The sequence below is a fragment of the Carassius auratus genome, unplaced genomic scaffold (assembly GCF_003368295.1).
Source record: "Carassius auratus strain Wakin unplaced genomic scaffold, ASM336829v1 scaf_tig00214706, whole genome shotgun sequence".
NCBI classification, from domain to species: Eukaryota; Metazoa; Chordata; class Actinopteri; order Cypriniformes; family Cyprinidae; genus Carassius; species Carassius auratus.
Window position 1 is genome coordinate 5,965 of NW_020527773.1, and position 72,089 is coordinate 78,053.

The 72,089-nt window shown below is 37.4% G+C and overlaps 2 protein-coding genes across 2 annotated transcripts; one reads left to right on the forward strand and one right to left on the reverse strand.

Moving 5' to 3' along the window:
• The first annotated feature begins 20,014 nt into the window (after positions 1–20,014).
• LOC113092639 (multiple epidermal growth factor-like domains protein 6) lies at positions 20,015–47,892 on the forward strand. Its single transcript, XM_026258305.1, has 34 exons — positions 20,015–20,237; positions 23,498–23,620; positions 25,129–25,254; positions 26,215–26,337; positions 26,507–26,629; positions 27,086–27,223; positions 27,306–27,428; positions 27,508–27,630; positions 30,429–30,593; positions 32,786–32,917; positions 33,992–34,120; positions 34,212–34,340; positions 34,460–34,594; positions 35,344–35,478; positions 35,715–35,840; positions 36,366–36,497; positions 36,582–36,710; positions 36,827–36,958; positions 37,874–38,002; positions 38,080–38,208; positions 38,311–38,439; positions 38,552–38,680; positions 39,754–39,882; positions 40,156–40,284; positions 40,528–40,656; positions 40,735–40,866; positions 42,879–43,007; positions 43,109–43,210; positions 43,290–43,418; positions 44,487–44,615; positions 44,697–44,825; positions 46,142–46,270; positions 46,351–46,479; positions 46,708–47,892. The coding sequence occupies exons 1-34, from the start codon at positions 20,078–20,080 to the stop codon at positions 46,725–46,727; spliced, it is 4,314 nt and encodes a 1,437-aa protein (XP_026114090.1). The 5' UTR covers positions 20,015–20,077; the 3' UTR covers positions 46,728–47,892.
• A 4,011-nt stretch (positions 47,893–51,903) lies between these two features.
• LOC113092640 (voltage-gated potassium channel subunit beta-2-like) lies at positions 51,904–65,310 on the reverse strand (the record flags this gene model as incomplete). The annotated part of the gene is made up of 9 exons (XM_026258307.1): positions 51,904–52,423; positions 54,461–54,549; positions 58,102–58,222; positions 60,590–60,684; positions 60,766–60,886; positions 63,026–63,111; positions 63,827–63,913; positions 64,027–64,070; positions 65,266–65,310. Coding segments are annotated over 9 exons (778 nt in total), but the record flags the coding sequence as incomplete, so codon positions are not given.
• Between the last annotated feature and the right edge of the window lie 6,779 nt (positions 65,311–72,089).

A 72,089-nucleotide genomic window follows, 5' to 3' on the forward strand; every position in this document is an offset into this window, starting at 1 on the left:
GCCGTGCCTGGGCGACGAGAATGGGAACTGGGCTTCCGAAGATCCTGGCGAGTTCTCTGTAGTAGTCGCTTTGGTTTGGATCGCGTGCCATCAGTTCATCTAGCTCGGTGTCTAGTTGCTCTGGGTGCTGCAGGTTACTGGCATCCTTGGGCAGGAAGGGGGTCGTCACTGCTTTCAACCATGTCGAGAGGTGGCCCCCGTGGACTGCTGGACTGGATGCCTGGAACATCCTGATTCTCTGTCGGCGAGAGAAGCACAGCACACACACACAAAAAGACCAATGCAAGTTCGTTCTACATTTAACGAGCTATATTCATACGGGCTGTGCCGTTTATGAGAATTTTGGGGCTGACTGATGCAAACAGTCAGACAGTTAAGTAGCCAATTAACTTGGGTCAACGAAGGACCTGAAATGGAGATTTGACAGGCAGTAGCCTAGCGGGTCGTGTGATGACACCGGCTGCTGGTGGTCGCTCTACTATTTAACTTCGTTGGTGGCTCCCAGGTTACTGTCTCTATGTGAAATGAAAGAAACAAATCACAACAGAACAGGTGGTAGAAAAAGATCAAAGTGAAACACAACACTTGAAATGAGAAGAAACACAATGTGTTAGTGAGAATAAGGAGGCCTAAGCCTGCTGCTAGGTTTTAAGATAGGGCCAACAGGTGAGTGGGCTATCTGGGTAGGAAACCTAGAAATATGGTGTGGCTTAAAGAAGCAAAAGGGTTAAACACTTAAAATATATCCGGGGGAATATCTAATATTCTGTGGCTTATAATAAGTGGATGGGTTTTATCACATTGGGTTCACCTGGGTGAATTGAAGTCATTTAGGTGGGAACCAGTGGCTTGGTCAACCTCCCCGGTGCTCCCCAAACACTGAACCGCAGTGTCCCCGGTCCTCCGTTACTCTGGCGTGTCGCAGGACAGCCCGGCTTGTGACTTTTAGCACAACCTTTGGAGTGCCAAAATTGCTGATGTCTCTTGAGACAAGAGGGACCGAGTTTCACTCGCAGCCGGTATCGGTAACACCGGTCGGGCAGCCTTGCTCACTGGAAACCTGAGATGACTGTCCAATCACCGAGTGAGTTCTACAATCAAATACACAAAGGATGAACAAAGGAAACTTAAAGTTAATTAAGGTTTGGTTTGTTTAACATCAATTGAGTAACTATATATGTAGAGAGGAAAGGTAACAGCTTTACCTAATCATGATAAAACAAAACAAAGGAATTTATGATAATAATGGTAATTATCAAAATAACCTAAGTCAAAAGAGAGAAGCAAAATAATAAACATCAAATTAAAAGACAGTAATGAAACAAGGGAGAAGGAGTAGCTGGTTTTCACCACAAGGGGGGAAGTACTGCTTCTCTGTCTTTAACCTGCTGAGCAGAAAACTTAATTCAAATTAAAAATTCAAAACTGGTTTAAATCAAAATTTAAAATAAGCATGTAAGAATTAAAAGGAAAATCGGAATAATATCCTATAATAACCATTGATAGCTTGTAAGTTATCATTAATGATCATGAAATTAATCAAACAGGGTGAGATTAATCAAAGAGGGTAAAAGTGGACATGCAATTTCAAAACAGAATGGAAAAGACAGAGGTCTGTTAGTCGATTTAACAGGAGACTGCCACTAGATGGCTTACCTTCTAAGTGGGTCAATCAGTGGTTGACCTGACACATCTAGATTTCCACTATTAACAATTACATTTTAATTCAAATCATGTTTGAACTAAACTCAAAGTAAATGTAAACAGTCAAAGGCAGGGAACATTCTTTTGTTTCCCTGTAATAATATTCGCACGAGCAAAGCTGTAAATGCAAATAATTATCGAGAATTTAGACATCCAATTCAAATATACATCACAGGGGATTATAAATTAGCAATCAGAGCGCATTATCTGAAATGGCCACAGGATGGCAGCTTTGCACTCATGTAAGCTGGAATCAGAAAGCAGGGCGTACCCTGAAATTTCTAACCCACGCGTTCCTCCTGGTGTTTAGATAGAGGAACTACAATTTCAATATGACTTAGAAATTATCTGATCGTTTGTCAGGCTGATTTTCTGCATCAAAAATCACAAGTAACAAACCAAAGGTTTTAATCTCTGAGGTGCTATATTAACATAGGTTGAAGAAGGATCCGTTCACTTCCAAAACACAACTGTAATAAAAACAGGAATTTTCCAACTGTTGACTCCAATAAACATTTATCAAAATAGCACTTATGATTTAAATGTTTTAGGTTTAAAAATCGGGTAGCTAAGCCAATTTTAGACCAGGAGTTTTTATCGTTTTATTTTTGAATATTATTGTGGTTTACCACGAATTCAATAACAATATTTAATAACAAGGCCTTTTTACTGAATCAGAGGAACATCGCTCATGTTCAGATTTACATGTTGCAACTAATAAAAGATTTCTTCATCTTTTAATTATTCATATTAAAATGTTCTCACTGTAAAAAGATTTTGGTCTTTCTTAACAGGATACTTTTAACATTATACTGCAGTTTACTTTCATTAAAAATAACAGTGACTATACTGTTAAGTTTCTATGAATACCTAGGTGCTACTGACCAGCTTTTTGCCTCAGTCAGTTGAGTGAGTTCGCGTCTTGCGACTTATCTCACCAGTAACGTTACATAATTTCATAGTGCACGTGCAGAAATTATTAAAAACCATATACACAGATTGATTGCTCACAAAACGAAGTTTGAAATGCCCGCATTCTCCACCAAAATGTAACAACATTGAGTTTTACATAGTAATTAACTCAAATGATATATAGGGAATTTGAATAATTAATCAAGAATTTGATTAATATATATCTCAGATGACAGTTACATTTAATTTTATTGATTATGAAAAATAGCTCAATTGCCAATACCAATACTAATCACAGGGCACTGTAATTTACTCATTAATATGTCAATATTACATTCTTCATATCAATTATTGTGATATGACTTACTGTAAATTACTGCAGATCAAACCGTGGTATGTCCAGCACACCACTGTAGACCTATCAATTTTCAATAGAGATATCACTTTTTATAATTCAAGGAAAAGTATTCTCTGGCCATGAAAATATTATCCTATCCTTATGATAAATTTAGTTTCTAAATTTAGAGCTTGTAGCTAAAGATCAGAACATTTCAGTGACTCGTAATGTGAGTGGGGTGGAGTCCGAGCCAATCGTCAGTATATGGGTTTTTAATAATTAAACTAGTAATACATCAAACTACAAATCACACAGAGTAAATATGCGTACGAAAATACAGACAATAAACATTTACAAGACCTAACGGAATCCAAATAAAAGAGAGAGAGAGGGAGAGAGAGAGAGAGCGAGAGAGAGAGAGAGAGAAAGAAGTAGAATGGGATCACATAAGGAGCTCAGGTATGAAAATCATAGTCAGTAACTTTTGGGAAGCCAACAACAAATCAGATCATAACAACACTTTAAAGCAGCATTTAAATCTCCATAGAGAAAGTGATACTTGCAAAAGGTGTCCCATGTGAGTGGCGTGAGATCGGCGTCGAGCTTGTGAGCTTTACGCACTGTTCCCGTTGAAACAGCCATGTGCCATGAAACGGAGGCCATGTGACGCGCATGCACGCTGCGCTTGGCGTGAGCGTGGAGCACGTGGTCCTTTGTTCTGTCCTCGCGCGGTATTTGAAAGGTTCAACAAACATTGTTCCAGAATTCGTCTTCCTTGCGTGGAGAGGCGAATAGTTGAATAAACTTAGTAACGAAAAGAAAAGAACGAAACGAAAAGGAAAGTTTCCAAATGAGCCATGAAAATGGCTTTCCTCTCCTCAGTCCGTGTGCTGAGGGGGGAGGAGAACCAAGCGACGTGTCCGAGAACGGAGAACGGGAAGAAGAGCAAGAAGAGCGACGAAGAAGCCAAGAGAGAGGCGGACCTTGTTCGGTCGACTCTTATAGCTTGAGATGTTCACGCCTCTTTTCGCGTGAACCACCCAATGAACATCCGCGATCTGAAGCGGCGGGAAAGTTCCTTTGTCTCTGTTGAGACAACCCCCTGATGATTTAGGGCCTGTCCGATTTCATCAGGAATATTAAAGCAAGTTCATTATTCCAGATTAAATACATTTTTCATTACTTTGCTCTAGATAAATGGGTCTGTCAAAGCATGACGATTAGAACAAGACTAGACATAATATATATATGACCAAAGATCTAATTTTTAGATCGAATTACACATTTAAAGATTTGTTTAACACATGATAACACTGCAGATATTCCCAATTTATATGGGAAACCTCTAATGTACCGCAAAAACAATACTATACACATTAAGACTACATTTGAGTACATTCTATCATTCTTTTGTAAGGATTAGGTTTCCTGTCCTGTGGTCCTGTGAGCTCGTAAAATTTTACGAGCTACCAAGGAGTGTGGGGGTTGCAGAACATTTCTTTTTGAGAAAGTATAAGATTGAAATCAAGCATTTCCACTTATAAGTCAGCACTTTAACCATTTACCCAGGATTAACCATTTTATGCAATACACAAACATATAAAATACATATTTAATAAAGGACTTACAAAAGTAAGGAACAAAAAGAAAGGTTTCTTTTGTGTGTGTGTGTGTGTGTATGTTAAGGAATTTGGTTTCAGGTATCCTTTGAGGCTCGCATGGGTATCGTAAAGTAATTTAAGTCCAGCCAGGCTGGTATTTAGTACCAACAGTCTGAATTTACAAAACAGAATTTAACCCATGAATCGCTGACCTGCATATCTGTTACAAGTCCCTGGCAGGTTGATGATAAAAACCATAGTCCATAAGTCCAAAAAAAAAAAAAAAACATAAGAAAATAAACAAACAAACAAAAAACTTTACAGCAAACATAGTTACATAGACCCAAAAAAAGTCCCAAGTACTTTATAAGTAACTGTAATTAAATTACCTATAAATTAGCAGTAATCCCTTACTTTACTTTTTCAGTGGATAAGTAATTACAGTAATGCATTAATTAGTAATGAGTTACATCCGACACTGTATGTATGTATGTATGTATGTACATATTTATATATAAAATAAAAAAACAGGTCTCTTCTGCCCACCAAGACTGTATTTATTTGATCAAAATTACAGTAATATTGTGAAATATTATTTAAGTTTTCGGGGAAGAAATGTTTTCCATTTGAAACTGTTTTAAAATGTAGTTTATTCAAATATGTGTAATTTATAATATTCAGTGCGTATACTATTATGTATAATATGTTTACATTGTGGTATTCAGCAAAACTCGATGTCAACTCTCTGGAGTTACTCTTCTTGGGCGACCGTGCTGATTCTCTGTCTTGTCAACACACGCCTTGGGAAGAAGAACTGTGTAAAAACAAAACACAGCTGTTCTGAAAGACAGATATGTGAGGAATTTGAATGGTTTTTGTCTAGCTGAATTGCATTGTGAGAGATCTCCGGGAAGGTTTTTGATTTTGTTTTTGGAATAATGGCTCTGGGATGGTATTTGTATAATCTGTGGTTCTTTGTATGTACAGACATTGGAGATGCTCTGCCAAGTTTCTTTTGTCAAGAGTATGATGGTAAATATTTAATATTGGAATTAGATATTGTACTGGAAACTTTGTCTGAGATGTTTCTCTGAGAATTCCCTAGGAGAAAGACAAATAGACACAACTGAGATAATTGTTTACATACAGTAAGAGTTTAGAGCTGTAAAATCTATGTGGAGAGAAACTAAAATCATTCTGGAAGAATCTGATGAGAAATATTTGAGTTCTGTTTTCAGACTTTGTAAGGCAAATATGAGCACAGTTTGAGACTGTCAGCCTCTGTTTCAGTCTCTTCTGTTTTGTTCCCCACGTCTTCCATGTCCTGCTTTTCCCCTGTGTTCCTCCTATGCCCTTATTTGGTCCTTCCCATTCCTGTACTTTTTATTATTATTTGTTCCAGGTGTTCCCTGTTTAGTTCCAATGATCCCAGGTGTGTCCGATTAGTTTCCATATGTATTTAAGCCCTTTTTTCCTGAATCCTGACTGTGTTTATTCTGACTCCTTCATCTTCGTGCTCCTTCATTCCTCCACAGCAGCATAACCATTATAGAAGACATGGTCCCCGTTTTGTTTTCGTTTTGAAAAGTCTTTTTTGTTTTACTGGTTCTTTCTCCCCGCGGCCATGGAAATAGATATCATTTCATTATTCTATCCAGTAAGAATCTTCCCTTCGTCGAGTATGCCAGAGATTTCTGCAGGCTCATCACAGCGATGGCTTTAGATGACACCACCATCAGATATTTTTTTGGCAAGGGGCCAATTAATATTGCCCCATGGACCTCTCAGACACCTCGAGACTAAGCTGGAGGGAAGGGATCCTCTGATGTTTGGAGAGTGTCCGGCCCCGAGCCAGAATCAGCCTGCTGGCTGCTCCTCAGTCAAGCCCACCGGCTGTACCAATGTCCCTTAATCAAAGGAGGAGGATGAGGAGAAAAAGACTGTTCTCTTTCCTCATCTTAGCCCCAGATCTCTCTCCATTTTTGGCTCCAGCCCCAGAGGTCACTCCAGTATCAGCTCTATCCCCTGGCCAGAGTCGAGAGATGGCTCTAGCCCCAGACCAGCATCAAGATAGGTTTCCCACTTCCCACCCAGTGACTGCTGCTGTTCCTGAGTTTAGCCCATGGAGGGCTTCTGTTCCTGAATCCAGCCCAGAGAGGGCTACAGTCCCCAAGTTTAGCCCAGAGAGGGTTCCAGTCCCCTAGTTTATCCCAGCGAGGGCTTCAGTCCTAGAGTTTAGCCAAGAGAGGTCTCATATCCCTAAGTTTAGCCCAGAAAGGACTCAGGTCATTGAGTCTAGCACAGAAAGGGCTCTAGTCTCCAAGTCAATCCCAGGCAGGGCCACAGTTCCAGAGTTAGGCCTACGGAGTGCCTCTGAAACCGATATTCTCCCCAATTTTTTTTGGGGGGGTGGGGTGGTGGTTGGTAGATGTCCTTCCATGGAGGCCAGACTAAGTGCCAAGGCCTGGCCTCCCGAACTGTCTGCTCCGCCATGGCCCCCTGAGCCCCCTGAGCCCCCTGAGCCCCCTACTCCGCCATGTCCAGTGGAAGCTTATCCTGAGAGGCCTCCAGAGCACCCAACCCCTAACCTCGCCGTTGGTTGTTATGAGGCACATGGACGCATCTTCTAGGAGGGAGCAGTAATGTCAGACTCTGTTTCAGTCTCTTGTGTTTTGTTCCCCACGTGCTACATGTCCTGGTTTTCCCCTGTGTTCCTCATATGCCCTTATTTGTTCCATCCCGTTCCTTTTTGTTATCATTTGTTCCAGGTGTTCCCCACTTAGTTCAATTGATCCCAGGTGTGTCCGATTAGTTTCATGTATATTTAAGCCCTGTTTTTCCTGAGTCCTGCTTGCTGTCTTAGGTGGCTTTCACACTGACAGTTTAGTGCGGAACGGGGCACGGTTCGCATGGAAAATTGCTAATGTGAACGCTGTCATCGGACCCTTGTGCGCACTGGGGTACCGAACCCGAGACTACCTGGAGAAGGTGGTCTGAGTTCGGTTGCTCCCGAGCTGTGGCACGGTTCGCGTGAATGTGCAAGCAACACGGACTCGGATCGATATCATTGTTTCCTCAACACACGAGAGAGCCGAGGTTGATTCCACACAGTCAAAATTAAATTAATTAAAATTAAATAATTAAAATTAATTATTATTCTGTGCATAATAGCACTGTGGCGAGTGGGGCGGGGCCGAGAGGCGTGGGAACGAGGAGTGAGGCCAGGTGTAGTGATTGGAGATGAGCTACACCTGTGGTGCCGAAACCCGGGAGAAGGAGGGACGCGCTGCTGAAGATCCCTCGCCGCTGTGGTGAATCCGCGGTGCCCTCGAGCAGGCGAAGTATGTGCCGCCATGGACGCTCGAGGCGGTGGGCTGGAGCGAGTTGCCGGGGACGGGCGAGCTCGCTGCCGTCCGCCCACGATATATAGGGGCGGCTGCCGTCCGTGAGGGAGCGGAGGAGTCGGCGCCGTTCGCCAGGGGGCCGGAGCCTGCCGCCTCCGTGATGGAATCCGGAGGGGCAGGCAACGGGGGACTCCTGCCGCTGCCCAAAATCGGAAGAGCCGTCGCCGTCCACCGGGTGGCGGAGGAGTGTCGTGCCGTCCGCCGAGGGCCGTCCAGTGCCACCGCCAGGCACCGCGGAGGAGATCACCCAGCCGGTGGAGGGCCGAGCAGCAGTGCGTCTGGGAACCGGAATTTTTTTTTTCTCTCTCGTCCCCGTCGCTCCTCCTTCCATCTCCTTTTCTCTCGCCTCGTCTGTCCTACCCCCAGGTTCCCGCATGTCCCCGTGAGCGGTCCCCCCCGGAGGGAAGGGGGGGGGGAGTAGAGCGCAGTCTCGAGGGTAACCCCCGGCCTGCGAGGGGCGATGGGGGTATGTGGCGAGTGGGGCGGGGCCGAGAGGCGTGGGAACGAGGAGTGAGGCCAGGTGTAGTGATTGGAGATGAGCTGCACCTGCGCCCCACCGCCAGTATCGAGTCCCACGTAGGAGATGGAAGGATATAAAACTGGAGCGACTATAGTGAAGGACGAGAGAGGACCAGGCCTGGGACATTATTTTATGTTTGCTTTTTATTTTATGCGCACCAGTCGTCCGTGAGGAGCTGGTGCGCTGTTTTGTATTTACTTTTGAATATTAAAATGTTTTTGATTGTGCGTCGGTTCCCGCCTCCTTCTTCCCGATGAGTATGGAGATTTTATCGTTACAAGCACCAAAATAAAAAACAAAAAATTACAACTATGCTCAGTCGCGTTATGTTCTCCATGCATTTTTTGTATGCGTTTGCGATGACGTAAGGTGACTGCACCTGCACCTGGTTTCGATACAACTATTGAGTGTGAAAGCAGATCAATGTTACAGGCGGCGCAGAAGACAGAAGACTCATGACTTAAGTAATTAATTTCAGACAGGAACCACTTTGGCAAGTTTGCTTGAGTTTATTGAACACAATTTATCTTTGGCGGTATGGTTCCTTATGGAGGTTTCTTGCTCCCAGAATAATTGAATGTACAAGAGTTTTAACATTAACCCCCTGGAACCATGAATTAAGAAATACATTACAATTAAGACTTTTAATAATGTCTTTAAAGCAAACAGTGATAATCATGTAGATGTGGCAGTGGGACGTCTCTCCTGTAGCCTGGATATGAAGATGGGTGTCTCTCAGCAGTGAGGTCCATACCAGCTAAGATTTTGGAAACCTTAGTGATCTGAAACAAAGAAGACGACAGCCAGAAGGTGTACAGTAATGTGTTCATGCTTATAATGGGGAGAGAGGGAGGGTTGCGAGCCATTGAGCATACTTACCAAGCAGAAGTGTCACGTATAGGTCCCATGTCTAATAGGAGAGAGGTGGTGATTGGAGCGATTTGACAGCTGACCACATCAGCTGTTCACAGCCTTGCCTCCATGGCCTGACTGAACTAACGCTGCGCTCGATTAATCAATCAATCCATCCATCCATCCATCCATCCATCCATCCATCTTTCCTTCCATTCTTATTTTTCTTTATTTTCTTTATTTTTTCTATATACTTTTTATTTTATAATATTTATGTATTTATTTTATTATGTGTGTTTATTTTTCTTTATGTATTTATACTTTATTAACTTTTTATTGATTTATTTTTTTTATAACTTTTTATTTATGCATTCTTTTCATTAATTTGTTTTATCTATTCTTATTTTTTATTTTTGTTTTATTCATTTGTTTATTTTTTATATGTTATATATATATATATATATATATATATATATATATATATATATATATATATATATATATATATATATTTGTATTTGCTTTTTATTCACTTTTTTGTGTTCTTATTTTTTTTTTTTATGTCTCCTTACTTTGGTAACATTTAATTTAACCCAAGATCTGTTAAAAAAAAAAATAATAATAACCTTTTAATTAAAGCATCATGAAGTAGATGATTGTGGGTTTTACATACACGGCTGCCTATCTGATGCAGAGGTGTGTCTCTGTGTGTGGTAATGTGGTCACATTAAGAACAGAAATATATTTTATACAAGTTTGACTTTTTAAGTGTGCATCTGGCTGTACACACAGCCCATGTGGCCACGTCTGTGCAATTAAACTGAATGTTGCATTAGTCAGGAAGCTAGCCATAAAGCAAAAATACACAGTATGAATAATGTACAATTTGTACATTCACATTTACATACTTGTGTAGTGTTTGTTTCTGGCCTTGTGAGATCAGTCTGGGTGCATGTCTGGGTGCATCTGACACTATCAGATATCCATTTTCACACCCGCATGCATCGATGTAATAGTCTTGGCTAAGCAGCTGCAGATGTTTGAGCATAAACACAGATGATTAGCTGTAAAAGTCTGTGATATAGAATCACAGAAGGAGTTGGGTTTTACATGAGTTTATTTGCTCTCTTCTTTGAATTATCGCTGCAGTCGGTGCTTTAGGATCTGTTATTATTTTAGAATGAAAATTATGCTTTGATATTTGAATGTCATGTATATGTTTTGTTGTTGTTATCAGAAGAAACATAATCAAAAGCTATGCATGCAGAGGGAGCGTGCAACTGGTCATCTTTGGAGGAAGACCACAGCTGAATATCATCCCATAATACATTTGACAAAGTGTTAGACATTCTTTGTATGGTTTTAAATTGTGCTTTCAGACCAAACGGATCAGTTACATGCAGCGTTTATATAATTTTGAATTTCTTTGTTTAAAGCAATGCATCTTAAGATGAAGATTAGATCTTAGAAATGCATTGGTGAATATGAACAGATGGGGTTAGTTATGAAGTGGAGGTTGTTATGGATTATGTGTGGCTGCAGTTTTTTTTACACTGTGACCCTTTTGTCTTTAGGCGTCTTTTAAGTGCACTATGTAAGCAGCAGGGGGCAGTGTGTATCTCCAGTGCATGGTAGCCACAGCACAATATTCCGTCATAATTGTACAGTATTAATTATTATGGGTGAGGAACATTTTTGTCTTCTTAGCTTTTAGTTTGTTCATCAGTTTGTCAGTGTAAGAAATACATCAGGGTGGTAGAGCACTTTATTGCTGAATCAGGGAATGGTTATTGCACAGATACAGAACACTAGTCTCTATGAAGGCGAGTATCAGACTTGCTATTGCTAATTCTCAGGGTTAGTGATTTGTACAATCTCCTTACCCTAAGTATTGTATGTAAACTGATAATTTTTAGCACTATTTATGTTCCAGACACGAACAATTATTTATTTATTTACTCATTTTCTATTTGAAAATATGCTAAAATATCATTTGCTGATTTGATAAGTAATATTCTGATATGATGATCAAGGAACATTTCTGATTATCATCAGTCAGAATTAAACTGATGAATAGACAGCATTTATTTGAAATAGAAATTGTATGTTCTCATGAATAATTGTAACCACAGCCTCAGAACATTATAATACTCATCTAATTATTGTTACACCTTCAAGTATGATGCATTAAAACACATGACAAAAAAGCCTTTAACTGTGGTAACATTTACTGCATTACAACATACATTGTGAATGCCTTTATAATGCATTATATATATATATATATATATATATATATATATATATATATATATATATATATAGATAGGGAGAGAGAGAGAGGCTTTAAGTGTTATGTTCTTTTGTAACATAAATGTCATCATCTGTTTTTTTTGACCAATGTTTATGTATCCTTGCTGAATATAAGTTTTAATTTCTTAAATTAAATAGATAACTAAATGAAAAAAAGTGTACTATACCCGAGCATTTGAACAGTATGTGTGATAAAAAAAGGTTTTAAGTAATTGAAAAGTAAACTTAATAAATAAATAAATAAATAAAAACATTCAGAGTAATACAGAATGAAAATTAAATCCACAATGAAGAAATTTTCTTCAGATGTTTCTACAGTAAGAATAAAAAATAAATTCAGACTGAAAATTTTTGTTGCTGAATCATGGTTCAATTGTTTATAAAAACATCAAACAATGGAAAACTGTCCTGCTGATCCAGATAAGATGCATAATATCCTCTGATGAGTGTATTTATGTGCTGGGTGGCTGTTTCTCTGTGCTCTTAATGACCCTAGTGATGCTATCTGGATGGTTTTCTTTAGCTGTGTCTGACCCATATGATTCAACAGCTGTGCCAAGCTACGGTACGGACCCCCGTCTACACAGAAACCCTCTGATTTCATGAGAGGAAGTCACACAAGTCGACTCATGGCTGGAATGCAAACACACACAAATCTCTCAGAGTTGCACAGTTTGATACTTATGGGGCTGAATGATTGCTGGTGGACAAAAATACACGTGTTAGACTGTTTTTCCTGTTGCTATTCATTCTTCATAAATTCTTCAGTGTAAGTTTAATCATGTTTGAAAACATGGAAATAATGTTTTTGCATAGATGTGGTGGTTTTGACAGGTGGTTTTCGTAATGTGCTTTAGATTCACAGAGATCTGAACATATGGCAAAGGCACTGAGCAGAAGTTGAACAGGTTTTCTCAAGCAGTGGATGTTACGGGCTGTAAAACATATATCATGTTTATGTGTGTGTGTGTGTGTTTGTGTCCATATCTGCACATCTCTGTGTGTTTGAGGATAATAGATTTATAACTTACAGAACCAAGAACATTCCATTTGAATTATTTTCCTGCAGTGATTGCAAATGTTTAAAGAAATAGTTCATCCGAAACTGAAAACTCTCATTGCTTACCTGCTCTCATATTGTTTCAAATCGATGTGACTTTCTTCCTAACACCAAAAGGAGATGTTAGGAAGAAATCTGTTACAGGAATATAAAAATAAAGTTTACTCCGAAATGGATCCTCTGCAGTGAATGGGTGCCGTCAGAATGAGAGTCCAAACAGCTGATAAAAATATCACAATATTCCACATGTAATCCACACTTCAGTCCATCAATTAATGTCTTATGAAGTGAGAAGCTGCAAGTTTGTAAGAACTTTGCAGCTCTCGGCTTCACAAGATGTTAATTGATGAACTGGAGTGTTGAGGATTACTTGTGGATTATTGTGATGTTTTTATCAGCTGTTTGGACTCTCATTCTGACGGCACCCATTCACTGCAGAGGAACCACTGGTGAGCAACTGATGTAACGCTACATTTCTACAAATCTTTTCCCATGAAGAAACAAATTCATCTACATTTTGGATGGTCTGAAGGTACATTTTCAAAAAAAATTTCGGTGAACTACTCCTTTAAATTTCAGTTTGGCTTCAATCTATGCTGTTTTTTTATTTGGTTAGAAACACAATTCTCATCACTTCTAATTCACCTCTAGCTATTTAACACAAACAAGGATCACTGCTGTGTGTTTTTTCACATTAGTTTGGTGTGTTTTTGTGAGTTTGAATAGATGAAAATCAATTAAAAGATCGTCTGACTCTTTGTTTGTGGTTGTTCTGATTGTGATTTAAGAGCTTTATGATCTATTGTTCTTTTTGACAGAATGTCTCTGTTGGTGAAACAAGTCTTTTGAAACACAATGGAAACATGCCTGAACATCATCTAACTGACTACATCAAATTCCTGGCCAGTTTTCATAATCTCCAGACAACTTGCACTGTGCTAAACCAAAAAATGAATTTAAACATCACACTCTGTCAACACAAACTGTGTCTGAAAGTAACTGTCCAGAAGAGCAGAAGGATAAGATTTCATTTCAAAGTTAAACCTGTATCTCTCCCAATCTTAACAGAATGAGCATGTTAAATTGTACTTATTGTAGAATATATATGTGTGTGTTTGTGTGTGGGCATGTTTTTGTGACATATCAGGACACAACTCTGTATAATGACATGGGTATGACACAGGTATTACAAGGAGAGGGAGACTTATGAGGACATAACCCATGTCCCCATTTTTCAAAACGCTTATAAATCATACAGAATGAGTTTTTTTGAGAAAGTAAAAATTCACAAAGTTCCCTGTGAGGGTTAGGGGTAGGGTTGGTGAAGGGCGATTGAGTATATAGTTTCTACATTATAAAAACCATTACGCCTATGGGATGTCCCCACTTTTCACAAAAACAAACGTGTGTGTGTGTGTGTGCGTGTATATAAAACACTCAGGATTCCAGAGGTATAAGAAAAGCATTTGAATTGAACAATTAATTTAAAATAATTATTACTTAAAGAATGATGAAAATGAAGGGACTAATATAAAAAAAGATTCCCTCTCTCATTAGGGATGGGCGATACCACAATTTTGTTTTCGATATGATACCGATACGTTTAGTGGCCAGTATCATAGATATTCGAAGAGTGTATGATTTATATTAACAACACAGAATAGAACATGAGCAATATTTTGCTTTTAACATATCGAATTTAAATGAATGTATTGCACAAACTAGGGTACAATTTAAATTAGTTTTTTGTCTAATAACTCAAACATATATGTTTTTTCTGCATTGTTCTGGGCTGCTGTTTCCCAAAATCATCAACACTTTCTTATCATAGGCTACTTTTGGGAAACACAGCTCTAATTAAATTCAGAAGTGAGTTAGCGCTCTCTATAATCGATTGATTCTGCCTTGCAACATTTGCGTGTGTTCAGATAAGCAGGAAAATCCCTCGCACACAATTTTTAGGTAATACGTTATTTGTCCAATTTAATGTATATTGTATGCATTATTTTTATTTCGTTTTAATTAAACAAAATCAGTGGTAAATAAAAACAGCTTAAGCTGAGTTCAGACTGCACGATTTTAGCCCAGTTTTTGGCTCGCCGTCAGGTTTTGAGAAATCACCGACAAATGCCCGAAATCACAGGCAAATCTGTGCTTGTTCATGCGCGTGACAATCACGCAGTGTGAATGAGCAAAGCGATCTGAGAGAATCAGTGACGAGTCGCGATGCCTGTGAGATATTTGGCATGCTAAATACCTGGACCTGTCGACAATTCAAAATCATGCTGGTTGAAAAGTGTTCTGAGTGAAAACTATATCGGCGATGACCGACTGCCAATGAGAGAGCAACGGTGAGGAGTTATAAACCACAATATCAGCAAGCATGGCTTCATTTCAGAAAAATGATTCCTTCTCGGTCTGTTTGGACCCATGAAATGGAAGATTAATTAGTATAAATTTAGCAGGAGCACCCGTGTCTGTTTGAAGTTTCATCTGAGCGATCCCAGTCTCACGTGAAAACTCCGGTCTTGCATGTGTGATATCGCGTTGTTTCCTTGTCACATCTCGCAGGTGTTTGGTTGTGAAACGTAGTTTGCGTGCCAGACAGAGTAGTCGGCGATTCTTCTTATTGTAAAGTAATGCGGTGTGAAACCTTCTGTCGCCGATCCATTGTGCAGTGTGAACACAGCAGTGACTGAATGCTGGCTAAGATATTTTTTATTTGAGTATTGAAACTTTCTATACTTGCACCAGTATCAATATATCGATACTTCAGGACAGATTTGCCCAACTATTTCTCTCATCCTTTCAGTTAAGATCAGTTTTTGCTGCTTTATCTTCAATAAGTACATTATAGATCAAAGGTGTTCAATTTAAGGTGCTAAAGATCCAGTCTTTGACAAAGTCCTTGAAAGGGAAAATCGTTACAGATGTCCAATTGTTTATGAATGTAAAAAGGGAGGATCAGATGTTTTGACTGTATTAAAACATAAAAATGCCATAATATGTTTGCAGATATTAAGTTCACATACTTGTTTCTCTGAAAAACAACACTATTGTCAGTTATTCTACTTGGAAATGTTTGTTCTGTGCCGGAATGTCTGTTTTTGTTTTGGTCTTTGTGACTCTGCCCACTGCCCGTTTAGCCAATAGGATTTTGACACTTCTGGTTGCCAGTCTTTTGTGATTGGCTAATAATTTTGGATGTGGAATGAGTAGCAGTGTTTTTAACTATCAAGGTGTTGATACTCTATTAAAACACTGTCGTCAAATGATTATGAGGTGACGGTAGTGAGATGAAAACTGTCTTGGTTGCAAAATGAGCTGTTTTTGTACTAATTGTCTCTGTGGACTGGGAGAGGAACTTCTGAATGTAAATATTAACATTAGAAGAGTGAGAATAATTATTTTTTTCATCATATGTCCTTTAGTTTTTGCTGTTTTTTGGGGAGTTTGGGTTTGATTAGTTTGTTTTCAGTGTGTGTTACACTGAGTCTTCCTTATACGTGCCAGACTTGATGTGGTCATGACCCTTGACCTCAGTGACCCTGCACACTGCTGGTAACACCCTCCTCTGAAACCCATGTCTCCATCTCTGTGCAGGTGTGTGGCCTAAAGCAGGACCCCTGACGGAAGAAAATGCTGCTGTTCCCACAGGGTGTCTCTTTCGATCCATAACCAGCAGTTAGCCTTGGGTCATGAAAGGGGTCGTGACCTCTTAGTGAAGGAATGTGGTTCATCTCCATTTCCTTGTTGATGTTACAGTCTTGATATAGACGATTAGATGTGGAGGCTGGCGTTATGAATGACTGACCTGTCACTCATCTTATTCACATTGTGGTTAAATATAATAGAAGTGTTGGACATAGATTAGGTTTTAACATGTTAACAGTGTTGGTAAATGTGCAGGAGTGAAGGAAGCATCACTCTTTCTCAACAGAAATCACATTTCCAACATTTTATTGGAGAAACTAGATTCATATCATATTGTGTGTTGTCATCTTTCACCAAATGTCATTCTTCAGTACTTTAATCTATTTAGTAATGGTTAAACATTGGAAACAGTTTAAAGTAACATGGTTGCCAATAATAACACATGCATTAACTTTAGTTGTGAATTCTAAAGTAAAGCATTGTATTTCTACCCAGACTAGAACATATTGAGCAGATTTAGCTTGATGTGTCTTTCTTAAAGATTTATAAACTTTCAAAGTTGTCTAGTTTTTAAAATGACAGACACTAGACATAGAGTAAGACGTGTGTAATGGTGTGATCCCCTCCTGCAGCAGCTCCATTCGCTGGTTCATTATGTTTATTTCCTCCTCCATCACGCATCGCTCATCTCTTCACGGGCCAATTTGTTGTGGTGAGGACTTTATTGAAATAATGTTTTGGGAAACCGACAAACTGATTGTCCTTGTAAACGTCTCCATGTGTTTGAGTGTGCGAGCTGGATATCTGGGGTGTAATGGGGAGTTTTGCTAAATATTTGCATTGAAAGCTGAATGAATGGTGAAACCTCTCGCTGTGAGGCTGGTTGGCCTGTTGAAGGACACAATTTTCCAGCTATTTCGTTTTTCTGATTAACATAAAGTGGTTTGAGGCCAATCAAAAGCTGAAACACCCGTCTTCATCTCATTTACTGTAGATGTTTTTATTGTCCACTGGAAAAAAAGAAGTGGTTTTGTTTGACATGGGAAGAACACTTACTGCTGTTTTTTAGTTTTTGCTTGGTTTTTTAAGAGGGAGATTCTGGACTTCCTTGAAATTGTCTTAATAGTAACAGTTCATAAAAAAATATAATAATAAAGAAGAAGAACATTTGCTATTAATTTGCTTAGCCTCAGGCCACCCAAGATATATATAAGTTAGTTTTTTTTTTCTGTAGAAGAGTAAGCAAGATTTTTAACTGAAACCATGATCCTTGTTAATTCATAAAATGTAAGTAAGCAGCTGCCTGTTTTTTAGAATAAAAAACCATATCAAGGAACACAAAAGTAATACCCGTAGCTTCTAACGTTATATTGGGGTCTTATGAAGCGTAACGATTGGTCTGTACAAGAAACTGAACATTATTCATAGAGCCTCAGGCAAACTTTTTTTACATAAATAACAAGACATGATAAAAAACTTTTGGTTACACTTTATTTTAAGGTTTCCTTGTTACAGCACATTTAAGTACTGAGTAATACTAGTAAACTACATGTACTTACTATAAGGTTAGGAGAAGGGTTTTTAATAATTCATTATTTGTTATTAATTGTTATTATAATAGTAAGTACATGTAATGTGTAACAATGAATAATAATGTTCATTTTCTTGCACAGACCGATTGTTTCCCTTCATAAGACCTTAATATATTGTTAGGAGACACTGATGTTAATTTTATTTTATTCTCAAAAATAAGCAGCCACTGAATTGCATTTAATGAATCACCAAGGACCAAGGTTTCAGCTAAAAATCTTCTTTACTGTTCAACTCAACTCATCTTGGATGGCCTTTATTTTAAGGACCAATTCTCATTATTAGCTGCTTATTATTATCCATATTACTAGAATACAGTTGGGTTATTTGTACTTACAAAGCACATTTTAATGGTTTATTTTGCATGACCATATTTTAGATCCCTTAATTCTACCCTATACCGATACCTAATAAATATCCTGCCTTACTAATAAGTATTAATAAGCAGCAAATTAGGAGTCTGCTGGAGTAGGAGTTTTTTAAGTAAATGTGTTCCCTATTCTAATGTGTTACCATAATTGGAAAAGCAGACTGTTTTTACTATATCTGTAGGTTATATACACGTGTGTTTGTACTTTCTCATACCCAGAATGCACCAAACCCTTTAACATTATAAGCAACAACGTGTTTATACTGTAGGTTAAAAAGATATGGAAGCTGACAAAAACCCTATGTGAGGGCTTTCTGTTGAGCACTTTCCCATGAAAACAAAACTGCCGGTCCAGATTTCAGTAGCTTCAATAAAATAATCAAAAAAACATTATTGTCAAATCCTGTTACAGTGAAGAACAGCTAAACATGTCTTTCATTACACATATGATTTACTCATTGGCATCAGACTTTCATAGTCAAAATCACTTTTTATTTTGACTGTTAAGTTATTTTTAAGATGGAAAGATGGAAAAAGTAAATTATGTTTTATTATGGCAATGAATTTCCAGCTATAAGCACTTCTTGAGACCTCATTTGACCTATGCAACAAGCTTTTGAGTCTTGTTCCAGGCTGTTTCTACAAACAAAGTAGTAACAGACCTGTAATGTTATTTATTTATTTATTTTATAAAGTAACTTTTTATAGCAATAGTAATAGTGATGCTTAATTTAGCATTTATGCTCAATTGGTCATAATGCACCCTCATGCATATGGGAGAGGTTTAGTAATTGGTCTGTATGAATATGTTCATGTGTCTCCAAATTGTAAACATTTGGAAACAATTGTCCAAACTGCTGCAAATCTGTAAACGATCTGCATCTGTAGTTCAGACTGTAATGTGCTTGTTCTCTCACTGTCAGATGTGAACGAGTGTGAAGAGACCAATGGAGGTTGTGAAGCTCTTTGCTGTAACACCATCGGCAGTTTCTACTGCAAGTGTCCGGCAGGTCAAGAGCTCAAAGAGGATGGCAAGACCTGCCAGGGTGAGTCCCTTCCTCTTCCTCTCTCTCTGTTTCTCTTCAACTGATACTTTTCAGAAGACATCTACTGTCTGCAGAGATAGTGCTCCCACTACCATTTGCATTTATGTTTTATTTTCTGTTTGATCCATTCAAATAGATCTACTTTAGCACAATCAAATCTACTTCAGTCTATCTTTTAGTTTGGCCACTGGTTCTTCATATCCATCTGAAAAATGCCATTGCAAGATTTATTCATCTTTCTGATGTCTCAGATATTTGTATTCATCCTACACATGGTTTAGATCTCGTAACTCTTTCATTTTAAACCAAAATCCTTCTTCGCATATTTTATATGCATTTGAATGCCAGAATATAAAGGCTGGATCGGTTTGGTTGAAACTCTGCCGGCTTCTTGCGCAGGTATATAATGTACAGTATATATTATTTCTGTAAATAAAAATGATTATCAGAATGATATTGGACCACAGAATACCAGAAAAAAATGAGAACAGCAGATTTAATAGCACTCCAAATGATTAGATTTGTGCATAAGTATTGTGAAATACATGAGATGCAGACATGAAAGGAGGAGAGAGAGTGTCAGCTGAAGGGAGGGAATAAAACCTGCTGTTTCAGTCCGTCCCTCTCAGACTGCTTAAACCTTCGTGAGACATTTTCTGCTTTTTCAGTCATAGACACATAGTCAGGTATTTATGATTCAGTATCTGGTGAATCATGACAGGCTGGTTCATGCTGTGTCTCTTGTGTATGGGGCTTAATTATCATCCAGCTGATCTGGCCTATTATTCGGGCTATTGGAATAATTTGAGACACTGCCATAGGCCAAACTGTTTCCATGGATACAACCGATTCACTATGGGATACCAGAGACCAGGTGAGAACATTTATTGGTCCATTTGAACTGAGGACTTCCACCTGAGATGTTCTGCATTAGTGTCTAGTAGTAGTTTCTGTATTGTTAAGAAATATAACACAATATGTATTCATTTCTACATTTATTGTACATTATATTAGTTAACAAAAACAAAACTGATATACATATAATCATATAATGCTGGGTAAGTTTCTCTAAAAATGTATTAATTACTAGCTACTAATTATATGTTTAACAGTGTAATTATACTTCTGTCCTAATTACTCACTCTAAAAAGTATTGCATCATTACTTTCTAAATCCCACATTTATATATATATATATATATATATATATATATATATATATATATATATATATATATATATATAATGCATAAATTATTCTTGAACTGACCAGAATATTTAAAAGGAGGTTACATTAGAGACATATATTTTAACATCAGATATCATAAATATTATTAGATATAGTAACATTTTGATGTTAAATACACTATTTGTTTTTAATGTAGAGTTGTGTTATAGTCCATACAATATTTAATGCAATTACATCAGAAGTAACTGTAGTTAAATTGCATAAAAATAAGAGTAATACTTTACTTTTTCAAGGGAAAAGTGAATTACAGTAATTAGTTACTTAGTAATGCATTTCACCCATCACTCTATACATATTATCTTTATCTCTTGTGAAATTAAAATAAATATAAATTCTGATGAAAATGTGGGTGGTTATTATCACAACCCACCAGCTTCTGATCTCTCAATTAGTAAAGCATCAGTAATTATTTTCATGTTTAAAATGTCCCAGTCGTCACTGTATTAAAACATCTTGTTAACAGTATAAGGTGGTCTGTCATCAGCGCAGAACACAGTCAGGAACTTCCTCAATGCCTCAAGCTACATCTATAAACACTGTTTAGCGTTCCAGAGTATTCAATAGAAGCCAAACCAAATACTTTCACCAATGTGGGGAAACATTTCTTGGTAATTTAATTAAAACCCAAACCATACAGCAGTGTAGATGGAAAGTCAGCTCTGGTCTGCCAGCTTTCCTGGCTGGAGACACTTTTCTGGCCCAGGCATGAATCAGTGGCTCAGAATCAGCGTGCATAGTTGAAGTATTACTCCAGCGTGTGGGTTACCCTGATTCAAGTGACGGACGAACCAGAACTAACCTTTGGAAAAAGCCAAGCCAGATATTGGAGTTCAGAGGGCTGCAGCAATCAGCAAAATTGGTGAATGTTGTGTTTTGGCAACTGCTGTTGCTTGTGCTTTCCAGGATGTCATTATAACCAGAATCTGGGGTGATTTGCTGAAAGATGCCACATCAGTGGGAAATTAAATATCAAAAGATGAAGTTGAAAAGTTTTACATATCTCCTCAAAAATTCAGAAGAGAATCTCAATTTTGTCTCAAACGATGCTCAGATTTGCACTAGATCTAGGATGCAGATTTATGCACTTTTCTTATTTTGTTTAAAAGTCATGTTTTTCCCAATTTAGTACTGCCTTTTAGAAGCTACGGATGATACTTATGTTACATTATTTAAATCAGCATACTTTCATGAAAAGGTACACATTATTTAAAATTTAATTTGTATTGCAAATTGTTTTGCTGTTACAGCCAGCACAATTGGTGAGAAATTGTGTTAAGTTGTCTTTGAAATAATAACAAAATGCAAATAAATCAGTGACCTATTTAAATGTGTGCAACAAAATTTAAACTAACATTTTCATGCTTTGCAGGAAGCTTCTGATTATTAAAGCCTCCTGGCACAGTCAGTAATTAAGATTCCACGTAGGTAAACAACCGGCTGGTTCCCATTACCAGCTGACTTTATGCACTGTTTAGTGCCAGCTTGTCCTATAATGCCATGAAAATTGAGCTCAGCTGGTGAGGTATATAACAAGATTGTTACCAGATTTAAATAACTTCTTTAGTCAAACTTCGACTAAAGTTGTTTTGTGCGACCTTGATTTAACCAAACTCGCACATAAATCTCTGTAAAGGGAAATTGTATATTCCATTTGGCTCCTATTAGAGAATTACAGCTATTAATGGAAAACGGGCCAATGAAAATATCTCCTGCGGTGATGTCATGAGGTGACAGAAACACAAAGTTGGTCATTAGTATATTAGAGGTGAAAGGGTGCTTGAACACAAAGCACATTTGTTCATTTTGGAGTCAGTGGCGCTTGCGTTGGCGGCGACTCGCAGGTTTTGTTTGGAGAGAAAGCAATGTACAAGCTAAAGAGACCTGCTGTGAGATTGTATGGATGTAGACAGTCCTGAGAGATTTTTAGGATTTTTTCCTCTTATCAGAAGAGGACACCCTCAGAAGCTGCCTGCCAATTTGCTCATGGTCTTTACGGTCAAATCAACAAGAGTCGACTGCCTGTGCGTTTGAATTTCATGTTTGCTTACTCTGAATCAAGCAGCAAAAATGCGGTAGAAACACATTTCTGAACTTTGACTTATAGTTCTGGGAAGCTTCTTTGAAACTAATTAACTAATTTAAACTAAATTAGAAACTAAACTAATTTATTTGCTTATTCATTTAAAGGGGACCTACTATGCAAAATTCAATCAATCTATCTATTTATCTATCTGTCCGTCCGTCCGTCTGTCCATTCATAGGAAAGGAAGGGAAAGCTAAAAGGAAATTGGTCCTGTGATAGTGTCAGATGGTAATAAACTATATTTTTTATCACCATCTGACACTATCACAGGACCAATTTCCTTTTGGATTTCCCTCCCTTTCCTTTGTTTACACTTTGACATGGGAGAACACTTCAGTTTTGGGATAGCAGCTGTGCCAGTGCAGCGAGCCTGTCTTAAAGCTGATCTCAGAGCAGTAACAGTGTCTTTCTCAACCAGCCTTGACTCTATTAGCTCTGATCTCAGTGGGCAGTGTAACTTTAAAAGCAACAAAACTGTTGAACCTACACCGTTTCAGTGAAGCGTGAATGTACTTGTTTTCTCTTTTTTTTGTGCTTTGTTCTTTATCTTGATGGTAAGCATGTAAAACAAATAGCCATTTCTCTTTGTTTATTTGTAACCTCGCTGCCTTAGTCTTAACAAAAATAGTTTGGTTATTTATTTACTCCTGATGTCAGACATTTTTCCCAGGCAAGCTGACTCTGTTTTGAATTTGGACAAAATTAGAGGTGAATTAAATATGTACAGGTACCAGGCCTTAATTGAATATGATGAATGATTCGTAACACAGTATTAAATTGTGTGTTTATATGTTCTTCTGCAGATATTGATGAATGTCAGGTTCATAACGGCGGCTGCCAGCACAAGTGTGTGAACACCAGGGGTTCGTATCACTGCCAGTGTAACGCTGGATCTCGACTGCACGTGGACGGACGCACATGCATCGGTAAAACAGCCAGACCTGCCCAGGCTCATGTTTCACCACAAAATTAAAAGGACATCAAATCTAGTGTAAAGGAAATTAAGTCTTTAGGACCATTGAAACTGTGTATTACTGTGTGTCATTTATCATTCTATCCATTCATCTATTCATCCACCTATCATCCATCCATTGTTCTTTCATTGTTCTATTGTACTATTCATCATCCATCCATCTATGCATCACTCTATCATTCCATCCATCCATTCGTCCATCGCTCTATTGTTCCATCCATCTATTACTCTATCATTCCATCCTTTCATTCCTTGCTTTATCATTCTATCATTGCTCTGTCATTCCATCCACCCATCCATCAATCCATCCATCCGTCCATCGGCCCGTCATTGCTTTATAATTCCATTCATCCATCTTTCCATTGCTTTATCATTCCATCCATCCATCTGTCTCTTGCTTTATCCATCAATCCATCAGTCTATTGCTCTATTATTCCATCCATCTGTCTAATGTTAAATATCAAAACGAGGCACAGGTGTTTTTATATCGCTTTATGCTTTATGTCTATGCTTTAAGACATCTCCTGCTGGTAAATAATGAATTAGCATTTTCATTTAGTCCCCCTGATCCACGCAGCAAACATATTTTGTTTGTTATCAAAAAATATCTAACGTTACCCTAGAGAGGGACTTGTCTATTGTTATTGATTCTATTTGGAAGTCTACCAGAAGTTAAGTTAGGTCCACAAAAGCGCACATGCGAAATAACGTTTCTTTATGTTGTTGCCATTGAAACCGTCTATTGATCTATCCTTTGATCAATCCATCCTTCTATTTGCATTGCAAATATCTATCATTCCATCTGTCCATTCAACCATCCAATGCTTTATGGATCCATCCATCCATTCGTCCATCGATCAGTCATTCCATCCATCCATTACTCTAACATTCCATCCATCCATCCATTTCTTTATCGTTCTAACCATCCATTCGTCCATCCATTTCTTTGTTTCCATCCATCCATTCGTCCATCACTCTCGTTCCATCTATCTATTCATAATTTGATTAGCAAAACAAGTTCATTTAAATGTTGCCATCTGAAAAAAAATTATAATTTGGATTCAACTGACATAATGTATTGTACAGTGTAGTCCTCCTCTAAAGGTACGAAGCGAGAGAAAAGAGAATGATGGACAGCTAATCAGACACACAAAGGACAGAGGATAGCGAATACTATTACAGAATAAATTGCATTTATGACATGAATCTATCTGCTGTATGTGTGCTTATAGAGACTGATTTATAATTGACAAGTTTAAAGTGATTTTCGCTAGTTCATTCATATTTTGGTTGGTTGAGTCATTGATGTTTCTGCAGCAGGAGTCTTTTGATCTTGGGGTCTGCTAGAGTTCTTCTTCTTTATTATGACTAGTTTGATCTCTAAATTGAACAAAAACAGCCCAGTATTGTCTTCTCAAAGCGTCTTCACCTGTGTGTCTTTCTGTCTGTTTGCCTGTTTAGCCATCCACTCCTGTAGCTTTGGGAATGGTGGCTGCGAGCATTTCTGCGTCCAGCAGACGGCGGGTCATTTCCAGTGCCGCTGTCGACCCGGTTACAGACTCGACGTAGATGGGAAACATTGCAAATGTGAGTATGACCACACTGATGTTCAACTAGGACTTTCTCATGAACATTACATATTTATGATAGTAACATGAACTTGAAGACATATTTTAATGTGCACGAGCATTGAGCTGTTTGCTGTAAGGTTAAAGCATTTGTCAAACATCATGGATTTGTATTGCTTGATAACTTCTATTACCAGATCCATGTAAGTGTCTTAATGACAGAGAATTAAACTGAGGTATAACTCTACAAGTGATATAAAGCATTCTTTTTAATGTATGATTGTTCAAATGTATTTCAAGCCAAGCGTTTTCATCCTTTGAAGTTCTAAAGAGTCACAAAAACTGCCTTAGAAGATTTAGTGGAAATGTGATTTTTGTCCATGGGATGAAGTTGCCCTTTGATTCACCTGATGACATAATATCACAAACTGGTGACTTCAGCAGGGACATGTCTTTGTGTCTCGTCTCGGAGGTCATTTGGAGTTGAACACAGACATGTCTTTCTCTGATGAAGGATCATGATTGCAGAATAATTTCTGCCATTCTGTTTCTGTAAAAGTGTAATTGTTGGCTGCAGACAGATCGTTTCACTGCAGCTGTTGGACAGACAGAAACATGTTAAACACAGAGTGTGTGAGAGAGTTATTCAGAGCAGCTGGATGAGGATGATGAAACATTTGTGTTACAGATATTATAAATAATCTCGCAGAAAAACATGTCCAGGTCACCCAATAATAATAATAATTACATAAAGTTAAGAAAGAGATCAAAAAAAGTAAGAAACAGTGTTTTTATTTCACTTTTCTTCTCAACATAATATATGCATGTATGAAAGCCATTGTATTACTACAAAAGAAAATTGCCATGATGCAAACTGCATTGCATATTGTTCCTAAAAATACAGTCAGATTAACCCTCTTAGTGCCAAAAACCTAATTCCATTAATAGTAAAAAATACAGTCTGTTCTTGTGTCATCAGCGGAGAATCCGTGTGCGGAGCGAAACGGAGGTTGTTCCCAGGAATGCCACAGGGATGGAGATCAGGCCCGCTGTGGATGTCGACCAGGTTATCAGATGGCTGAAGATGGCAAGACCTGTGAAGGTAAAACGTACCTGGGATGGTGAGCGATATTAAGTGTGGATTATAGAGTTTGTTTCAGAATCTTACAGAATAGAAAACTAACATGTCATTAATGGTCATCATGTCTTCAAACTCAAGTGATCTTTAAAGTGTAGCATACATGTTTGTACATGTGTTGTCTTTGCATCAGATATTGACGAGTGTCAGACAGGCCAGGCAGACTGCGCTCACGGTTGTCGTAACACCAGGGGATCTTTCATGTGTGTGTGTCCCACTGCCTATGAACTGGGTGTTGATGGCAAGCAGTGCTATCGTGAGTATGATCTGAGACTGGACCGACCCTGTCAAATCGCAAGCAACACGTCTTACATGTGATCAAAACAAGAATAGGCAATTCAATCATTTGTTTCTCATCATCTGTAGTGTAAATTGCCGAACAGAATAAAACAGTATATGGAAAAATTTTAATATGCGATTAATATATAGTATTATATTAGATATAGATTATATATAGTTCCGCAATGTTTTCATTTAACATTTTGTAAAATTTTAAAGAAGTTATAGCAGTAAGTTTATTATTATGAAAAATGAGAGAGAGAAAATTAAAGTCGTAAGTCTAAACAAGTTGTGTTCCAACTTTGAGGTTGATACCTCAAAAAATTAGCTTTCAGTAAGATTCTCTTTTGGAGCATCACCAAACGTTTCCAGTAGATGAAATTTGTTTTCCATTCTTTTTTCGATGCTGTGTGTTGGTGTTTTTCACTCTCAGGCATCGAGATGGAGATTGTAAACAGCTGTGATCATAATAACGGCGGTTGTTCTCATCACTGCGAACATTCAACCAGTGGACCTGTGTGCAGCTGTAACCAAGGATACCAGCTGGATGTCGACCGCAAGACCTGCATTGGTAAAGAAATCGAATAAGACCATTTGCTGTTTTAGTCACATTAAGCATGTGAGGTAAAGCTGTGTGTGTTCTCGTCTTTCAGATATAAATGAGTGTGTAGAGGGCAGCTCGTGTTGTGAGCACGACTGCACAAACTATCCTGGAGGTTACGAGTGTTACTGTACAGCTGGATATCGACTGAACGCTGATGGATGCAGCTGTGATGGTATGACATTCACAGAGAGAGAGAAATTCTTTTTTTTATAGTGATTTAGGAATCTAGATCCAGACATGTGTGATTACAGATATAGACGAGTGTTTGGCTGCAAACGGAGGATGTGATCACATGTGTCAGAACAGCGCCGGCTCCTTCCAGTGCTACTGTAGACGTGGGTATCGTCTCGATGAGGACAGACACTCATGTATATGTGAGTTCTCAGCCTGTCATGAACCTCCTTTCTTTTCATAATTATTTTTAATATCAACAATAAATTAATTCTGAACTCATTTAAATAAAACATTGGGTCTCACTTTACATTGTGGCCCTAATACCTGTGTACTTACATAGTAACTAAATGTGCACGTAGTATGTAACAACAGTGTGAGTACACATTGGTATCTACAGCTGTAATGTTTGTGTAACTACACATATGTTACAAGCCACTGAATTATATGTGTAAGTACAAATGTGTAACAAGACATTGGTAACAACACTTTTTGGTAATGAAAGTACAAATGTGTAACAGGACTAACATCACTTTTTGGTAAAGAAAGTGTTACACTTTATATTCGATTTATCATGTAATTACTCTGGTGTTACACAACAGCGGCCAGTAAGTTAGACTTTTCATATAAATTGTGGTCGGTGTCCATAATGTTACACTTTATATCAAGTTGACAGTTCCTGAGGAGTTACCATGTAAATACACTGGTATTACTGTCGTGCAACTCCAACTCGAGATCAAACTCCTTCAACTTTACATATCCCCAACCCACCCATCTCCACCTCCTAGATCACATTTCCACACCTAAACCTACCCATCTTCATCATCTGGATCCCATTTCCACCCTTAAACCCACCCATCTCCACCTCCTGAATCCTTTTTTTTCCCCCTAAACCTACCAATCTCTACACTTTATATTAGATTTATCATGTAGTAACTCTGATGTTACACAGCAGCCGTCAGTAAGTTAGACTTTTCATATAAATTGTGGTTGGTGTCCATAATGTTACACTTAATATCAAGTTGACAGTTCCTTCGGAGTTACCATGTAAGTACACTGGTAATACAGTCGTGCAACTCCAACTTGAGATCAAACTCCTTTCACTTTACATATCCCCAAACCCACCCATCTCCACCACCTGGATCTCATTTCAACCCTTAAACCTACTCATCTCCACCACCTGGACCCAATTTAAACCCCTTAACCTACCCATCTCCAACCCCTGGATCCCATTTACACCCCTAAACCACCCATCTCCACCACCTGGATCCCATTTCCACCCTTAAACCTACCCATCTCCGACCCCTGGATCCCATTTTCACCCCTAAACCTACCCATCTCCACCATCTGGATCCCATTAACAGCCTTAAACGCACCCATCTCTACCCCCTGGATCCCATTTCCACCACTAAACCTACCCATCTCCACCACCTGGACCCAATTTAAACCCCTAAACCTACCCATCTCCAACCCCTGGATCCCTTTTCCACCCCTAAACCACCCATCTCCACCATCTGGATCCCATTTACAGCCCTAAACAACCCATCTCCAACCCCTGGATCCCATTTACACCCCTAAACAACCCATCTCCACCACCTGGATCCCATTTCCACCCCTAAACCTACCCATATCCAACCCCTGGATCCCATTTCCACCCTTAAACCTACCCATCTCCACCACCTGGATCCAATTTAAACCCCTAAACCTACCCATCTCCAAACCCTGGATCCCATATCCCCCCCTAAACCTACCCATCTCCAACCCCTGGATCAAATGGTTCCAATTACTCTTATTCATTTTGTTACAAAATATAGTAACATATGTCCTGTTACACATTTGTACTTAAACAAACCATTTGGAGTTTTTTTGTGTTTAGTTACAGAAATATTGGTTGCACTTCATTTTACAGTACGTGTACTAACTTGTACTTATAGTGTACTTACAGTGTATTTATCTAAGTCCTGGTAACACAATGTAACTACATGGGGTTTAGGTTTAGGGGTAGGTTCAGGGTTAGTACCTTGTTATTACATAGTTATTGTAATTACTATAATAAGTACATAGTATGCACATGAGGAACAGGACTTTAAAATAAAGTGCTACCGAAATATTATAGCTGTAGATACTATGTACCAATGTGTACTTACACTGTGGTTACATACTACATACACATGTTGTTACTTTGACAGGTATTAGAGATACTTAATATAAAGTGGGACCAAAGGTTGTAGAGAAAACTGTAAATGAGAGATTCATCAAAAAGGGGATATTATATTATATTATATTATATTATATTATATTATATTATATTATATTATATTATATTATATTAATACACCAAACAGGTTAAATATTCTGCCAGCTAGAATTATTTTGAAAAATAAATGTATCAAAAACTAGTTTATTTTTAATGTAAAACTGTCTACAAATATTTTTGTTGATGAATAGTTTCTTGATATCATTTGACCTAATGTACTGTAAGTTCCAGCAACAACACAGTTTGGGCAGCAGTACATTTCAAATAAGCTCTTGCTGATTGAATTGTGCTACAAATGCCATCCAAATTTTCAAAATCAGGTATTTTAAGTTATGAGATAATGCAGAGAATAAAATGGTTTATCCAAAAATAAAATGTTTCATAATTTACCTTAATTTTTTTCCATATCCTGAAAGTTGTTGTTAGGCTAAATGATGTGTCAGTCAGTTACTTTTTCATACTATTACTTAAATGATGAATAAGACTGTATCTCTGCCATCTCATTTTTTATGTGCCAAATATGTTTTTATGTATTGTAAAAAATAATGGTATAATAATAATTGTTTGACATTTTCAAAAGCTGAAGTGATTTTGAATATGCATAGCTTAATTTTTTAACTACAGTAATTGCAAAAGCTGAATAATTAATCAAAGCCTAGTGATTATTCAGTGAAATTATTGTTGATTAATTGTGTTAATAACCATTAGATTAATTTATTATCAAATAATGGTTTGTTGTCCTAGTGCTGGAGGAGTCAGTAGAGGCTTTGAGCAGTGGTCAGATGGTGGACAGACCCCGAACTCAGCTCACTATTCTGCAGGACTATGAGCAGATCCTGGAGCGATATGACGACTATGAGGATGACACAGGAGAACTGCGCGCTGAGAGCACCTTAACTGAGAAATTCAGTAAGAGGCAAAGTTTTTTTCGTCTTTTTTGTTTCTTTAAAATATATATCTCTATATTTTTATTATTATAATATTTCTTTTTACTTTGATGTTTCTTTAGTTTTAGTTATTTTAGTAGTTAAACTAAATATAAATAAGAAGTGTTGCTTTGGCAGCTAGCTACTGGGGTGCCTCAGGGCTCAGTTCTTGGACCAATTCTCTTCTCTGTCTACATGGCATCATTAGGTTCTGTCATTCAGAAACCTGGCTTTTCATACCACTGCTATGCTGATGTCCTTCAACTCTACCTCTCCTTCCATCCTGATGATCCGATGGTAGATGCTCACATCTCAGTTGTCTAACAGACATTTCTTAGTAGATGAAGGACCATCAGCTTCAACTTAACCTTGACAAGACAGAACTGCTTGTTGTTCCGTCAGACCCATTGTTTAATCACAATTTCACCATCCAGTTAGGTACATCAACCATAACTCCTTCAAAAACAGCTAGAAGCCTTGGAGTTATGATTGATGATCAGCTGACTTTCTCAGACCACATTGCTAAAACTGTCCGATCCTGCAGATCTGCTTTATTCAACATCAAGAAGATCAGACGCTTTCTTTTGGAACATGCTGCACAACTCCTTGTTCAAGCTCTTGTTCTGTCCAGGTTGGACTATTGCAATGCCCTCTTGGCAGGTCTTCCAGCCAGCTCTATCAAACCTTTACAATTAATTCAGAACGCGGCAGCAAGATTAATTTTTAATGTGCCAAAAAGAAAACACGTCACATCTCTGTTTATCAATTTGCACTGGCTACCAATAGCTGCTTGCATAAAATTCAAGGCATTGATGTTTGCCTACAAAACCTCCGCTGACTCTGCACCCCTAAATCCACTACTTCATTACTTACTTATGTGCCCTCTAGAAGCTTGCGTCCTGTAAGTGAACGTCGCTTGATTGTGCCATCCCAAAGAGGCACACAACCACTTTCATGAACTTGCCCAACTCAATCCGAGCTGCTGAGCCCTTAGCCATCTTCAAGAATCGGCTAAAACACATCTCTTCCGTCTTTATTCCACCCAACTCTAGCACTCTCTATTCTAATTCTATTCTTTAAAAAAACTGCCCCTTGTAGACTTGCACTCCATTCACTTACTAACTGCTTGTTGTCCTCAAAAATCGAAAAACAAAAACGACTAACACTAGCTTCTGTATACATTTTGTATTCTGTCAGTTTTCTTTAAAAAAAATGTATTCAATTGTTTTCTAATCTATCAGTTTTTTATTTACTATATAATGTAAAAAAAAAAAGCTAACCTAGTACTGTGTTTAAGCTAACTGCCTTGTTATAGCACTTGTATGTCATGCACTTTTGTTGATTTTGATTGCTTCTATCGACCTTATTTGTAAGTCCTTTTGGATAAAAGTGTCTGCTGAATGACTTAACGTGAATATAATATAATAGTTACTGGGCCAGTTTTAATAATCAGGGTGAATTAGCGTGAGAGCGCAGTTCCAAAACAGTGCAGATGGGCATTGAAATTTCTGCGGGTGATTTATTAACAATGCACAAATGAAAGAATACAGAATTCGTTAAGGTCAGGTGCAAAAATAACTGTGTCCACACCTTTTCAGCACTAATTCATAACTGTGTGTCTTTAGTAAATCCTGACAGTAGTTGTTAGAGCCAAATGCCGCTTTGTATTTGGGTTGTAATTTCTTTGTTTTACACTGGGTGGCGCATGTTTGTAACTTGGCCTCAGGTATAAAGGCAGCAGATACAAATGTTGTCTACAGATGTTTGACCCGGAAAGGCAAAGGGTTTTTGACCGCTTGCGCACAGCGCTTTGTATTGTTACACTGATGGAAACTGCTATAGACAATGCTGTATTAAAATAAATGGACCACTTTGGATTTCAACGTCAACATTCGTCTATACGTTTATGGTTTAGCACAAGGCAATCAAGTGAGCATAGTAACATAGTGTGTCAATCACGGCATCTCCGGGCTCAGACAACCAGACAACCAAAACGAACTCCTTAACAGTAGTATTATAATGCTAAAAGCAATGCGCTATGAAGTTAATCATAGTTGCTCATAGTTGCTTCTATGATTTTAGCTTTAGTTTTAGTTAGCTGTAATAATAACCCTGATGAAAATTAGCTTTTTATTGTTTTTAATGTGCGAATCCTGTCTCCTCTGGTCTGTGCAGTATGTTTGAACAGTTCGTTCGGCTCCGACTGCAATCTGTCGTGTGAGGACTGTGCTAATGGAGGAGTGTGTAACAAACACAGAAACGGCTGTGACTGTCCTGACGGATGGACGGGAATCATGTGTAATGAGAGTGAGTTTCTCTGAAAGAGCCACAAATATAAACAAATATTTATATTTAATCATAAATATATCATTATTCACAAACGGAAAACTCAGACTTACAGATTACATAAACAGAAAGTAGTTTCACAGGTGGAGAAAGATTTAATTTTTTGATTAAAGATGATTTAAACAGATAAATCATGTACATTAAAACCTGACACATTTAATAAGATCCCATCTATAAACATGTAAAGCCTGACATATGAAATATTAATAAGAAAAATGTATGCAAAAAAAATCTGATCTTTCTCATATGTTTTTGTTTAGTATCATATTTGATACATCAGGGTTTTATGGCTCATATAGTTTGATACAATGGAAATATGGATCTTAAACTATTCAGAGGCCCAAACTGAGCAAAAATCAGCAATTTTGTGCAAATGCTGATATATTCAAAAAAGTAATAAAAAGATTAAATGCTAATAACTTGTCCTGTGTAACTCAATAAGATTGATCTTTATAACCGCATAACAGATTACTTACATAAAATGATATGCAGTAAATATCGGTTGTCACTCTAGATCTCCAATAATATTTATTAGTAAGATGACTTAATGAGGTGTAATCTTAGTAAGATGATATTTAAATGCATAGTTTTATTATCAAAGATCTGCAGTTTTAAAGGTAATACAGTATGGAAACTTGTTTCCACCATTAAATTAAAACATAAAAAAGGATAATAGACACTTTTATTGCACAATTCTGACTTTTCCCAGAATTGCATGATATGAAGTTGCATTTGCAAGTTTTTCTCCCTATTGTGAGTGTATATCTTGCAATTCTGATTTTACAACATACTAATTCATGTTATAAAGTCAGAATTATGTGATATAAACTTACAATTTCAGTCAAATGTCAGTGTTTTATTCTTCAGCATTAAAAATTTCTTGCAATTATGAATTCATATCTCAATTCTAAGAAAAAACTGCTTATCAAATATTATACTGGGTTATACAGTGTTCATTTCTTAAGTTTTTATTGTACTACATGTTTTTAAAGCCTCCTGACCTCTTTCTTGTGTGTGTGTGTGTGTGTTGTCCAGCGTGTCCAGAGGGCTGGTTCGGCAGGAACTGCTCGTTGAGATGTAAGTGTAAGAACGGCGGCGTGTGTGATCCGCTCACCGGGAGCTGCCGCTGTCCACCAGGGGTCAGTGGAGAGCTGTGTCAGGACGGTCCGTTTGCAGAACACCTTCACTTTATGGAGAGATATAACAGACAAAATATAAACCATTGATAATATTGATATTGATGCAATCACTTCAGGTTGTCCCAAGGGTCTCTATGGGAAGATCTGTAATAAGAAGTGTAATTGTGCTAATAACGGACGGTGTCATCGCACTTATGGGGCGTGTCTGTGTGACCCAGGACTGTATGGAAGGTTCTGCCACCTACGTGAGTGCTATACCTTGACATTGTATCTACACTGTGCTTTGTGGCGTAGTTAAAAACAGGGTCAATTTGCAATAGTACATTAGATCTCTTATTGCTTCCTGTCCCGTGTGTTCATGCAGCATGTCCTAAGTGGACGTTTGGCCCGGGCTGTTCTGAGGAGTGTCGGTGTGTTCAGCAGAATACCATAGAGTGTCACCGTCATCATGGCACCTGCGTCTGCAAGCCTGGTTATCGGGGCGACACCTGCAAAGACGGTCTGTTTGCATAAGGACATCTGAAGTGTAAACTGATGCAAATGCTTAACTCAAATTCAAGGAAAAGAAATGTCAAACATACAGTCTTATTTGGTAAAATCAATCATTGTATAATTAAATACGATTAATAGTATTAATAATTATTAAACAAGATTAATAGTTAATGCATAGCATTTTAATCTTTTTTATTATTAAAATTTTGCTTTGAAATGCTTTAATGGAATATGAAAAAGGAAAAGCCTGCACTCTTTAAATAAAATTAAATATAATACAATAATTTATATATATATTTTTTTTAATTTAAAATTGCAGTCTCAAAACAAAACAAAACAATGAAATGCACAGTTGATACACATAATTGTAATATTTTTTTATTTGCTTTACTAAAATATATATAAAAATAATGCAATCTAAAATAAAATAAAATAATAAATAAAATAAAAATATGGGTAGTTAATACATAGCATTTGTACAATTTTTTCTTTTAAATTGGCTTTGAAATACTTGAATGAAATACAATGAAAATAATTGGAAAACATTAAATAAAAATGTACTAAAGACAGCTTAAAATAAAATAGCATTAATATGTTTATTATTTTTAAAATCTGAAAAGTTGCATTTGAAATTAAAACATGCTATCTAAAAATTAATTAAATTAAACAAATTGTTTAATTGTTAAATCTCCTAGTTGGAGATGGAAATACAGTATACGATATGATGTGACCAGTATTCTTTGTTTTTCTTGGCAGAGTGTGAATCAGGCTTCTTTGGCTCTGGGTGTGATAATAAATGCTCCTGTCCGGCTGGAGTGACCTGTGATCATGTGACCGGAGCGTGTCAACCACAGTGTCCAGCTGGAAAGACAGGAGACAAGTGTGACCAAGGTATATCAAGTCAAATTATAGATGCAGTACATGACATTCATCAATCATTGGTCAGATAAATAAAGTCATATTAAAAATACATACATTGTCCATATGGCATTAAAGTCATTACAGCTGAAGTATTAGACCTACATCAGTCACTGATCAGATCAATAATGCTGCATGTAAAAACTGATTATGCTTTTATTTGTGCTCCAAATGTTCAGCACAAAATAGTTTTGCCATTACTGTGATAGATTGCGTTGATGGAAGGTTTGGGATTGGCTGCTCTCAGTCATGTGACTGCTCAGGGGCACCATGTGACAGGATAACTGGCCAATGCCTGTGTCCCGCTGGAACGTTTGGAAAACATTGTGAAAAAGGTAATATTGCTGACACCAACATGCCATACTTATATTGTTCTGTAATTTAATATTGTCTTCACATCTATAGAAGAGATCCCTAGCTTATAATAAAAACATTTTACACTTTTAGTACTGTAAACTTATAAGTGGCTCATAGACAAAATGATGATTCTGCCTGTTGTCATGTTGTTTAACCCTCGTATTGTGTTAAAAAACATCTAAACATAATTACAATTATAAATAAAATAATTATATGGGTAGTTTTTTTGTGAAAATGTGAATATAAACTATTTTATTTATTCATTTATTTATTTTAAAATGTTAGTTTTATTGTTTTTGTTGGATCCAACTGTCATCACAGCATTATAATTTTGTACACGCGCTCAGAGTGTCAGATTCAAGAAAAACAAGCTCGGTTCACCAGGATTTCAGATGTGTTGCGGGTCAAATTGGTCCGGAACAGAATATTTTGAGACAAATTGATCTCTGGACATAATGCTGTCCAGATGTGTAATCCAAACACACTCTGTATTCCTGCATCAGAGTGTGCAGAGGGTCGCTGGGGTGCTGGATGTCAGGAATGGTGTCCGGCGTGTGAGAACGGAGGCCGCTGTGACCCTCATGACGGCACATGTGTCTGCGCTCCTGGATTCATCGGCAGATTGTGCCAGAACAGTGAGTGAATCTCTGCTCTTCTCAAACACACACACACACACATCTGTCCTGTATGCGGTGTTTGGTGAACGTGTCTGTGTTCAGTGTGTCCCTCGGGACGCTTCGGTGTGGGCTGTCAGCTCAGATGTGCCTGTGATAATGGAGGACGCTGCCATCATGTAACCGGACGCTGCTCATGTCCTCCAGGCTGGACGGGCCACAACTGCAGGAAAGGTCAATTTGATTTCTTTTTTTATAGTGCAATTATAAAACAATAATGGATATGCATATGTTATTATCTGCACCTTTACTCAAGTGTTTGACTTGTGATCTTCGTCCTCTGACTGTAGCCTGTGACACGGGCCGCTGGGGTCTGGACTGTGTGAGTGTCTGTGACTGTGGAAACGGTGACGGAGGGTGTGACGCTCAGACGGGACGCTGTCATTGTGAGGCGGGCTTCACTGGACCACGATGTGACCAGAGTGAGTCAAACACCTGCATGCACACTTTCATTATGTTGCACATTTAACATTTGTTTATGGTTTTTATTGTTCTACATTGTTTTTTTTTTAATCCTTCTGTATTCCTGTAAAAAAAAGGTTACAGTATTTATTAAAAATATAATTTAATGCAAAGAAAGTATAGTGGAAAATGCACTAATAAATAAATAAATTTAAAAAAGGAAAAATAATAAAAAAATGTATAGTTGAAAAATATTTATGTCTTTAATAAAAATACATTTGGTTCAAATTTATATAAATATATAAGGGAAAATATTAATTTAAGGTCCGTTACTGTAACTTTTTCTTTTAGGTTTTTTAACAAAATAAAAACCATTTTGCCTTTGCTCATTTTAAATGGTCTTGCCGGTTAACATGAATTTATAAATGTTACCAACATTTTTAGCATGCTCATAAATTTGCTCTGTGTAATAATAATTATTAAATTGAGATCAGATATGCTACTGTTTTTCCTTGTAGCGCAGAACTACTTTAGATTTAATAGTTTCTCTGTATTCCATGTTTGCTGCTATGTCTGTTAGAAATGAAACGGTATTTATGGAATATTTGATAATGAAACATTATGAAAAGAAACTAAAGCCATGCAAAATAAAAAATAAAATTATGGGCAGTTGATGAATTTAACATTTATATTATAAATGTATATAAATATACACATATATATATCTGTATATCTAAAGTCCTGTAACATTTATTTGAGGCTTTTAAAAATAATATAATATTGCTTTTACTTAATTTTAAATGGTTTTGCTAGTGGACTCGTATTTGTTCTCATTTTAGATTTGACAGTCCCTCTGTATTCCATGAATACTTCAATATGTGTTATAAATGTTACAGTATTTATCATGCATTTGATGGGATCTGTATCTGTCCCAGGATGCCCTGCTGGTTCATTCGGCCCGGGCTGTAAGCATCGCTGCCAGTGTGAAAACCAGGCATCATGTGACCATGTGGGCGGAGCTTGCACCTGTAAGATTGGCTGGACTGGAACGTTCTGTGAAAAAGGTATCACCACTTCCCATATATTAACATCAGTCGTTTTAAGGAATACGTTATTTTTGACCATTTATGTGTGTGTCCAGCCTGTCCGCAGGGTTTCTACGGTCTGGACTGTCAGCAGAGGTGTGTGTGTTTGAACGGAGGGCTCTGTGATCATGTCAGCGGTGAATGTGCCTGTCGGCCCGGCTGGATCGGCCCACATTGTAACCAAAGTGAGCTTTGAATGAAATGCAGGATTATACCTTCTTCTTTTATCTGTGTTGCACAGATGTGTTTTCCAGGGAGTAATGTTTGTGTGTTTGTCTGATCTGTAGCATGTCCTGCTGGCCTGTACGGAGAGAGCTGTTCTCAGACGTGTGTTTGTCACAATAACAGCAGCTGTGACGCTGTGAGCGGTCAGTGTGAGTGCAGCGCAGGGTGGACAGGAGACACCTGCTCACAACGTAAGATACTGACGCTTCATTCAAAAGCAGTGTTTCTGATGTCAGGACGTCTCCTGTACGAGTGTATATGGTTTTGGTGTTCTAGTTCAGATTTGGTATTGCTGTTTTCCAGGTTGTTCTCCGGGTTTCTTCGGGATGGGCTGTGCTCAGAGGTGTGTGTGTCAGAGCGGGGGTTCCTGTGACCCTGAGAGCGGCCGCTGCTTCTGTCCCAGCGGATGGACGGGTTCAGCCTGTGAACTGGGTGAGTGGCTATGATATAAGCAATGTTTCGACACATACACACTTCATTGTATTTGACAGTGTAAAGTGCAGTGTGCTGACTAGCATAGGAAACTATTATTGGCAGTGTGGAAACTCAGTGTTTTTACATTTTAGTTTTTAACCAGGAGAATTGAGAACACAAAATAATCAGGGCATGACACAATCTAGTATATGTAAATGTTTCTATATTTGATTTATTTTATATATAATAAATAAATACAATTGATCTTGAGGTGTGAAGTTGGGAAGGAGAATAGCCACTGATTTCCAGGCATTGCATCATATATATAATTTGATGCTGGTATTTCACTTTTCAGTGTTTGTTAACCTGTGTGCCAGATGGTTTTGGCAAACGCAGACACTTTAGTCCAGGCCTCTGTTTCTAGATCTTGGTTTCTTCTCCTCGCACCTCATCATAGCTATGAGCTCTGCTCCGGGGTGAACGTTTACATGCAGTTCATTTAGTCTCAAACTCTGAGCTAAACTTCAAAATAAAGCATACAGTGTCTAATAAATAATTGAATCTATTATTTATTTATTTATTTAAACTTATGGTCCTTTCCATCCCTCGTCTCCAGTTGGTTGTTTCAGTTTTTTGCTCTAAATTTTTTTTTTACCATATATATATATATATATATAGTATATATGGTAGAAATATGTATATATTTATATTTATTTACTTATATATACTTAAAATTTTATTGGCAAGGGAAAATTCCCACACCTCCCATTTACGTTCAATTATTTCACAAGGATTTTAAAATATCTCATTCGATCATATTTTAGAGCCAGATAATATTTTTTCTGTATCTGATGTGATGCACAGCATTTGCATATATTTATGCATAATTAAAAAATTCTGTAAAGTGTATAATTAAGTGAACGTTTATTATATTTATTTATATTTTAAGTGTACTAATAATATACATTTAATTCTGCAATGTCTTATATTTATTTATGTGTAAATCATTTATTATTTAAATATAATGCTCATCAATGTTTTGTAAATGTATGCTTCATGTTGACGTGCGTGTGTGTGTGTGTGTGTGTCAGAGTGTCCAGCGGATCGCTTCGGCTCAGACTGTCAGGACAGATGTGAGTGTCTGAACGGTGCTCAGTGTGACACACAGACGGGTCGCTGTGTTTGTAAGCCGGGCTGGACGGGACAGCGCTGTGAGAACGGTAAGATCATCTACAGACGTCTGCTGAACACAAGAACGTTCTGTGATGAAACCACCTCAGCTCAGTAGAAATACATCAACACTGGAAATAAACTCAGCTTGTGTGGGCTTTTTGTGTGTGTGTCTGAACATATGGGGACCAAATGATCGTAAACTCAAAAAACCTTCCTAGAGAGGTGAAATATGTCTTAGTTGATATGTAATATGTGTGTGTGGGGAAGGGTGAGGGTGTAATGATCATGATCAGCAGTGTGTGTGTGTGTGTGTGTGTCAGAGTGTGTCCCCGGGCGGTTTGGACTCGGCTGTGAGGGCCGGTGTGAGTGTGATCACGCTGCTCCCTGTCATCATGTGAGCGGACAGTGTCTCTGTCCTGCAGGATGGAGAGGAAGACGCTGTGAGAAAGGTCAGTTCAGAACCTGTGTGACCGTCACTTCAGTGTCCAGGATGTTGAACAGGATTTGTACGCTCATCTGCAAATACTGCTCGTTACATTTCAGATGTTATTTTAATATTTATGTCAATTTATACCAACTTATACCCCATTGTGAGGTATGTTCTCACACAGCTTGCCAGTCTCTTCAAATGTGGCCACGCACATGCCGTCAAACTCTGTATCTGTGTGTGTAACACTCTGTGTGTGTCTCAGCTTGTCTGCCGGGCTCATACGGTCAGGACTGTGTCCAGCGCTGCTCCTGCCCGCCGGGGACATCATGCCATCACGTGACGGGACGCTGCGGCTGCCCTCCCGGATACACGGGCAACGGCTGCGAGCAGAGTGAGTCTGCAGCTTCACAAATCACTGCATCACAAGAGTCGTTGTAAAAAACCTGATCATCCGTGTGGGTCTCAACAGTCTGTCTGCCCGGCACCTTCGGCATCGACTGTAATCAGCTGTGTCAGTGTTCAGAGAGAAACCAGCTGTGCCACCCGGTGTCTGGAGTGTGTTACTGCGCGCCTGGATTCACAGGACCCAAGTGTGAACAGGGTGAGGGATGCATTCAAGCTTCCACTAACCACTGGATTCATATTGGGACTGAGAGGATGTTTGGGGTTTGTTCCTCTGCTGTGGTTTAGATCAGTCGAGAACTGCACGGGTTTGTGAGCTGAGCAACTAACAACTGATTAAATCCTTACAATGTCAAATTAAAGGAACAATACAGAAAATCCTAAAAATGCTAAAAATTAGAATAAATTAAAACACTTACTAATTTGAGATTAAAATAAAAAAATTGTAAAAAAAAAATGTTTTTATGAATCTTTCCAAAAAAGTCACATTAAAATGAATAAATAAATAATTAATAATACTAATAAAAAAAACTCAGTTAAACTTAAAACATAAAATAATACATTTTAAAATAAATACACTGGGTCTCATTCATGAAACATTCGTAAATATACGAGTAAATATCTGAGTGATTTGCGCGTAAAGAGAACTTCCCGAAAACTCTTCTCCTGATTCACAAAAACTTCGTAAACGTCAGATGTGATAGTGAAATGTGTGTGTGTGTGTTAATGAATTCCAATCAGTCGTAAATGGGACGCGCGTGCACGCTCACTCTCAATTACCATAAATCACGCCCATTAAATCCGACTGACAACTATATATGAGCATCATATTATGACACCAAACGAAGGATTTCAACATGTCTTCTCAAAAGCGACTGAAAAAGAAACATTTCTCAGCTGCAAAAATTGAAGTTTTATTATCAGAAGTTCATTCAAAACGACACATTTAATTTTCAAGCGTACTAGTGGCTTATGAGGTCCTAAAAAAGAAAGTTTGGAAGCATATTACAGATCCTATTACTGGCTCTCATAATAAAAGTTAAAAGAAAAACCTTATGTAATTAATATATATAATATTTTTTCAAAATGCTGTGTAAATATGTACCCGATTAAGGTGAATTAAAATGCAGCCGTATTAATGAGCAAAACGTTAAACGCACTATTTACGCGTGGCTGGGAGCAGGTGTAGATTTCTTTCGTACCAACTAACATTTGGAAAATACGAACGTTTCAATGAATCCGAAAATTTACGCCAAAACCACTTTACACGCGATTTACACAAAAATTTGTTCTGCTCGTGTTTCATGAATGAGACCCAATGAAACTGAAACTTACCAAATTGTATAAAATCCTAAAAATATAACATTTAAATTTAAGGAAATTTTAAAACATAAGCAAATAAAATAACAATAACAACAACAACAATAATAATAATAATAAAATAAATAAATACAAATTTCATTAAAACTTAAATCATAAAGTTATACATTTTAAAATAAATACAATCAAACTGCAACAAATATAAAATCCTAAAATATAAAATTTAAGGTAACTTTTGAAAACACAGCAAATATAATATAATATAATATAATATAATATAATATAATATAATATAATATAATATAATATAATATAATATAATATAATATAATAAAAGTGCCAAAAATGTAAATTTAAATGAATTTTAAAATAAAACAAACTATTTTCTTGCTATTTTCTAAAATTTATAAAATCATAAAAGTATCAAATTAAATATATTTGAAAATAAAAACAAATTAAAACACTAAAAATAAAATTAAAAAAAGCTCAAATAAAATACATAAGAAATAAAGTTATTATTATAAATATTATTTTATCAATAAAAAAAAACACTTAATAAATTGATACAAATGTGAGGTTAAAATAAATAATTTAAAAATAAAATCTTTCACCATGACACAATGTTAGAAAACTGTGAACAAGTGAATGTGCTGTTAAATTATTGTAATATTAAAGGGTGTAAATATTTAAATATGAACTATTTAATATTAAAGTAGTAATGTCAAAAGGGGTAAAGCTAAAAAAAAAAAAGAGAGAGAGAGAAATTGTGAATCCCTGTTTTGGATAAAAGGTTATTTGACTATAAGAGGTGAGTGATTGTAAAGTTTGCGTGGAGTGTATTGACTGGTACTGATGCTGCTGCTGTTTTGTGTTGTGATGTTTGGTGTGTAGCGTGTGCCGAGGGTTTCTACGGTCCCGGCTGCGAGCGTCGCTGTGAGTGCGTGAACGGAGGCGTTTGTCTTCCAGTCTCGGGCGCCTGTGAGTGTCCGGCCGGGTTCATCGGGGCCCGCTGTCATCTCAGTGAGTCACACAACAAACACTCACAAATACATGCATGTGTCTCAGACAGCAGTGTTTCAACAGCGCTCTTCTCCTCTCGTCCCGTCCCGTCTGGTGTTCAGCGTGTCCGGCGGGACGCTACGGGCCGGACTGTGGCCGCGTGGCCGTCTGTGGGAAGGGGGCGAGGAGTGACCCGGTCACCGGCGTGTGTGTGGGAGAGGAAGGTGAGCTGGTGTTGTGTGAGGGTTAGATGTGTGTTCTCAGACGGCTGACAGCGGTGTGTGTGTGTGTGTGTGTGTGTAGTGTGTCCCGCGGGCCGCTTCGGACCGGGCTGCTCTCAGCGCTGTGACTGCAGTAACAGAGGCCTGTGTGACGCCGGCTCTGGAAACTGTTCATGTGGCCTCGGCTGGACCGGCTCGCGCTGTGAGAGAGGTGACACATCATCATCATCATCATCGCTAGAGCTCATAATGATGCTCTTATTCTAGCTTTAATAGCCATTTATTCATATGACACGATCCATCATCCAGGAGTCATTCCAGTGGACAACTGATGCTGAAATGCCATCAAATTGACGTCAATAAATAGGTCAAATATTGGAATCAGTCTGACGTCAGAAACCCGTCGTGCTGCTTACGTGATGTAAATTAAACTTCAAACATATTTGCTTAAATACACGTGACAACAGTTTCAGTGTGGGGTTAACTTCCTGTTTTTACCCAAGTACCACCAGAAGACACTGCCACCCAAACCACATTAAAAATCATGTTACAGCGTCTTGATTTATATTTAGTGTCATATTGATGTCAGAAAGTAAAAAAACAAAAGACTCTTTTGAAATGCATTATTAATTGATCTGTTCATTTATAGATGTAATGCTCATGAATCCATTGACTTCTTTCTAAACACTTATTCGATCTGGAGTCTTGTTTTAGTTTGATGTGTGATAGAAATGCAATATAGCTACAAATATTCATTTGATCCAGCTAAAATATATTAATCAAAGTGCAATTACATTTTAAAATATTTGAATCTATTATATTTGAGTATTATATATGAAATAATGTAGCAGTTAAATACAAAATAACATAAACACAAAATATATATAATAAAATGTTTCAATTTTTTTTCAGGAAATGATTGAAAAAATATTAATATTCTTTAAATATACACAAGTATGTAATAATACAATTATAATATTCTATAATTATATATAATTGTACATAGGTATAATAAAAACGCTGTATATTCTAAAAACATTGCAAAATTTGACTGTGTATTAGTCTTTAAATTAGACACAAATAAGTCATAAATATGATATTGTACAATTAAATATGAATAAATATATATATATATATATATATATATATATATATATATAATTTTTTTAATTTTAAATATTAATTTTAAATATTAAATATATTTATATAATTGTATATGCTGTCCTGCTTCAGCTGTGTTCTGTGTTTTATGATTTAGTGTGTGTGTGTGTGTTGTCAGAGTGTGCCGAGGGTCTCTTCGGTCCTGACTGTGCTCTGCAGTGTTGGTGTCAGAATAACAGCACATGTGACCGCGTGACAGGAAGCTGCCGGTGTCAGCCGGGATATTACGGGCATCTCTGTCAACACGGTGAGATCCAGGAGGAGCTCTCCCTGCAGCACTGACGAGTGTTTGCTGTGTGCTGACGGTGTGTGTGTGTGTGTGTTTCAGCGTGTCCCGCCGGTCTGTTCGGCTCTGGCTGTCAGCAGCTCTGTGACTGTGTGAACGGGGCTTCATGTGACCCCAGAACCGGACAGTGTCTCTGTCCCGCTGGATTCCACGGCTCTCGCTGTGAAAGAGGTCAGACGTTCATCATCTACATCAGTCCACATACACTCACACACACACACACACACACACACACGTTTGTTTTTGTGAAAACTGGGGACATCCCACAGGCGTAATGGTTTTTATAATGTAGAAACTGTATATTCTATCACCCTTCACCAACCCTACCCCTAACCCTAACCCTCACAGGAAACTTTGTGCATTTTTACTTTCTCAAAAAAACTCATTCTGTATGATTTATAAGCGTTTTGATAAATGGGGTTATGTCCTCATAAGTCACCCTCTCCTTGTAATACCTGTGTCATACCCATGTCATTATACAGAGTTGTGTCCTGATATGTCACAAAAACATGCCCCAACACACACACACACACACACACTCATAGACATACACAGACACACACACACACACTCACACAAAAACAAACACACACACACACACTGTAGTCAATCTGCCTTTTATTTTCAAATATGAGATTATTTTCCTACGTATCATTTTTTAAAACGCAAGTCAATTCCTGATTGTTGAAATTAATTTTCTTAAGAATTGATGTACTGTATATTTCAGGAAGATGTGCCCATATTAAGGCTTTACACACAATACTTCAGTCAAATCAGTTGCATCACATAGTTAACATGTGTGTCCCTGGACCACAAAACCAGTTATGAGGGTCGATTTTAGCTATGCACATTACAGTAGGAAATGTACAAAATATCTTTTTGGAACATGATCTTTACTTAATATCCTATTGATTTTTGGAATAATATAAAAATCGATAGTTTTGACGCACACAATGTTTTTTTGGCCATTGCTACAAATACATCCCAGCAAGTTAAGAATGGTTTTGTGCTCCAGGGTCACATATTATCATCTTAACTAAATAACTAAAACCATAAAACCATTATTTGAGATAAACATACAATAAACATTAGCTAATAGCTAAAGGAAAATATAAAAACTGCAAACTTGCTATTTTAGCAATGCAAATATGTATGTACACACACACACACACACACAGAGAGAGAGAGAGAGAGAGAGAGAGAACTAAATTAAAATGTATATGCAAACATTTAGAACTAAAGATTAGAAAATATGTTTATTTTATATACAGTATTTAATAATACTAGTAACACAATATGTACAATAATAACAATACCGTATAATTATTGTTTTTAATTAATGTATAATTACACATTTTAGCCAAGTAAACATTTTTTATTATGGCTAATTTTGTGTTAAAGCACTAAAATGAATTAAAACCTTAAACAGCTTGTCTTTACTAGAAATAAAATAAGTACCAAATAAAAGCGCTCTTTTCGTCCTTCAGGATGTGAGCAGGGCAGGTTTGGTGTGAACTGCTCTCGGTCATGTGACTGTGCGGAGGACACCGCGTGTGACCCGGTGAGCGGCAGGTGTATCTGTGCCTCAGGAAAGACGGGCGTCCGGTGTGACAGCGGTGAGTGCAGGGACCCCGCTGCGCGCTCATGATGATGTGTTTATGACTGTGTGTGTGATGTGTGTGTGTGTGTGTGTCAGACTGCAGTGTGATGCGGTTCGGACCTGACTGTGCGCTCCGCTGCGACTGTGAGAACGGCTCCCTGTGCGACCGCAGGAACGGACGATGCCTGTGTCTGAGCGGATGGATCGGCCTCACATGCTCACAACGTAAACCTGCTCGAGATGAAGAAAAACACTACAAACTTACAGCTAAAGCTAGTTATTAGTGCACACGAATCAATGAATCTGTAGTTGTTTTTTTATCACATTTAGCAATTTCTTTTTTTCCCACTTAAGTCTATTTTTTATAGTTAGTGTAGTTATTTAGTTAACTTAACTTTTTGCAACTGTAATACATAAGTGTGATGTGATATGATGTGATTTGTGTTTTTTTAGGCGTCCCTCGCGAGGTCTAGAGGAGAATCAGTCCCAGCGGGACACAAACACACAGATGCACTTTACTCCTCACAGCTCAGACTCCATCCTTCACGCTTTCAGGGGATTTTCATGTTGTCTGTGTTTCAGTACTGTTGCCAGATTCACTTTTGACTCGACAAGAAAAAAAAGTGCCTTTGGATTTCCTAACACTCTTTGTTTATGCTGCTGGATTGTATTTTATAAGTCCCAGGTGTTTACTAATGTCACAGAATCAGTAGCTGAACACGAGCTGTATTCGTTTTACCTCTGACAGACTGTAACGTTTGATAAAGAAACATCTGTGTTATATGAAATGACATGAAATGATGTTTCGCAGTAGGTGCTATGATGGCCTTTTATTAAAGGAGGGCCTGTATATGTTAATATTAGAAGAAAACAATTTTTCATGATTTGGTCGTTTTGCATAAAGTTTGAATTTATTTATGTTTTGTAAAATATGCAATTGTAAATGTTTTGCAAACTCTTTAATATGTGAACCTGTCGAAAAAGTTTTTACTTGTGCAACCCTGGAATAATAATTGTTTTTTTAAAGCATGTGTGAAATATTTCAAACAGCAGCTGTGCACTATATTTTTAATTCGGCAAAAGGTGTCTTTTTTTTTTTTTTTTTAATCCAGGGGCTGTATTTGTAAAACATTCTTTAGAATAAACGTCAACTGTTATTTTCTTAGTTTATCATCTTATTTTCTTAAGATAAAATAATAGCAAAATGTATATAAGCAATAATAACAATCACTACATTATGAATAGTTTATTGCTATTGTTTGTAATCATGAATAAATAAAGCGTAGTCTGATTATATGAGTATTTTAAAATGTAACATAAATATGAGTGTTTAGTTTTGGAATCTGATGATATAATCCAGATTACATGTAAGATACCAGCACAGAAAACCAAAATAGTGATAGAAATACTGCAGCTTCAACTCCATTAATGCTTTTCTGAAGAAACTCAACAAAAACCAAAGACACAAACAGCAGTTGTTGTTTTTTTCATTGTCAATGTTTTATAGTCGTCATTTCATAGATACTGGCGCTGTACATGTCTAAATTCAGATTCAAGCACAATGCAGTCAGCAAATGCCTCTCGATGGAAATAAAAGAACCAAAGGCTGGAGTGATCAGGAGCATGAATACTCTTATGTATAGATATGTACAAAGGTCAAACTATATACAGATATATCTGACTCGACATAAAGGATCTCTCCACAAAGCGTGGAAATGTAGCTTGCCATTGTATACAGTTCACAGAATTCTCCAAAATGCATATTCAGTGCAAATAATTGCTCTTTGTAATCTTTGTCATCATCATCATCATCAGGTCAGTTCTAGCGAAGGGCAACAAAGGATGGTAAAAAAATAAAATCATGTTTGTCTGTATCTTTGCAAAATATTAAACATGAAAAATAATCTCCTCGGGAATTAAAGTATGGTACTTGAAAACGATACTCTTCATATCGGTCCAATCTGGATTGATAATTACAGATTTAATAACTATTAGACTTTTTTCCTTAAAGGTCTCTCATAAAAATCCAGCCAAACTGCTCGGAGGCGTGGGAAACCAGTCAATGATACTGATCGTTTCCGACTCGATCAAAGCAGTCAACGATTGCAGAAACACACGGACAAGGTACAACACTGATCCAGTCCAGAAGAATCTCAACACTGAAACCAAACTAAGAACTGCTCACATTAGTTCTCAAACACACTGCGGTGATGCCATTTCATCTGGAAGATATCTCAATGTACAACAATGAAATCTAAAGGTAAGTTTCAGAGTCAGTATGACTGAAGCGCTATGGACATTACAAACAGAAAAACACTGACAGTGACAGTAAGGAATTTGTTACAATGCTCCAAACTATTAAAATAGCATTTGTTTTGTTTTTATCATTATACTAGCATGATCAAACTTAGTATAATAAATATGTCTGTCACATTTGTAAGCATTTGGCAACTTTTTTTTTATTTTTATCAATCTATCAATTAATTGTATTTTATGAATTTGTCTATTATTTGTAAGCATTTTGCTACTTTAATCTTTTTTTAAAACAATTATTTCATGTTTTATTTATTTGTAAGCATTTGGCTATCACTTACTGTTTCTCTCTTTTTTAAATCAACAATGAATTCATTTTATTTTATTTATTTGCAAGCATTTGCCTACAACTTATTGTTTCTTTTGCTTTCTCTCACTCTGTCTTATATATATATATATATATATATATATATATATAAATTTTATTTATTTGTCTTACAGGGTGAATTTCACAAAGCAATTTCCAGAAAATATTTTGACCCTAAAATCTGTTACATTTAGCATGAAATAACCAAAGCCTATTTTTTTTAGGATGATTAGTTGTGACATTATCTCCATGAAAATGAAGTATATTTTCCCACAGATTTTCATTACTTCAATGCAATAATAAAACAAAACTGCACATTTTTTTAAATGTCAATAATACTCAAAGATCGTCCCATAGCTGCACATCTCTGCTTTTAAAAGTATGTTTCTGTTTTAGGTACATCACAGTTAACAACATCATTGGCTTATTTTAAATTATGACATGAATTGACCTGAACCTAAAACATTCCTTAAAAATGGGAAAAGTAAAAAAAAACATTAACACTATAAATGTAAATGAATTATCTCCAAATAAGCAACTGCCAAACGAATAAAGTGCAAATCGTTCAGACTCATAGGAGTAACTGCACGGTTATTATAATCAGGAAATGTACTTGGCTCCAAACGCTCTTCAGAGACACACACACTTACACACAGATGAGATGAACTGACACCAAACTAAAACATTCAACTGTTTACAGCTGATCGAAGTCATCGAAGAATAGAGTTGATATTCTAAGTCAAATTTAACTCCCATAACTTTGATTCTGATCTCTAGAGTATTTTTAAACACTACCACGAAGAACAGCAAGCTCATCTTTTCAGAATTGTACAAAAATGTCAGTCTCACAAACATTATCGGATATGAATTGTGCATTTAATGTGCATTAAGAGCAGTGAGCGCATGGATCCCGCAGCATGCTTTCCAAATGAACCTCATGCAATTCCCTTGTGCTTGATCAGGGACGGTTTGATTAAACGAATCTTATTGATCAACATCTATAGACCAACCTCCATTAAAAAAAAAAAAAAAAAAACTTTTAAAGACTGCTTATCGTTCATACCAGCTGCACTATGTATACTTGCACTATGTATGTATATATGTAGTTCTATTTCTAGAGCGCAGAGTGAATATACAAAGTGAAGAAAGATGCGCAGATACATGCTGCTAAATGAGCCATCGTCTCTCCGTGGGAAAGAGCACACGGGAGTCACGTTACTGACGGGATGTGGGATAAATCTTTGGCTTCAGCCACACGTATCATCACCGGTACATATAGAAGAAATGCCCAGTGTCCAGAAATGAGATGAAGGAACAGCATACAGTGTATTTCACACACATGCAGACATAGACATTCTAGCGCAGTCCCTGAGCTGCTGACACAGACAGGCCTTTGCTCGTTTCGGGCGGGTGAGAGAATGCTGTTTAAACAGTCTGCTTTCTTATTGGCTAGGAAGATCTGCTGTGCTGGAGTTCGGCTGGCCCCAGATACACTGTTTTTGCTACTAACAGACGTCCAATCATAGAGTGATAAAGCAGAAGCGTGTCGCCTATTATTGAAGATCAAATCTGCACATTTTGTGTTAGCAGCCTATTATTTATAACCATTGGACTATCACCACCCCATGAGTCTATGTGATGCTAATAATTAATACATTTTTTAATCAAATCTGATATTTCACCCTGAAATCAATATTTTAGGACCATCAAGGTTTTTATTAATACTGTTACACACCATACACGCATATATATATATATAAATAATATTAAACACAATTTGTAGGAAAAATGTGCTGAATTATGGTCACAATAAGCAAAAAATAAATAAAATAAAATAAAAAGACTTTTAATGGTCTTAAATTTTTTTATTATCTTTATATGGAATATCATATATTTTTAGGACCTTTTTAAAAAAAAAAAAAAAAGTGACAATTATTTCCACTAATGAATGTTTATCTTTCTCTCACTTTTTTTTTTTTTTTTTTTTTACATTTCTTTTACTTAAAAAAAAGTCATAATACTGTAAAGCATTGTGTCTGGACATATATATATATATATATAAAAACAATTACAAATATTAGCAGGATGTAGATATATGCGTTCCAATAATTTGAAAGATACACCCCCCCCCCCCATATAACATTAGATAACTTGTAGGAAAAATGTAATAATTATCATAAAAATGGTCACAAATCACAATGCCAAAAAAAAATAATAAAATAAATAAATAAAAATGTAATGGTCTTAGTAAGTATTCTATTATTGTATATACACACACACCTTACATTAATAAGAAATGCCAGAAATGAACTTAATTATCATGGAAATTGTCACAGCTAGATTAATAAATCAGTTGTAATGGTCCTAAAATAAAAAATATAATTATTTTTTATTTATTATTTTTTATATAGATATTGATTCAGGGGTGAAATATGACCAGAACATCTTTTGAAATTTCTTAACATTCACTCTTCAGATGTAAAATGTTGCAGTAATCACATTAAATACTTCAAAAGCATGCTTATCTGATTAGTACTTCAGATAATGGATCTACACTTAAACTCTAATAACTCCGCGTGTAAACGTGTGCTGGGAGCAGGTTACTGTGGATGGAAGACCTCCGAGGCTCATGGCCCTCAGTTTGCAGCGATCTTCAGCAATCACACAGACATCTGATGGAGTGATCTCAGGCGGCCCTGTTAGCAAAGCAATGACACGCGAGAAGCCAGGGCCGTATTTGAGGCTAAACAGTGAGGAGCGGACACAGACGAAGCAATGCCCTGTGCAGAATCAGGAAAAGCCATTGATTTTTCGCCCCGTTCTACACTAGAGAGGAGCTGCTTTTAAATCAGTTTTCACAAAGCCACGCCCTCTGTTGTTCTCTTAAAGTGCTTATTGGTTTGCCTGCGAAAGGGGGGCGTTTGCATACGTAACGCAGACGACACAGTGAAGAGTTCTGGGGCAGGACACCTCGATGACGTGAACGATGTGTGCAAACCCAGATGGATCACATGAGTGACTATGGATCACCTATTTCAGCTTGAGCTCCATTTATGCATTCAATACGAAAAAAAAAGAAGAGAAAAACTTAATATTTCCATTAATCAAGCAAGCATGTCATTTAAAAAAACATTTTTTTAAGCATATTATTTTTCATTTTGTTCTGAATTACCCTAATGATCTGGTTTTAAAGTACTCATACAGAAGAATCCGTAAGCACATATCTTCAATGCATCGCTCTCTATCCTGAATGTCAACCCCTCAGTCAGTGATGTGTCTTTTTTTTTTTTTTTTTTTTTACGTTTCTTGCCCTTTGTGTTCTAAAAGTCTTGCTCTCCAGGGTTTGTGGGTGCTTGCCCGTCTCATGCGGCCGGTACTCATTCAGTAAAAGCTGAAGCGAACGGAGGATCAGGCAAAGGTGGGTGTGGAGCATCTGGTCCCGTCCCGTCCCGTCCCACACTAGGAGCGGTAGTCCTTTTTACTGTAGGGTTTGTTGCCCAGGATACTGTCCACCTCGTGCACGATGGAGGAGGATAACTTTGGAAGAACCTGCCAAAAGAGCTGCAAACTGAGTCTGGATTCCATGTATATACTGTATACAGCTCTCAATCAGCTGTTACAAAGTGCTTCTCTTATGTAAATGTGCACAAAAAAAAAAAAGAGGAGATTTAAAGAATTAACAGTTTTAATTCAAATTCACTAATATCCTCCTAATATTTTTATATTTATAATATATATTTTTAATATTTATATTTCCAGGTTATTCATAAATGTGATTACGACCTAAATATACAACCAAAATACACACACACACACACACACACACATTTATATATATTCAAAACCAGCAATTGACCCTTGGCTAAGCTCCGCCCACCGGCTCAGACAGACTTTACAGCTTCACAGAACGTCCCATAGGAACAGAGATTTCTGTGAGCAGCATGGTTTGCTGTAAAATGGGCTCATAAAGTGGAATGGATTATACTTATGAGACTGGAAAGCACATCATTATATTGTTAAACTGCCGTAACATGATTAAAATGGCAGAGAATTTGAATCAGAATGGATGCAAATGCTTCTCACAGCCAGCTAAGCACAGAAAAAGACTCATTTGATAGCCATTAACTAAAATATCTGTGCAAGAAATATCAAAATATAGGTACCTTCTATCACTATTAAGTGCTAGGCAATGGTTTATGTTGGGTTTGGGATAACTTTCAGTTACAAATATCTTTTATTGTCTAATAATAGAGTGCTGTAGGGATGGTATATCCAAAATCAGCTCCTCTGGTCCCACCGTGCTCAAGTCAATGGGTTTTTAGTTAAATGCTTCAAATAAGGTCTGTGATGAACACAAGCTATTCTACATCATCAAATTCATCAAGTAATAGAGCCTTGCTTTTTCTTGCTGTGTTTATAATCACAATCTTACAAACTACTTGAACAGTCTTTCAGAAAAAAGAAAAGAAAAGAAATGAATATACAGCCAGAAGTCATGTGACTGTCAATTTAGGTTTCAAAATCAATTCAAGTTGTGTGAATTTTCGAAGATTGATATAATGAATGAAATATGCAAGAAAATGTTGCAAAGAGGTGAAACTTTCCATGGGAAGTTAAGCTGGGGATTTTTGGAAATACTGCAACTGGAATAATTCTAGAACGGTAGACATATTTGACAACTGAAGACGTCTCCCAAATCAGCGTGTTACATCAAACTATAACCTACATTCTCGTATGATAACACAAAACTGGCCCGCAGAAGGCAGAAGAAACAGTATTCCAGCTGAGCTAGTTAGCACCATGAAACCTAGCCTATTAAATTGTCAATGAAAACGTGAGCAAGCTTACATTAAGCATAGACATGTGGATGGAATAGCAGAATCAAATCATTAAAATGGAATTTACTGTATAACGCAGAATGACATAGACTTCGCCAAATTTTGCATGGATACATAAGTAGGTCAGTACACCTAAATGAAAAGGAGATATGGACTAGTGTTTGTGAATACCAAGACACAAACATACCAATGAATCCTGCATGTTCTGCATGTCTCTGATGCAGACTAAAAAATTAAACTGAATTTGAGATAGAAAATAAAACATATTGCATAGGGCCCTAAAATGTAATCTTTGTTAAACTTAGTCTTCAATTAAAAAGAAAAGAATGGTTTACTGGCTAGCTAGCTACTGTATATAAATATAGTGATTTAGTATTTGCGAGTCAAATTTCAGTAGGCTACCATAGATCAAACATATTAAACCTATTAATATAATCAAAACTAACTTGACTGGATGTTGTTTGTTGGGCTCAAATACAGTAGTGTGGCTTTAATAGAGCGGCGGTATTGTATAGTGATCTGTGCAGGCGATCAAAACTTAAAATTCACGTTAAGTCCCATGGAAAGTTTCCAAATGTTAAAATTCCCAGAAAGAATGAACTTGTTGGTAACAGAGCTCATTTTTCTGTAACGATCCGAAAGCCAATCAAACTGGAGCACTCTATATGGCAGCAACACTGAGATTGGTCAATAATGATTTTAAGGCGGGGCTTAGCATTTGATTGACATTTTCCACATGCATTCTCACCTGTATTGCTCCTATATTCTCCATGAGCTGATCCGTGCTGGAGGCTCCAAGGAGCACAGAGCTCACACCTTCATTTCTCAGGCACCACGCTGGAGACGAGCAGCAAATATGTTGAACATACAGCATAAATAACATCATACACAACACATGACACACTCTTACAGTAAAACCCATCCATCACAAGAACATACATGTTCTATTTAAAACAAAACATGTATATGTATATACAAATTAAGGCATTTCCGAAATTAAAGCAGCTACTTCTCCCACTCCTACACACACTGAAGCATCTCACTTAACACACAGCAGCTGCCAGACCACTCTGTTACCATGGCTCCCAGCACCAGGACACACTGAGCGAGCTCAAAATCAGAGCTGCGCGAGCTTTTTATTCTTTGCAGGAAGACGAGTGATATCTGCAGGAGTGCAGAGGAGGTGAAGAGGAGCCATGCTGACCGCTGCGCTTCCCTAAACACGGTCCATGCAACACCGCCGTCACACACAGACAGGAAGGAAACTCTGTGGGGATTTGAACCCCTCCTGGGAGTTTGTTTGCGTGCGTGTGAGTGTGTGTGTGCCATCTGTGGCACGGTGTGTTGGCACTGCAGTGTGTTTACTGTACTGCTATGTGTGTGTGTGTGTGTGTGCCTGTAATCCGATGGCCATTTGGAAGCGTGCTCATATTTTTCAAGGCAACACTGTGTCAAACGCTGCAAATGATATGAAACATTCAGCTCTGATGTTCTGGGTAAATCCACAGCAGATTTGAATAGATTTTAGAACAGATAGCTTTGTCTGAACGAACACACACACACACACACACACACACACAGAGAGAAGGGCAGTGCATATGGAATACAATCCCACCGAAACTGTAACAAAGGAAAATCAATAACTAGTGTTGGGGAGAAACTAAATGTAGTGATTTTACTATTTTTTGTATAACTACATTTCTAGTATATTTTTAGTGGTATAATTTGACAAAACACTACGTTAGTTTTATGTCACAATTGATTGCACATCAGTGAGTTGAGGCAAAAATTAATGAGTAAACTGATTCACTATGATTGTTCATTTCGATCAGGGTTATTAAACTAGGGCTATTATTAAAGGTACAACCGTAAAACGTCTCAAGTTTAATAAAAGTGCCTGTGCATAATTTGACAAAATTATAATATATGAGTTTAATAAAAAGCTAATAATTAAATTATTTTAAAAAAATCTCAAATTAACATTATTTTAAAATAAATAGTCAAAATAAAACACTTTCTAACATATTAAATATTTTGTGTACCTGTATGTTATGAAGGAAACTTATATTATTGTGTGAATATGTAATCAAGTAATCAATAAAAAAGTAGCTGTAGTCTGATGATTATGAGTAATTTAAAATGTAATTTAATTTAATTACAAGTACTTTGTGTGTGTGTGTGTGTGTGTATGTGTATATATATTTAAAATACTATTTTTCCTATAGTAGTAAACATTCTGTTTTTAATTATTTCCATCTTTAATTATTTCTTTAAAAATGTCAATGTAGTTAGCTCCTTTTGTTAGTAGCTTACTGCAACAACTTTATCAAAAGAGAAGCTTCACTGCAGTTTAGCTACTTTATTAATAATTCACAGCCACTGTCAATAACACACTATGATGTCATCTGTCAATTACTATGCGTGTGCAGTTCATTAACCCCGACAGCAGATCTGACCCACAGCACTATTTTTACACACCGTGGTGGTGGTGTAAAGGAGCAGCGGTGGCTGTGTACCGGCTGGGAATCGATTGGCCGCGCTTGTGCGGGGGAAGAGGGATCTGCACAGCCTGGGAGGGGCTGGCAACCAACTAATGAGGTGTGAAATGTAATGTACGACTGCATTACAGGACAGGTGAGGGAAGGGGACGTGCTCTGGGGATTAAGGTCCTGTTCAAGGTTTTTATTCCCCAGCGTCCCGCAGTCGATGAATCACAGGAGGTGTGCTGTCACGTACACGCTGCCAATGTGTGACTTTTGTGAGGTTGGGAAGGACTTCCTGAAACTTTATGGATCTGACTTATGAAGGGTATCAGACTAGGGTGGGTGCTGTAGCGGCAGTATTGACTGTATGACGACAGTAATGTGTGCTGCTATGCCATTTATACCACGGGAGATACATCTGTGGGGTTACGATTGAGCAGGACTGCTTCAAGTCACAATTTAAGTCAGTGAGAGTGATGAAGAAACACGCAGTAATGCAAAAATACAGAGCAGGACCTGACCAAATGAGCTAAGACAAAGAAGATGGATAGGCAACGTCGCTCCTGAGTTTAGCTCTAACCCTAATCAAACACACCTGAACAAGCTAATCAAGGTCTTCAGGATTACTCAAGCTGAGTTTTTTTCACGGTTGGAGCTAAACTGGACGTAGCCCATCTCTGCTCTGAACAATACGTTTTACTGGTTTGCTTGCTGTGTTTCACAATGTGTTTTTGCACAAATTCCAGACTTTTTATTTTATTTATTTATTTTTTGTTTTATAAATAATTATTTTGATTGAATGATTACATTAAAAAAAAAAACTTTTTAGAAATATTCGTTATAAACATTTTGATGACAATAATTACTTAGCATACAATAAAACAATTTCTTTTTTTTAAATTAATGATTTTGATGAGATAATTATTAAAATCCCATACAATTTGTACTAATAAATATTTTGATTATTTGTTATAAATAACTTTTGATAAAATCACTAACAATAAAATAAAACAAAGTAATAAAACAATTTTTTTCATTATTTGATAACTATTCTGATAAATAATTATAATAATGATAATACATGTTCTAGTTTATTTTTAATATATACATTTTGATAAAATAATTACTTATACAAGTAATTCATACAAAAATAAATAATTGTTTTTTATAATCAATTCAATAATTAATAATAAGCATAAGAGTATACCACATAGTTGTCTGATACGTAAATTATGTTTTTGTTACATTTCAGACAAAAATAAATAATATATCGTGTTACATACCATTACAGTGAAATAAAATTGCTTTGTTATAAGATTTTGGTATTACCGCCCACCCCGCACACATACACACACACACACACACACACACACACACACGTTTTAAGTGTCTAAATCTAATGGCTTTGCCTTTAACGGGACTATTACGCTGTGGAGCAGACCGTGATCACAAGCTCTCAGCTCTGAAGATTAGATTACTGTACTTTAAAAGGATGTACTTAAATCAAAACGTCGCAGTCCTTTATAAAAGCCTTCGTTCTAGATCGGACAGCACATATTTCTTTGAAACGTTACACTCCATTCTCTCTATTAAGCATTACACAACACTTCCCATCTCAGATACCACACTGAGCATCATAAAACACTATACAAAATCAATTTGAAACTATTATATTTATCCCTACACTTTAAGCAAGAATACGATGCTGGGAGCATCACTCTTCCATTAACAGCCACAAACTAATGGCATTTGTTTGGTGAAGCCATCCGCAGACGGACAGACGCTTCCGCTCCGGCGGTCTGAGGAAGGGGAGGATGAGAGGGGGAGAGGATGAGCGAGGCACAGGACGGACGGACAGACAGACAGAAAGAGAGAGAGCGGCAGTGTGTCTTTGGGTTAGGCGTACCGATGGCTAGCTGTGGCAGCGTGCAGCCCAGCCGCTCAGCGATTGCCTGCAGCTCTTTCAGCTTCGCCTGCTGGCGTCGGCCCTCCTCGCTCAAGATCTTGTCCTTCAACCACTGGTAGCCCTGTTAACAACACAGCACACCTGCTCAAAAACAGGGTCCCACGCCTACAGCGGTGCACTTACACACACACACACACACACACACACACATGCTCTCGGACGTGTAACACCCAGCAGCACCTGTGTGGGCGAGGGCCTGTTTTTAAACACGTGACTCTGTCCACCCAAAAGCTCAAATGAGCAGAGATGAACTCGCTCGGAGAACTTTAGGGGGTAAAGAGACCTCATACACACACTCACAAACATGATCAGTTTGAAGTGACTTCTGAGAAATCTGTGTTTGAAGTAAAAATATAGTAGAAATCATTTTAAGGTATATATAAACTTTTTTTTTCAGTTGATTAGCTATAAATTACACATTACTATCAATTTAAAGTCAACATGAAACACATTTGCACCTTATTGAATTCTGTAATGCATCATGTTACCAAGAGAAATGATTGAATATGATTTAATATGCATATTAAATATGTGAATAAACATTAAGAATTGAAATTAACATATATCATAATATATATTATTATTGTATCTTTACTGAATTCAAGTTAAACAGAAATAAATTACATTTAAACGGCAATGTCTTAGAAAAACGGAATTAACTATAGTAGCCTAAAAAAGTTTAAAAAAAACTTAAGTTAACTCTTTCCCAGCCAGCGTTTTTGGAAGAAAAATAGCCAGCCACCGCTGATTTTCCGCTAATATTTCATGACCGCAGAATATTTTGTTGTATGATTATCTGAACATGCAATATGATAAAACAAAATTCAGGCCTTCTACTTTCAAAAAATAAAAAATAAAAATTATATATACATATATATATATATATATATATATATATATATATATATATATATATTATATATAATATATAAATGTACCGTATTTTTCGGACTATAAGTCACACCTGAGTATAAGTCGCATCAGTCCAAAAATACGTCATGATGAGAAAAAAAACATATATAAGTCGCACTGGACTATAAGTCGCATTTATTAAGAACCAAGAGAAAACTTTACCGTCTACAGTAGCGAGAGGGCGCTCTATGTTTTCAGTGTAGACTACAGGAGCACTGAGCAGCATAGAGCGCCCTCTCGCGGCTGTAGATGGTAATGTTTTCTCTTGGTTCATGTCTCTTAGTTCATTTCTCTTGGTTCATGTCAAATTAATTTTGATAAATAAGTCGCACCTGACTATAAGTCGCAGGACCAGCCAAACTATGAAAAAAAGTGTGACTTATAGTCCGGAAAATACGGTATATATATACTGTATATACTTCTGTTTTTGGCAGGGAAAGAATTAAATAAAGGTCTAATAAAATAAGATATAAATACTAGAAAAAAAAAAAACTAAAACATAAGAAAATTTTAAATAGATATCTTAAATTAAAAACCGAAACTTTACTAAAAATATACAAGAAATTACTAAAACATAAAGTAATTACTAAAACTTACATTTAAATTAACCCTGATAATATAATCAAAATAATATATATAAACACACACACACATACAAATAAAAGCTAATTCAAATATTAATAACTATTACAGAAGTACTACTAAAAGAACACTAAAACAGGTTAAATAGCTATTTAACTATAGGCCCATTAACCAATAGTTTGCTTGGCTTGAAGTGAATGGCTTGGCTAAGTAAATGCCAGATTCTGGTTAAATTTGGACTTCATGTTGACTTTAAAGTAAAACCTATCATTTGTACTGACTAGCAAACGTATGTTTGTGTGTGTGCTAGACCAGGATAAATAATCCAGCTTCAGGTCCATCATTTGTAGATATGAATTAACAGTGGAAAAGGACCAGTGTGGTCTAGTGATCTAAACACTCATGGGTCTCCAAATCCAGCGGACCCATCACTGTTCAGACCACCAGCACGGTTCTGTTATAGTCAGGTGTCAATCCACATGTGCGTTACACAGAGGTAACAAGACATCAGGAATGATCAACAGTATGACACAAGACTACGGGAGGAAGATGATGGGTCACAAAAACACCAATGAGCCAAAAACATGCGACTACGCCAACATAGAGCTCGAGAAACGGGTGCTTTTAGTGTGCACTTGTGTGTGGTTTAGTGTGCTTGAAAGAGATGGAAACACTGATGAAACAAGTGCCAATCCTCCTCAGAGTTACCATAGAAAAACTCATTCACATAAAGAAATAAATGTTGAAGATCAGGCGTGTGGATTCATGCCACCAACAACAAACACATCTACAGGAAAACACCGACTATAGAACCTGGAAGACATGGAACACATTCACATTAGAACACCAAACACAAAGGAATCACGTATGAGGCCACTAATGTTTCCAGAGGACCAGGAAGAGGAGGCAGAGAGACTCATGGGATATGTAGTACCTTCAGTGAGGCGCGAGAGTAGGCTGGCACCCCGCTGTCGTATTTCCCTGAGATTATCCCACAGGCCAGCGGGGACCATGTCATCGCACCCACACCTGAGAAGACAGGACAAACCCCATTGAAAAGATGCATGTGGTCAGTGTTTCTGTGGCTTGAGCAACAGCAGCTTCACTCACCGATCTTATGGAAGAGCTCGGGAAGCTGCACCTCCACCTTCTCCCTCTGGAACATGTGATACTCTGACTGTTCGCAGATTGGTGGGATCTGGTTGAACTGTCGGGCCACAGAGTACGCTTCCTACAAAGCACCAGCAAAATGATACGGTTAGTGTGACGTATGAATACAGCAGCACTTGTGCCAAAACTGAACTTCAAATTCCATGTAAAATCATGGAAAACGGGATTTCTCCTGCTCTTTTTTGATGAAATGTGTGACAAAATTCAACACTCCCTCAACAGTCCATCTGGACTACATATATATTTAAACTAAACTGTAAATTATCAACTGTAACAGTAAATGTGTTATAACACACACACACACACACGTGTGGACAACAATTCACAAACACAAATGTCTTTGTCCATGAGAAAGTTCTTTAACTCAAGGTTATTATAGATAACAAAAATTAAACCATGAAAGAAAAAAATAAATTAAAATAAATGAAATTACAGACTACAGACACAGACTACTGGAGTTGGCCTCAAGATGTTGTGCTGTGGGATGTGTTTCCCATGCACTGATTTATTTGCGGCGCCCGTCACAATATCAAAACTGACCACTGCAATATTTTTCAAAAGCCTTTGAAAAAACACTGCACATTTCAAAATCAAAACGTTGTTTTTATGTCACTGTATCTCAGAAGGAAACTGACTGCCTTCAGAAAATGTTTGAAGTCATTTTCATTTAATCTTGCATGCAATGCCTGATAAAGCATTATGTTTGACCAAAGCACTACTTTGTGTACAGCCGTTACCGGCGAAACCTCCATCTCTGCCGCTCCAAAAGCACCTCCTGCTGGCAGAGAATGAATTTGCTTTTTCAAAACAGCACGTCTGATTTACGCAGAAAACGTGCTTTGTTATCAGAAATGAACTACTCTAGAGGGATTTTGCTGCTGTTATTGATTTTTTGCGCAAGTCTACTGGAAGTTAAGTTTGGGCCTCAAAAGCACGCATGCGGAGTAATGTTTGTTTATGAGACGTCGTCTCTTTCAGGGAAGACCTTGCATTTTCCAACATGACAATGCCAGACCACATACTGCATTAATTACAACATCATGGCTGCGTAGAAGAAGGATCCAGGTACTGAAATGACCAGCCTGCAGTTCAGATCTTTTACCCATAGAAAACATTTGGCGCATCATAAAGAGGAGAGCAACAGTTGAGACAGTTGAGCAACTAGAAGCTTGTATTAGACAGGAATGGGACAACATTCCTATTCCTAAACTTAAGCAACTTGTCTCCTCAGTCTCCAGACGTTTGCAGACCGTTACAAAAAGAAGAGGGGATGCCACACAGTGGTAAACATGGACTTGTCCCAACTTTTTTGAGATGTGTTGATGACATTAAATTCAAAATCAACTTATTTTTCCCTTAACATGATACATTTTCTCAGTGTAAACATTTGATATGTCATCTATGTTGTATTCTGAATAAAATATTGAAATTTGAAAACTTCCACATCATTGCATTCTGTTTTTATTCACAATTTGTACAGTGTCCCAACTTTTTTGGAATCGGATTTGTATAATAGTATCTCTCTGATACTAAAATAAGACAGTTTAACACAAATGACTCCTTTGAGCCAGGTATTTGAATCTGTTTTATGAACAAATGACTCTTACAAATGATATCTTTGAATCTAAGGTCAATATAATTATCAAGTTCTATAAATATAGATATAGAATAAAGTTCTATAGATACAGATATCTATAAATATCAGGATTCGACAAGTCATAAAATAGAAACAAATAAGACAATTTCATTTCACTGATTTGTAAAACTATAATTGTAAAGTGACACTAGTCAAAACAACAGAACACTTTTCGAATGATTGTCCACGTAAAAATTCGGTAAATGGTGGAACATTTTTGGTTAATGCGACTAAATTATTGGGAGATGGGACAAAAAAAAAAAAAGAATTTTGTACGTTACATATAACTAAACAAACGAGTTGTGACTGACGAGGCGTCACTGAACACAAACAACAGATCGTCTTTTAACATTCTGTCAGTGTGAACAGTTCGTCTGACTCAGTGCTGTGCTGTTTTAGATCTCCGATCCGCCCAGTATTTCAGGTTAGACTGTCTCACTGACAGCACTTATTTAAACAGAAGCATCTTTAGATTCATCACAAGTTTTCCAGGAACAAAAGCAGCCGTTGCTGAAGCTGATTACAGGGGTGCAAACATCTAAAAGTTAGGAGACTGTGACTCACCATGATTTCCATCGGACTCCAGCGTGATGTTCCCCAGTACATCGCCATTCCCTGATTGATCACATGGGTCATCGCTCGCACAGTCTCTGCCAATCAGATCATACATACATTTACAGCACCATACATCATATCACGCTGCCATCAGAACATGTCGGTACGGGTGAACGTGTGAAATACTAACAAGCTAAAGAAAACAAGCTCGATAAATGCAAGGGCGGGGAGTTTAAATGATAAATCGTTTCTGGATCTTGCTGAAGAATTTGAATCAATACGGGTAAGACAAAATAAACAACTTGTGCTTTGGGTCAATATCAACCTCGGCTCAAGAAAAAAAAAAGTTTCAAATGAGGGCTGGAAAAGATCCATCCTTAATAACCAACACCAGAGTCATTTACTGCTCTCGCTTGACTATATGAGATCTGTCTAAGAGCGCAAGAGAGAAACAGACTATTGAAGTGTCAAGCTCTTTAATGACAAGAACAGCAGATGTCTACGGACCCCTGAGCTGTTTGTGTTTCAACCACTGAACTGTGTGAACTTTCTAAAAGGGCAGATAGGCTAATAAAAGTAGATCAAATAACATCTCTGACTTGCTTTTTAAAGAGCAGCCACCCTTTCTGAAAACATTGGGTGAGATTTAATTCAGTCTGGCAACTTACAAAAGGCCAAGTGGGCAAATTGCAAAGATCTTGCTTACACATGATTTGAGGAATCAATCTGGAGCACAAACAGCACAGGATGAGTTATAGTAGAGTTTAATATTTAAAGGTTTAGAGCAAATGAAATGAAATTAAGTTGTACCTTCCATGGGTGTGTTGGGGTCTGGTCTGTTTGCAAACACTACGTCCACATATTCTAACTGCAGTCTCTCCAATGATGCCTTCAATCCTACAGAAGAGTAACGAATCAGTTCAGCACATGATTAGTTGAATAAATGAGGCATTTAAAGCAGTCCATGTCAGCTGCTGCTCTGTAACATGTATGCTTTGAGGTCCAATCACCTTCTATAATGTGTTTTCTTGACAGTCCTCTCTCAGTCTCTGCTCTAGAAAACAGCAGCATATGTACTATTATGCAACTTTAGTAAATTATATTGCTGAAACATTACTTGGTTTGATATTAGAAATGAGGGCAAAATATTTGATTCAATTCAATATATAACTCTATTGTAAAGACTTAAGTGTTCATATACCAGAAGTAAAATGCAACAGCTACATTAAAGGTTTAGTTAATTGAAAAATGAAAATTATGTCATTAATGACTCACCCTCATGTTGTTCCAAACCCATGAGACCTCCATTCATCTTCTGAACAAAGTTTAAGATATTTAGATTTAGTCCGAGAGCTTTCTGTCCCTCCATTGAAAATGTATGTACGGTATACTGTCCATGTCCAGAAAGGTAAGAAAAACATCATCAGAGTAGTCCATGTGACATCAGAGGGTCAGTTAGAATTTTTTGAAGCATCGAAAATACATTTTGGTCCAAAAATAGCAAAAACTACAACTTTATTCAGCATTGTCTTTTCTTCCGGGTCTGTTGTGAGCGCGTTCACAACACTGCAGTTTAGTGATATCAGGTTTGCGAACAAATAATTCAATTTAAATGGTTTTTCTTGAAACAATTCACCAAATCGAACTGAATCGTTTGAAACGGTTTGCGTCTCCAATAAGCATTAATCCACAAATTACTTAAGCTGTTAACTTTTTTAATGTGGCTGACACTCCCTCTGAGTTAAAATAAACCAATATCCTGGAGTAATTCATTTACTCAAACAGTACACTGACTGAACTGCTGTGAAGAGAGAGATGAAGATGATCACCGAGCTGAGCCAGATAACGAACGAAAGATTGACTCGTTCTCGAGTCAAGAACCGGTTGCATCGGTTTTCGGATCAACAGTAGTGATGGGAAGTTCGATTCTTTTCTGCGAACCAGTACTTTCAGACAGTTCAGACTTGATGATGTTTTTATACCTTTCTGGACATGGACAGTATATCGTACATAGATTTTCAATGGAGGGACAGAAAGCTCTCGGACTAAATCTAAAATATCTTAAACTGTGTTCCGAAGATGAATGGAAGTCTTACGGGTTTGGAACAACATGAGGGTGAGTCATTAATGACATAATTTTCATTTTTCGGTGAACTAACCCTATAACTCATAAATTTAACATTAAAGAATCATAAGTATTAGTTGCATATGCCATGATTTATTTTATAATAAATGTTAGACATACATACTTTCCACCCCAAAATATTTTGGTTGTAATGACTAAGCTGGAGCGTCTGCAAAAAAGAAAAAAAAGAAAAGACAAAAAAAATAGGTCACACTTTTGAAAAGCTTTTAAAAATTAATTATCAAGTTGCAAATAATTACAACAGATTAATGGCTTGCAGTAACCATTTTAATTTCAAAGGAATGCATGGTCACAGATACACATACACAAGCACGTTTATTAGGCTGCCTAAATGAGGACATAGCACAGACATCTGCTTTTATGTAAAGGTTCATAAATATATTTTATATTCATGTATTTTGTTATAACATACATAAATGGAAACAGATGCATATGTGCATGTATACACAGACCCACACAGTATACATACAGGTGCATCTAAAAAAAATTCAATATCATGGAAAATATCTTTATTTTTTCTAATTTAATAAAAATACATAAAAAATCTTCTATTCTAGATTCATTGTACACAAACTGAAATATTTCAAGATTTTTTTTATTCAATTCTGATGGTTAGGACTTACAGCTTAGGAAAATTTTAAATTCAGTATCTCTAAAAGATAGAATATTCAATTTTGAGATTGTTAGTTTGATTAATTTTGAGTATAAACTGGTTACCTCTTGGGCTAATTTAGAACATGCAACCACAATTATGGGAAAGACTACTGACTGGACAGTTGTCCAGAAGATGATCATAAACACCCTCCACAAGGAGGGTAAGCCACAGAAGGTAATTTCTGAAAGGGCTGGCTGTTCACAGAGTGCTATATCAAAATATATTAATAGAAAGTTTACTGGAAGGAAAAAGCGTGGTAGGAAAAGGTGCAAAAGCAACAGGGATGACCACAGCCTTGGGAAGATTGTCAGGAAAAGCTGATTCAAGAACTTGGGAGAGCTTCACAAAGAGTGGACTGAAGCCGGAGTCAGTGAATAAGAGTCACCACACTCAGATGTCTTCAGGAAAAGGGCTAAAGCTGTTACATTCCTAGAACCAAGCCACTCCTGAACTAGAAAAAAAACGTCAGAAGCATTCAACCTGGTTTAAGGAGAAAAAGAACTGGACTGTTGCTCAGTGGTCAACAGTCCTCTTTTCAGATGAAAGTTAATTTAGCATTTAATTTGGAAATCAAGGTCTGGAGTCTAGAGGAAGATTGGAGAGGCACAGAATCCAAAGTTCAGTGTGAAGTTTCTGAATTCAGTGATGATTTTGTTTGGTTTTGGGTTTTTCTCACTGCCAGATGTTCTACTCCCTGACCGAGGGAACTCTCGGCACGGACACACTGGTACACAGCCGGCCGCGGGGCCTACGCAAGTATGCATTTCCTGGCCTACTCAGACCCGGTTCCCCGAACTAGTGCTTCTCGTGACAGCCCCTCCTTTGGCTGATTCCTCTGAGGAAGGATCTACTGACTAAGAGACGGGGCACCATTTGGCATCCGCGTCAGGACGCAGAGGTTCTAGGTGACATACCCCAGGAGATAGTGAACACCATCACTTCGGCAAGAGCACCGTCTACGAGACACGCTTACGCCTTGAAGTGGAACCTGTTTATCGTGTGGTGTTCTTGCCGAGAAGACCCCCGAAGATGCCCGATTGCGGTCATGCTTTCCTTTCTGCAGCAAGTGCTGGAGTGAAGGCTGTCTCCCTCCACCTTCAAAGTCCAGGTTGCCGCTATTGCGGTGTACCATGACCCTATGAATGGGAAGTCTTTTGGTAAGCATGACCTCATCGGGTTCCTTAGAGAGGCCAGGAGGTTAAATCCTTCCCGGCCCGCCTCTATACCCTCTTGGGACCTGACTCTAGTGCTTAAATCACTATAGCAGGGCATTTGAGCCTTTGCATTCAGTTGAGCTAAAGTTTATTTCACTGCTAGGTTCTATAGCCTAGAGCCGGTTTCCTCCTGTGTTCTCACCCCAAATGGGTAGTGGCACTGAGAGGCCCCAGCTAGTGTCGGCTTGCTTAAACTGGTTGAGAGTGTCCATACTGTAGACCCTGTTGAGATCCTCCATCACCCTAGGCAGCTGGATGTGGAGGAACGTCTGGCGCCAGGACTTCATGATGAATCCATGACAACCATGGAAGGCTGGGTTCCATATTGAGACCTAAGCGGTACTCGTATGTGTATAGTTCATGGTATAGCCTTAGAGCCCGTGTTTCCCCAGGAGACTTCTGCCTTCTCAAGAGGGTTTTAATCACCTCAAATTTATCCTTATACTCCTAAACGGATGCTATATGTGTATTTGCTCCCGAGACCTCCTTCGGGAAGTATGCGGCTTCCGCAGCGTCCCTGTTCCAAGCGAAATGGGTACGTTTTCCCAGTGTTATCCAATCTCATCCAGTGAGGTAGTGCTTTGACAATGGTGAGTGGAACTACTTGTTCCGAGCCCCGGCCTACACTTAATAGGGGCACAGGAGGCTCGCACAGGGCACTGGAAGGGGCAGCACCCATGGCGCTTTGGTAGGGATCCCATTTTGCATCGGCCACCGACGTGGCGTTGAGAGTGACCGACTGAAAGGGAACCTCTCGGTTACGTATGGTAACCCTCGTTCCCTGAAGGAGGGAATGGAGACGCCATGTCCTGTCGCCATGGTTGCTGTACCCGCCGCTGAGCTGCTGGGTCTCCGGCTTGGCTCCTCAGTGAAAACCTGGTATGCATTGCACCTGCTGCCTTCTTATATTCACGCTGTGATAAGCAGCAACTGGAAGCAATAATTGCATGCATTGGCTCGTTTAGTTTACACTCAAAGTAGATTGGTCTATCGAAGCGATATCCAGTCCCTCCAGGAAAACGCGATTTTGCAGCATAAATTGCCGATTTCAGAAAGCGAAATATCCGGGGCTAGCATGATTTTATAATTCCTGTATTTTCATTGCAAAAACTCACATATATATTAGCAGAAAGTTGAAAAATGTTGCGTTTACTTTGGTTTACTTTACACAATTACGTGACGTGAACATCATCTGCAAACCCCGCGGTGAAACCAGGGTGAAACTTGAAGCGCGCAAATCATTCTTATTTGCCAACAAAAATAAGCGCAAAAGAACGCGCAAAGCAGTTTCCAGATTTGTTACATGACAGTGGAGCCAAACTATATTGCGAGAACTTGGGAAAACTGCGGTTTGATGAAATAGAGAAAAAAAGGTGATTCCCCCAACACCCCCTTCTCACTAGGCTACTAACACTGTTGTAGTTTCATTCAGAAGTTGATGCAACTTTACAGTTGTAAGATTGCACTTTTTTGTTACAGTACCAAAAACTTACAGTTGTAATTATATTAGTAGTATGTAAAATAATTTACGTTGCAGTAAGAGATTGCAACTTAAATATTCTGTGATTAAGTATGCTCGCTTATCATAGGAAGTAATAAGAAATTACTCTTTACATTAAGGTAGTAGCCTAGTGAGAAAAAAGTGTTGGGGGAATCACCTTTTTTTCTCTTTTTCATCAAAGCTCAGTTTTTGCAAGTTCCATCACATAAAATTGGAAAAATATCCCGCATATTCCATCGCATTTTTTAAGAAAACGTGCCGCAAAATCAAGGATTTTTGCCCGCTACAATCAAAAAAAAAATCAGCGTTTTTCTGGAGGGACTGGATATCCCATTTTGCGTCGGTCACCGATGTGGCGTCTCCGTTCCCTCCTTCAGGGAACGAGTGTTACCATACGTAAGTTTTTTATTAAGTCCAAAGTCAATGCAGCCATCTACCAGGAGATTTTGGAGCACCTTTTGCTTCCATCTGCTGACAAGCTTTATGCTGACTTGATGATTTCATTTTGCAGCAGGACTTTAGCCCCTGCCCACAGTGCCAAATCCACTTCAAAGTGGTTAGCTGACCATGATATTACTGTGCTTAACTGGCCAGCCAACTCACTTGACCTGAACCTCACAGAGAATCTATGGGGTATTGTGAAGAGGAAGATAAGTAATATATGACAAACAATACAGAGGAGCTGATCGCCTCCATGCCACGTCGCACTGAAGCAGTAATTTGGGCAAAAGGAGCCCCAATCAAGTATTGAGTGTATAATTAAACCTGCTTTGGAGATCTTGAACATTTCTGTTTTGTAAATCGTTTTTTGCTTGATCTTTGAGAAAATATTCTAATTTTTTGAAATTTTTCTAAGCTATAAGTCATAACCATCAGAAATTAAGTAAAAAAACTGAAATATTTCAGTTTGTGTGCAATGAATCTACAAATATAAGAAAGTTTGCTTTTTTTTAATTAAATGACAAAAAAATACAGCTCTCTTCCATGATATTCTATTTTTATTTAGATGCACCTATATATAGATACACACACACACAAACACTAGTATCTGGTTACATGTAATCTGTATTACATAATCAGAAACCAGGAAATTAAGTACTTGTAGGTTATATACAATTTTAAAATGCTCATAATCTGATTACAGTTACTTTTTAAAGATTGCATGATTACAAATTCTTTACATAATTCACTACCACCTGCAGTTTTTTTTAAGACTATCCTTTCCTCAAATGGAAGTTCTGTCAGATTTAGCTCACTTTCTCTCATAAATTGTGAGTAAGCCCACACACAGACACAGAGGACAGAAATAAGCTATGTCTCTGCAGAGGTGAGGGGTTGTGTGCCCTGATATTGATGCACACTGACTTGCAGGATGACTAAGCAGCACGATATGACACACACGCATGCATGCGCGTGCGCACACACACACACACACACACGTGAAGATCCTTTCTTAGAGCTGAGTTACCCTTCATCTCATTATGCAGAAACAGTGCAATAATCCTCCCTGGTTTAAATTAAAACATCTTAACAAAAGGGCTTCTAATAACCATGAACCTCATTTAGCTCATGTTGCATTACACACACACATATACCAGGACTTCAACTGCACAATAAACACACCCATGCAACTGTTTCATAATTCAATATCTAGATGGGACATCTACGGGGTGAGCAAGGCTTTAATAATTTATATTTCTGCCTGTCTGGGGTTGCAGTGGCACAATTTTTGAGGCACTGGGCTGAGTTATCAGCACAAGATAAGAAGCAGCCGAAGGAAATGAAAAGCTGTATGCTGTTAATGAACATACCTCCATTCCTTTCTTCTTTATGATGTTGCCCCAGCACCATCTCCGCCCTGCAACAGAACGGCAGATGGTTATCGAACGAATCCGTCATTTTATTGACATATACAGCCAACAAAACAGGCAGCTGAAGGGACATTTCAAAGTTCAGTAAATCAGCTCTTTCTAGATGACAATATCGTACAATACATGTAAATTAAAAACACACATCAATGCCACAAGTTTCTATTAAGGATTTTTATGAAAACATACAAAACAAGGATTTTAATCCTTATTAAGCAATAATGCTGTTAATAAAATTAAATATCAATCAATCAATCAATCACCTTTATTTATATAGTGCTTTAAACAAAATACATTGCGCCAAAGCACTGAACAACATTCATTTGGAAAAACAGTGTCTCAATAATGCAAAATGATAGTTAAAGGCAGTTCATCATTGAATTCAGTGATGTCATCTCTGTTCAGTTGAAATAGTGTCTGTTTTTATTTGCAATCAAGTCAATGATATCGCTGTAGATGAAGTGATATAATAAATATAATTAGCATGTACTTTTTTATCTCCATACAACTGGAAATACAGTCAACATATATTTTAGGAATAAAGCAATGTTTAAAATAGGCAAATTATATAAGAACAAACTTCAGAATGTAGATTAAATACAACTACACTGTTGGTGTAGAGGAGGAAAAGCTGGTTTTGAGGAAACAGCCTATAAAGATATGTCCTGCAATTGAAATCTACCGACACAAATCGATAAGTGCAATAAAATAAATACTTAAATGTGTATTTTGAATGTTTTCTTTTTTCTAGTCTGAAACAATACATTATAGCCAAATATATAACTGGCCAACATTTCAAAAGGATTTTGCCTGAAGTGTCTTGCGGTAAGGTATGTGAATGGGTAATTAACAACCTGGGTGCTAAAAGCATATTTAACTCCCTGAAAAACATGCCTCCTTTTCATACGCAGATGAGGAGAAGTGTCAGCAACAGCCTGGAGACTAAAATACTGTTGGCAGCCCATTAGTGACGCTGAGGGTGCTAATTGGGCCCAATGAGGATACAGTTCAGGCTGTGATTGTCCCGGTGAGTGAGATTCCTCCTCAGGCCGCAACTAGTCCATTCAATGAACCACTGGGCTGTAATTTAGTCCATGCCCGCAGACGCTACATATCCCACCCACTGCTTCACTGCTAATCTCTCTAAAAATCCTTCTACAATCTTGTTGTTTCCTAATATGGCATCTTATGGGAAGACAAAGGATGTTAAAAGAAGACTTCACTCTAAAATTTAAATCATCCTTATTTTGCTCCAAACCCCTTGAGTTTGCTTCTCCTCTTCAGTGTTGCTATTTTCATTTAGTGAAAGTGAATGAAGCAAGACACTGTCACGCTCCAAAAACAGCAAATGTTCTTCTTAAAGTTCAACAATATCCCTCCCCATTCATTCTCATTAAATGAAACCAGCAGTGTAACTTGTGTGTGTGTGTGTGTGTGATGTGGAAACAAAATGGGGTTTGATCTTATAGTTTAGTAATGGAATTTTTAACTGTTGTGTGAATGAACGTTTAAAGTTTGGCGGAAATTATTTATTGTTCTTTTTACTGTTGTTTTTAAGTAATTCCCATTAAAAAAAAATTGTAAATTGAAATAAAGTAAAAAAAAAATATATATAAATATTAGATGAAAACTAAAAAAAACACACACACATAACATAACATAAATTAGAAATCTTGCCTTGGCAAGTAA

Coding starts and splice junctions, on each gene's coding strand:
- LOC113092639 (XM_026258305.1), top strand. CDS start 20,078: ATGACAGGCTGGTTCATGCTGTGTCTCTTGTGTATGGGGCTTAATTAT. Junction 32,918..33,991: donor GGGAATCATGTGTAATGAGA/GTGAGTTTCTCT, acceptor TGTGTTGTCCAG/CGTGTCCAGAGGGCTGGTTC. Junction 38,681..39,753: donor GGGTTCAGCCTGTGAACTGG/GTGAGTGGCTAT, acceptor TGTGTGTGTCAG/AGTGTCCAGCGGATCGCTTC.